The 71,789-nt window shown below is 50.6% G+C and overlaps 1 protein-coding gene across 4 annotated transcripts; it reads right to left on the minus strand.

Moving 5' to 3' along the window:
* Window positions 1-12,517: 12,517 nt before the first annotated feature.
* On the minus strand, window positions 12,518-54,107 carry msrb2 (methionine sulfoxide reductase B2). 4 transcript variants are annotated; one of them, XM_072508489.1, is made up of 6 exons: window positions 53,957-54,107; window positions 39,926-40,032; window positions 36,956-37,018; window positions 18,495-18,571; window positions 16,446-16,593; window positions 12,518-13,515 (listed from the first exon to the last, which is right to left on the minus strand). In XM_072508489.1, the coding sequence occupies exons 1-6, from the start codon at window positions 54,072-54,074 to the stop codon at window positions 13,408-13,410; spliced, it is 621 nt and encodes a 206-aa protein (XP_072364590.1). In that variant the 5' UTR covers window positions 54,075-54,107; the 3' UTR covers window positions 12,518-13,407. The 4 variants fall into 4 exon arrangements, with proteins under 4 accessions (XP_072364590.1, XP_072364592.1, XP_072364591.1 ...); XM_072508491.1 differs by lacking the exon at window positions 53,957-54,107 and adding an exon at window positions 40,164-40,328; XM_072508490.1 differs by lacking the exon at window positions 36,956-37,018.
* Between the last annotated feature and the right edge of the window lie 17,682 nt (window positions 54,108-71,789).

Here is a 71,789-nt window from a genome sequence, read left to right on the forward strand (position 1 = left end):
GTCGGGAACCCTTCCCGGTGCGTGGACCACTCTCTGTGTGGAGTCCGGCACTTCGCGGTGCGTGGACCTCTCTCTGTGTGGAGTCGGGGACCCTTCGCGGTGCGTGGACCACTCTCTGTGTGGAGTCCGGCACTTCGCGGTGCATTGACCACTCTCTGTGTGGAGTCGGGGATCCTTCGCGGTGCGTGGACCACTCTCTGTGTGGACTCGGGGACTCTTTGTGGTGCATGGACCACTCTCTGTCTGGAGTCGGGGACTCTTCGCGGTGCGTGGACCACTCTCTGTGTGGAGTCGGGGACTCTTCGCGGTGCGTGGACCACTCTCTGTGTGGAGTCGGGAACCCTTCGCGGTGCGTGGACCACTCTCTGTGGTTGAGTCGGGAACCCTTCGCGGTGCGTGGACCACTCTCTGTGTGAAGTCGGGGACTCTTCGCGGTGCGTGGACCACTCTCTGTGTGGAGTCGGGAACCCTTCCCGGTGCGTGGACCACTCTTTGTGTGGAGTTTAGGTCCCTTCGCAGTGCATGGACCACTCTCTGTGTGGAGTCGCGAACCCTTCCCGGTGCGTGGACCACTCTTTGTGTGGAGTTTAGGTCCCTTCGCGGTGCATGGACCACTCTCTGTGTGGAGTCGCGAACCCTTCGCGGTGCATGGACCACTCTCTGTGTGGAGTCGGGAACCCTTCACGGTGCATGGACCACTCTCTGTGTGGAGTCCGGGACTCTTCGCGGTGCGTGGACCTCTCTCTGTGTGGAGTCGGGGACCCTTCGCGGAGCTTGGACAACTCTCTGTGTGGAGTCGGGAACCCTTCCCGGTGCGTGGACCACTCTTTGTGTGGAGTTTAGGTCCCTTCGCGGTGCATGGACCACTCTCTGTGTGGAGTCGGGGACCCTTCGCGGTGCGTGGACCACTCTCTGTGTGGAGTCCGGGACTCTTCGCGGTGCGTGGACCACTCTCTGTGTGGAGTCGGGGACCCTTCGCGGAGCTTGGACCACTCTCTGTGTGGAGTCGGAAACCCTTCGCGCTGCGTGGACCACTCTCTGTGTGGAGTCCGGGACTCTTCGCGGTGCGTGGACCACTCTCTGTGTGGAGTCGGGAACCCTTCGCGGTGCATGGACCACTCTCTGTGTGGAGTCGGGGAACCTTTGCGGTGCGTGGACCACTCTCGGTGTGGAGTCGGGGACCCGTCGCGGTGCGTGGACCACACTCTGTGTGGAGTCGGGAACCCTTCGCGGTGCATGGACCACTCTCTGTGTGGAGTCCGGGACTCTTCGCGGTGCGTGGACCACTCTCTGTGTGGAGTCGCGAACTCTTCGCGGTGCATGGACTACTCTCTGTGTGGAGTCGGGGACCCTTCGCGGTGCGTGGACCACTCTCTGTTTGGAGTCCGGGACTCTTCGCGGTGCATGGACCTCTCTCTGTGTGGAGTCGGGGACCCTTCGCGGTGCATGGACCACTCTCTGTGTGGAGTCGGGGAACCTTTGCGGTGCGTGGACCACTCTCGGTGTGGAGTCGGGGACCCGTCGCGGTGCGTGGACCACACTCTGTGTGGAGTCGGGAACCCTTCGCGGTGCATGGACCTCTCTCTGTGTGGAGTCGGGGACCCTTCGCGGTGCGTGGACCACTCTCTGTGTGGAGTCGCGAACTCTTCGCGGTGCATGGACCACTCTCTGTGTGGAGTCGGGGACCCTTCGCGGTGCGTGGACCACTCTCTGTTTGGAGTCCGGGACTCTTCGCGGTGCGTGGACCTCTCTCTGTGTGGAGTCGGGGACCCTTCGCGGTGCGTGGACCACTCTGTGTGTGGAGTCGGGGACCCTTCGCGGAGCTTGGACCACTCTCTGTGTGGAGTCGGGAACCCTTCGCGGTGCGTGGACCACTCTCTGTGTGGAGTCCGGGACTCTTCGCGGTGCGTGGACCACTCTCTGTGTGGAGTCGGGGACCCTTCGCGGTGCATGGACCACTCTCTGTGTGGAGTCGCGTACCCTTCGCGGTGCATGGACCACTCTCTGTGTGGAGCCGGGGACCCTTCGCGGTGCGTGGACCACTCTCTGTGTGGAGTCCGGGACTCTTCGCGGTGTGTGAACCTCTCTCTGTGTGGAGTCGGGAAGCCTTCGCGGTGCATAGACCACTCTCTGTGTGGAGTCGGGGACTCTTTGTGGTGCGTGGACCACTCTCTGTGTGGAGTCGGGGACCCTTCGCGGTGCGTGGACCACTCTCTGTGTGGAGTCCGGGACTCTTCGCGGTACGTGGACCACTCTCTGTGTGGAGTCGGGGACCCTTCGCGGTGCATGGACCACTCTCTGTGTGGAGTCGCGAACCCTTCGCGGTGCATGGACCACTCTCTGTGTGGAGTCGGGAACCCTTCGCGGTGCATGGACCACTCTCTGTGTGGAGTCGGGGACTCTTCGCGGTGCGTGGACCACTCTCTGTGTGGAGTCGGGTACCCTTCGCGGTGCGTGGACCACTCTCTGTGTGGAGTCGGGTACCCTTCGCGGTGCGTGGACCACTCTCTGTGTGGAGACGGGGACCCTTCACGGTCCGTGGACCGCACTCTGTGTGGAGTCGGGGACTCTTCGCGGTGCGTGGACCACTCTCTGTGTGGAGTCGGGGACACTTCCCGGTGCGTGGACCACTCTCTGTGTGGAGTCGCGAACCCTTCGCGGTGCGTGGACCACTCTCTGTGTGGAGCCGGAACCCTTCGCGGTGCTTGGACCACTCTCTGTGTGGAGTGGGGAACCCTTCGCGGTGCATGGACCACTCTCTGTGTGGAGTCCGGGACTCTTCGCGGTGCGTGGACCTCTCTCTGTGTGGAGTCGGGGACTCTTCGCGGTGCGTGGACCTCTCACTGTGTGGAGTCGGGAACCCTTCGCGGTGCGTGTACCACTCTCTGTGTGGAATCGGGAACCCTTCCCGGTGCGTGGACCACTCTCTGTGTGGAGTTCGGCACTTCGCGGTGCGTGGTCCGCTCTCTGTGTGGAGTCGGGGATCCTTCGCGGTGCGTGGACCACTCTCTGTGTGGAGTCGGGGACTCTTTGTGGTGCGTGGACCACTCTCTGTGTGGAGTCGGGAACGCTTCGCGGTGCATGGACCACTCTCTGTGTGGAGTCGGGGACTCTTTGCGGTGCATGGACCACTCTCTGTGTGGAGTCGGGAACGCTTCGCGGTGCATGGACCACTCTCTGTGTGGAGTCGGGAACCCTTCACGGTGCTTGGACCACTCTCTGTGTGGAGTCGGGAACGCTTCGCGGTGCATGGACCACTCTCTGTGTGGAGTCGGGAACGCTTCGCGGTGCATGGACCACTCTCTGTGTGGAGTCGGGAACCCTTTGCGGTGCGTGGACCACTCTCTGTGTGGAGTCGGGGACCCTTCGCGGTGCGTGGACCACTCTCTGTGTGGAGTCAGGGACCCTTCGCGGTGTGTGGACTCTGTGTGGAGTCGGGGACTCTTTGCGGTGCGTGGACCACTCTCTCTGTGGAGTCGGGGACTCTTCGCGGTGCGTGGACCACTCTCTGTGTGGAGTCGCGAACTCTTCGCGGTGCATGGACCACCCTCTGTGTGGAGTCGGGGACCCTTCGCGGTGCATGGCCCACTCTCTGTGTTTAGTCGGGGACCCTTCGCGGTGCGTGGACCACTCTCTGTGTGGAGTCGGGAACCCTTCCCGGTGCGTGGACCACTCTCTGTGTGGAGTCGGGAACCCTTCCCGGTGCGTTGACCACTCTCTGTGTGGAGTCCGGCACTTCGCGGTGCGTCGACCGCTCTCTGTGTGGAGTCGGGGATCCTTCGCGGTGCGTCGCCCGCTCTCTGTGTGGAGTCGGGGATCCTTCGCGGTGCGTGGACCACTCTCTGTGTGGAGTCCCGCGGGGACCCTTCGCGGAGCTTGGACCACTCTCTGTGTGGAGTCGGGAACCCTTCGCGGTGCGTGGACCACTCTCTGTGTGGACTCGGGGACTCTTTGTGGTGCATGGACCGCTCTCTGTGTGGAGTCGGGGACTCATTGCGGTGCGTGGACCACTCTCTGCGTGGAGTCGGGGACTCTTCGCGGTGCGTGGACCACTCTCTGCGTGGAGTCGGGGACTCTTCGCGGTGCGTGGACCACTCTCTGTGTGGAGTCGGGAATCCTTCGCGGTGCGCGGACCACGCTCTGTGTGAAGTCGGGGACTCTTCGCGGTGCGTGGACCACTCTCTGTGTGGAGTCGGGAACCCTTCGCAGTGCATGGACCACTCTCTGTGTGGAGTCGCGAACCCTTCGCGGTGCGTGGACCACTCTCTGTGTGGAGTCGGGAACCCTTCGCGGTGCATGGACCTCTCTCTGTGTGGAGTCGGGGACCCTTCGCGGTGCGTGGACCACTCTCGGTGTGGAGTCGGGGACCCTTCGCGTTGCGTGGACCACTCTCTGTGTGGAGTCTGGAACCCTTCGCGGAGCATGGACCACTCTCTGTGTGGAATCCGGGACTCTTCGCGGTGCGTGGACCTCTCTCTGTGTGGAGTCGGGGACCCTTCGCGGTGCGTGGACCACTCTCTGTGTGGAGTCGCGAACCCTTCGCGGTGCATGGACCACTCTCTGTGTGGAGTCGGGGACCCTTCGCGGTGCGTGGACCACTCTCTGTGTGGAGTCCGGGACTCTTCGCGGTGCGTGGACCTCTCTCTGTGTGGAGTCGGGGATCCTTCGCGGTGCGTGGACCACTCTCTGTGTGGAGTCCGGGACTCTTCGCGGTGCGTGGAACTCTCTCTGTGTGGAGTCGGGAACCCTTCGCGGTGCATAGACCACTCTCTGTGTGGAGTCGGGGACTCTTTGTGGTGCGTGGACCACTCTCTGTGTGGAGTCGGGGACCCTTCACGGTCCGTGGACCACTCTCTGTGTGGAATCTAGGACTCTTCGCGGTGCGTGGACCAATCTCTGTGTGGAGTCGGGGACCCTTCGCGGTGCATGGACCACTCTCTGTGTGGAGTCGCGAACCCTTTGCGGTGCATGGACCACTCTCTGTGTGGAGTCGGGGACCCTTCACGGTGCGTGGACCACTCTCTGTGTGGAGTCCGGGTCTCTTCGCGGTGCGTGGAACTCTCTCTGTGTGGAGTCGGGAACCCTTCGCGGTGCATAGACCACTCTCTGTGTGGAGTCGGGGACCCTTCGCGGTGCGTGGACCACTCTCTGTGTGGAGTCCGGGACTCTTCGCGGTGCGTGGACCTCTCTCTGTGTGGAGTCGGGGATCCTTCGCGGTGCGTGGACCACTCTCTGTGTGGAGTCCGGGACTCTTCGCGGTGCGTGGAACTCTCTCTGTGTGGAGTCGGGAACCCTTCGCGGTGCATAGACCACTCTCTGTGTGGAGTCGGGGACTCTTTGTGGTGCGTGGACCACTCTCTGTGTGGAGTCGGGGACCCTTCACGGTCCGTGGACCACTCTCTGTGTGGAATCTAGGACTCTTCGCGGTGCGTGGACCAATCTCTGTGTGGAGTCGGGGACCCTTCGCGGTGCATGGACCACTCTCTGTGTGGAGTCGCGAACCCTTTGCGGTGCATGGACCACTCTCTGTGTGGAGTCGGGGACCCTTCACGGTGCGTGGACCACTCTCTGTGTGGAGTCCGGGTCTCTTCGCGGTGCGTGGAACTCTCTCTGTGTGGAGTCGGGAACCCTTCGCGGTGCATAGACCACTCTCTGTGTGGAGTCGGGGACTCTTTGTGGTGCGTGGACCACTCTCTGTGTGGAGTCGGGGACCCTTCGCGGTGCGTGGACCACTCTCTGTGTGGAATCCGGGACTCTTCGCGGTGCGTGGACCAATCTCTGTGTGGAGTCGGGGACCCTTCGCGGTGCATGGACCACTCTCTGTGTGGAGTCGCGAACCCTTCGCGGTGCATGGACCGCTCTCTGTGTGGAGTCGGGGACTCTTCGCGGTGCGTGGACCACTCTCTGTGTGGAGTCGGGAACCCTTCGCGGTGCATGGACCACTCTCTGTGTGGAGTCGGGGACTCTTCGCGGTGCGTGGACCACTCTCTGTGTGGAGTCGGAAACCCTTCGCGGTGCGTGGACCACTCTCTGTGTGGAGTCGGGGATCCTTCGCGGTGCATGGACCACTCTCTGTGTGGAGTCGGGAACCCTTCGCGGTGCGTGGACCACTCTCTGTGTGGAGTCAGGAACCCTTCGCGGTGCGTGGACCAATCTGTGTGGAATCGGTAACCCTTTGCGGTGCGTGGACCACTCTCTGTGTGGAGTCGGGGACCCTTCGCGGTGCATGGACCAGTCTCTGTGTGGAGTCGGGGACTCTTCGCGGTGCGTGGACCACTCTCTGTGTGGAGTCGGAAACCCTTCGCGGTGCGTGGACCACTCTCTGTGTGGAGTCGGGGATCCTTCGCGGTGCATGGACCACTCTCTGTGTGGAGTCGGGAACCCTTCGCGGTGCGTGGACCACTCTCTGTGTGGAGTCAGGAACCCTTCGCGGTGCGTGGACCACTCTCTGTGTGGAGTCAGGAACCCTTCGCGGTGCCTGGACCAATCTGTGTGGAATCGGTAACCCTTCGCGGTGCGTGGACCACTCTCTGTGTGGAGTCGGGTACCCTTCGCGGTGCGTGGACCACTCTCTGTGTGGAGACGGGGACCCTTCACGGTCCGTGGACCACACTCTGTGTGGAGTCGGGGACTCTTCGCGGTGCGTGGACCACTCTCTGTGTGGAGTCGGGGATCCTTCGCGGTGCATGGACCACTCTGTGTGTGGAGTCGGGAACCCTTCGCGGTGCATGGACCACTTTCTGTGTGGAGTTGGGGACCCTTCGCGGTGCGTCGACCACTCTCTGTGTGGAGTCGGGGACTCTTCGCGGTGCGTGGACCACTCTCTGTGTGGAGTCGGGGACCCTTCGCGGTGCGTGGACCACTCTCTGTGTGAAGTCGGGAACCCTTCGCGGTGCATGGACCGCTCTCTGTGTGGAGTCGGGAACCCTTCGCGGTGCATGGACCACTCTCTGTGTGGAGTCCGGGACTCTTCGCGGTGCATGGACCGCTCTCTGTGTGGAGTCGGGGACTCTTCACGGTGCGTGGACCACTCTCTGTGTGGAGCCGGGAACCCTTCGCGGTGCGTGGACCACTCTCTGTGTGGAGTCGGGGACTCTTCGCGATGCGTGGACCACTCTCTGTGTGGAGTCGGGAACCCTTCGCGGTGCGTGGACCACTCTCTGTGTGGAGTCGGGAACCCTTCGCGGTGCATGGACTACTTTCTTTGTGGAGTAGGGAAACCTTCGCGGTGCGTGGACCACTCTCTGTGTGGAGTCGGGAACCCTTTGCGGTGCATGGACCACTCTCTGTGTGGACTCTGGGACTCTTCGCGGTGCGTGGACCACTCTCTGTGTGGAGTCAGGGACTCTTCGCGGTGCATGGACCACTCTCTGTGTGGAGTCGGGGACTCTTTGCGGTGCATGGACCACTCTCTGTGTGGCAGCAGGCTGCTCTCTGTGCGCTTGTACCGCTCTCTGTCCCTTGGTGTGAGGCCGCGGCAGAATCCTGCACTCACGAGTCGGGATGTCATATATGCTGGGCTGAGGATTCCCCAATTCGAAGAACCCGTCGTCGGGTCTTCAATGTACACCTCTAGTTGCGTTCGGATTTGGTTCTGGGGTTGCCACGTCCAATGGTGAAATCGTCACCTGAGTCATATTCTTCAAGGACCATATCATCACGTTTTGTGTCGGAGTTGGCATTGGGCTCGCGATGTCCAAAGAAGCAATCAAGGTCTGAGTCGTAGTCTTCAAGGACTGTATCATCTCTTAGGGCAATGCTAACTGCTTGTTGCAGGGTTCTGCGGAGGTTACTTTCAGCGACTGGTCGAAGTTCAGGCATTGTGCTGTCTATCCAGGTGAAAGAATCTTGTTTTGAGGCTTAAACATTTTTTTTCTTGTTTTGGGACATTTCACCTTTAAGTGGGCGTGGTCCAGGGCCTCTGACGTCACGACACTTGTGACGTAGAGCGTAGGAAGCGATTGCGCATGCGCAGATCGCTGTTCCTTTACTTTGCGCATTTCTCTCAACTGCGCATGTGCGGCACCTTTTCCAAGATGGCCACCAATCAAAATTGTCGTTCGCTGCTCACCCAGCCCGGCCTCGTGGTTAGTATTGGCGCCTCGTTTACCGCTTTCTGTTGGTTTCTTTGTCTTTTCCTCGCAGTATCGTTCGAACTTGTCCCGGGCTGTCTGGAATTCACTCTTGTCTTGCCCTTTGGAGAACTTGAATGTTTTGAAGATTTCTTCTGCTCTTGCACCCACGATGGTGAGCAGAAGCTCTTTCTTTTCAGCATCGGCCACGTCTTGTAGGTCGGCTGCTACCAGGAAGATCTCAAACCTTTGCCTGAATGCACGCCAGTTTGCACTGAGATTGACGTGGCACCCGAGCCGCTGTGGCACCCGAGCCGCTGTGGAACCGGAATCCCAATCATCTTGCCTGGGTGCTGTTGCTGGTTGTCACTGTTTTGTTGAGTTGAGCTATAGTGATTTAAGCAGTCACTCTCTGGTACCATGTTTTGTTATGCTGTTGACGTAGCATAAGCTGCTTCCTTGATGTGCACTCTGACAAAGGAAGGTTCAGACCTGGAGATAGCTTTAACACGTTTATTAAACTGTTAACGATTCTCCTACTTGGATTCGACTCTCCTGTTAATCCTGCTATCGCTACTCAGACTGACGAACCAGTCTGCTACAATCCACATGGTGGGTGTGATGTGTTTCAATCAACCCTCTCTGTACTCACTAAGTGTCTCCACTGTAAAGAGGAAGATCATGTGTGCTGTGTCCTTATATATGGGTTGGTGTAATGCTCCCCTGTGGTAGTGTTACGTCTGGGTGTGTTGTGACTGCCCATTGGTCATGTCCTATCTTACTGACCTATTGGTTGAATGTCTGTGTGTCATGTCGCTGGTGCACCCTCTGGTGTCTAGCTAGGTGCAGTGTGTTCACATTAACCCCTTGTGTATTTACAGTGATGCATATCACCGCATATGACCCGCATTGCTCCGGATCCTTCTCCCGTTTCAGGATTAATGAAATCGAAGCCTGCGACATCGTTGGAGGGGGGACTCCCTTCTCTCTTGCTTTGTTAAATATCCTCACCAGCAGTGGGCTCAATATCTCTGAAAACGTCTTATAGAATTCCACCGGATAGCCGTCATGCCCCAGGCCTTGCCCGACTGCATGCCCTCCAGCCCCTTGAGCCTCAATTTCAATTGGGGCTCCCAGTCCCTCCAACAGGTCCTCCTCCATCTTCGGGAACCTCAACTGATCCAGAAACTGCCTCATCCCCTCCACCCCAGCCGGGGGCTCCGACTCATATAATTTACTATAGAAGTCCTTAAACACCTCGTTCACCCCCATTGGGTCCAGGACAGTATTACCGTCTCTACTCTTTAATTTACCTATCTCCCTGGCCGCCTCTCTTTTCCTGAGCTGGTGCGCCAACATTCTGCTTGCCTTTTCCCCGTACTCATAGATCGCCCCTCTTGCCTTCCTCAATTGTTCCACTGCTTTCCCTGTGGTCAACAGCCCAAACCCCACCTGTAACCTCCGCCGCTCCCTCAGTAGCCCCGTGTCCGGGACCTCCGAGTATCTCTTGTCAACCTGGAGTATCGCCTCAACTAACCTGTCCCTCTCAGCCCGTTCCTCCTTTTCTCTGTGGGCCCGTATCGACACCGCAATTGCCGAGTACTCAGTATCCACCACCTTCGGTATTGGCGCCCTGCTCAGAACAAAAAAGTCGATGCGAGAGTATACCTTGTGGACATGTGAAAAAAAGGAAAACTCTTTCGTCCTCGGCCGTGCAAACCTACATGGGTCTACTCCCCCCATCTGTTGAATAAAACCCTACAATTCCTTTGCCGCAGCCAGCCTCCTCCCTGTCCTGGATTTTGACGGGTCCAATTCCGGATCAATGACTGTATTGAAGTCCCCTCCCATGATCAGGTTATGTGACTCTAAGTCTGGGATTTTACCAAACACCCACCTCATAAATTCCACGTCATCCCAATTCGGTGCATATATGTTCAGAAGTACCACTCGCACCCCCTCCAGCTTCCCACTCACCATTATGTACCTACCCCCCTTGTCTGACACGATTCTCCCTGCCTCGAATGCCACTCGTTTGCTGATTAAGATCACTACTCCCCTGGTATTTGAGTCCAGCCCTGAGTGGACCACTTGGCCAACCCACCCCTTCCTCAATCTCGTCTGGTCTGAAACCTTTAGGTGTGTCTCTTGTAGCATTGCCACGTCCGCCTTCAGTTCACTCAAATGCGCGAACACGCGAGCTCTCTTGACCGGCCCATTCAGTCCTCTCATTATTTCACATAGAGCTACTTAAATTTATACAATCCAGCACCACAAATCGCCGCCACAGTGCTTCTCCAAGACTTAAGTATCTTTTTAATTCGCCTCCAGCTTCATTTCTTTAATAAAGGTCCATACTTCGTCTGGCGTTTCAAAGTAGAAGTTCTATTCCTCATGTGTGACCCACAAATGGGCTGGGTACAGCATACCAAACTTCACCCCCTTCTTAAAGAGGGTTGTTTTTGCCCGATTGAACCCAGCTCGCCTCTTGGCCAAATCCGCTACCAGGTCCTGATAAATGCGCAACTCACAGTTCTCCCACTTGCGGCTCCCTTCTTTCTTGGCCCACCGCAAAACGTGTTCCTTGTCCATGAAACAGTGAAAACGTACCACCATGGCCCTCAGCAGCTCGTTCGCTCAGGGCTTCCTCGCGAGGCCTCTGTGCGCTCTGTCCAATTCCAGGGGCCGAGGGAACGCCCCAGCCCCCATCAACTTCTCCAACATGTCCGTCACATAGGCCCTCACATCCGATCCCTCACTGCCTTCAGGGAGGCTGACAGTTCTAAGATTCTGCCTCCTGGACCTATTCTCCTGGTCCTCCAGCTTCTCGTGCATTCTTTTCTGGCGGTCGTTCATCATCCCCACCTTGTTTTGCAGCGCGGTTATATACTCCTTGTGCTCAGACAACTTTTGTTCGACCTCCTGGATCGCTCTCCCGTGGGTTTCCTGATTCTGAACCACTTGGATCAATCGAAGCAGTAATCGGGAACAGCGTGTCCTTCTTCAGCTCGGCGAAGCAATCCTCGAAAAACTTCACCAGCTGCTCCGTCGACCACTGTGTCGTCTCCCCACGACCCTGCTGTCCCGCCATGCTGTCCCGTGTTACCAGCTCTACTTGCCTTATAGGACTTTGTCGCCTCACCCGGCCACTTCTGGTCCAATTCTCCATACACCGGAGGGGGATTTCTCCTTACTGTCTCACTCTTCACCGATTTATCCCATAAAATCCGAAAAAAAACGGGGGAAAAAGGTCCAAAAGTCCGTTACAGGCAGGAGCTATCAAATGTGTGACCTACTCCTCCATGTCCGCCACCGGAAGTCCCTTTGCTGGCAGTAGTGTATGCCAGGTGAAGATGTAATTGACATAACAAAACTGTATGGAAGGGAAACATTAACAAGAATGACCCACTTATTAGCATCGAAGAAACTTCTTTTCCCCTCTCTCAATTACTACTGGGGATCTGGCTACCTTACCATCTATTACTCTTGGTTAAGAACTGGATCTGTGGGGATGGAAGTTACAGGTGTCAGTACCTGAACATTTGGCATTACTGTTTCAAACTAGCTAGGATCCAAAAGGTGTGGTCCTGAGTAGGTTATCACTGATCCCATTGAAAGGTGTACATGAAATGTGAGACTTGAGGGTTCAAATACACCATTCCTTAAAATGATACAATTCATCATGATGGTGGAAAGTAAATCCAGGCTGCCAGTCTCCAGCAACAAGCAAGGTTCTGCCACCATGAGGTGAGTTTAACTCAAAGTTGGGATACAAAGTGGACAGCAAGGCAGCATAATGGTTAGCACTATGGCTTCACAGCGCCAGGGTCCTAGGTTCGATTCCCGGCTTGGGTCACTGTCTGTGCGGAGTCTGCACGTTCTCCCCATATCTGTGTGGATTTCCTCCGGGTGCTCCGGTTTCCTCCCACAAGTCCTGAAAAACATGCTATTAGGTAATTTGGGCATTCTGAATTCTCCCTCTGTGTACCCGAACAGGTGCCGGAATGTGGCGACTAGGGGCTTTTCACAGTAACTTCATTGCAGTGTTAATGTAAGCCTACTTGTGACAATAAAGATTAGTATTATTATATTATGTCAGTGCAGCCATTCAGAATAAGATCATGGGGGACAAGGATCTTGTTCATGCGTGAATCCTGGAGGGAAATCTGGAAAGAAGTAATGATCTGCTGGCAGAGTCCAAGGAGGTAGTGGTCGAATGTAAATTAAATGCTTAGTTGGAATTTACAGTTGAAGAATTGTAGCAATTTATCTTTCAGATAATGTTTGTTTAACATAAGTCCTTTGCTTTGCAGTGGCTGGGTGCCTGATATCAGCCTATTATACTGATATATACATATCTTGCCCCATTGCAATTTTTACCTTTTTGGAAAAGGTTGCTCTAATTAAAGACTAGATGAATTAAAACAATGTTCATTCATAATAGCTCAAGGTAACTACCCATTTTAATGCATTAGATGGCCTTCATGAACTACAGGAATAGATATATACAGTCAAGTCACAATGGATTAAAAAAATTACATATCACATCTATTCACACTATAAGTCACATAATTAACCTCTAGTATATCAAACAGGAAGATTGAAGAGTCTCGGATCCTGTTGAGAATTAAGAAATCACAGTTACCCAAATACAAATTTGAATAAATGAAATTTTTATTTTTGGCTGAGCTTTTGAATAGAAATATTCTCTCAATGAATGCCAGCAGATTAATAAGAACTGCATCTACACGGCTTCTTAAATGTGGGTTAGTTTAGGCTGAAAAATTAGAAGTTTAACTTAGCAAGGGTGAAAGGAAAACTTCAAATTTCAGAATCACAATTTTAGGAAGCCTTCAAAAGAAGTAAATTTAGAATATTACAGATGGGATTGGGTTCTGATGAAGGATCTCTACTTAAAACATTCCCATACCATTTTATATCTGTGTATTTCTAGCATTTTCTGTTTTTTATTTGAAAAGTGCAAGATACTTTGTGACATTTTAAAAATTATTTGCATAAATAAAATCACTTTGATATTAATTTAATATTTATTTCTTACACAATCACATGATTAATAGATTTGCAGCATAAAATGAAATATGATCTTTGCTTGAAATTTAAGGAGTGTATCGGCACTATTTCCACACAAACACTGGTAGGCACAATTTGCTCTTTCTGTTAATGCACAATAAATATTTGACAGAATGTATCACACAGAAAAAGCTATGATGAAAGCAAGTAGTGGCACTAAATTGTGGCATTGACACTGTTGGGTACTCAATCTAGGTTAAAACAATTATTATATAACAAATTACAACATAACATTCTGTAGAAATCACTGTGCTGATTTGGGTTTGAAAGTTAAGGCAACGCTGTTGATGCAAAATCGATGTCCTGTAGGTTCTGGTCCATCGTCAAACACATGGCCCAGGTGTGCATCACACTAAATGATAAAAATAAAGCACAGTTCAGTGGACTTGACATGATGCTAAGAATCCCTTCGCTGCAGACTGCAATCCGCAAAACAAAATCATTGGCAGGGGTTTATGCAGATTAAATATGTATATTTTTATGGGGAGAGATACCCAGCATCCCCCCCACTCTATGGCATGCAAAAATATTAGCAATTACCAGCAAATTTTCTGAACCACTTTTAAAAGTATGCTACAAATCATGCATAGATACGTTATATTTATAAATTCTAAAGTTATCATATGAGCTTTGTTAGTAGCATACTGTACTTGCAAAAAGATAATGCTGTAACCTTGTCTATGACCACCTCATATTTTAACTAAGTATGCATTGAGGCAGTCTTTTTGAAAAACAAATGTACAAAACTTAACCTACAATCTATGAAGTTCAGAGAATGCGGTCTCTTTTAAACTTATATCTTCAGAATACTTGTCCCATAGCAATCAACTTTTACTTGCATTGAGAGGAAATAGTTTTCCCATATGATTTATATAGACAGGAAATTTGGTACTTTTTAAAAAATATATATTTATTAAAGTTTTTTAACACAATTTTTCTCCCTTACAAACAATAACCCCCCCCCCCCCCCCTCGTGACAAAAAAAAACGAGAAATCGTGCAGAGCAAGATGTATACATGGCAAAATTATATATTTACACAGCTTTGTACACTGGCCCTCACCCGTACGTGCCAGTTTCCCCAACCCTTCATGTTATCTCTTGCTCATCCACCCTCCCAGGCAGTCCCCCCCTTCCCCCCTCCACCCCCCCCCTCCACCCCCCCCCTCCACCCCCCCCCCCCCACCAAGGTTGCTGCTGCTGCTGACCGACCTTCCTCTAACGTTCCGCGAGATAGTCTAGGAACGGTTGCCACCGCCTGTAGAACCCCTGCGCAGACCCTCTCAAGGCAAACCTAATCCTCTCCAACTTTATGAACCCAGCCATATCATTTATCCAGGCCTCCAGGCTGGGGGGCTTCGCCTCCTTCCACATTAGCAAGATCTTTCGCCGGGCTACTAGGGACGCAAAGGCCAGAATGCCGGCCTCTTTCGCCTCCTGCACTCCCGGTTCGTCCACTACTCCAAATATTGCTAGCCCCCAGCTTGGCTTGACCCGGACTTTCACCACCTGAGATATTGCTCCCGCCACTCCTCTCCAGAACCCCTCCAGTGCCGGGTATGACCAAAACATATGGACATGGTTCGCCGGGCTCCCTGAGCACCTTCCACATCTGTCCTCTACCCCAAAGAACCTACTCAACCTCGCCCCCGTCAAGTGCGCTCTGTGGACCACCTTAAATTGTATCAGGTTGAGCCTGGCACACTAAGAGGAGGAATTAACCCTACCTAGGGCATCAGCCCACAGACCTTCCTCGATCTCCTCCCCCAGCTCCTCCTCCCATTTACCCTTCAACTCTTCCGACTCTTCTTTCAACTCCTGGTGTATTTCCGACACCTTGCCCTCCCCGACCCATACACCCGAGATCACCCATTCTTGAACTTCTTGTGCCGGGAGCAACGGGAATTCCCTCACCCGTCGCCTCACAAAAGCCCTCACCTACATATATCTAAAGGCATTTCCTGGGGGTAACTCAAACTTCTCCTCCAGTGCCCCTAGGCTCGCAAACGTCCCTTCGATGAACAGGTCCCCCATTCTTCCAATCCCCGCCCGATGCCAGCTCTGGAACCCCCCGTCCATCTTCCCCGGGACAAACCGGTGGTTACCCCTGATCGGGGACCACACCGATGCTCCCATTGCACCCCGGTGCCGTCTCCACTGGCCCCACATCCTTAGCTTTGCCGCCACCACCGGGCTCGTGGTATACATTGTCGGCGAGAGCGGCAGCGGTGCCGTCACCAACGCCCCCAGGCTCGTTCCTTTACAGGGCGCCATCTCCATCCTCTTCCATGCCGCCCCCTCTCCCTCCATAACCCACTTGCGGATCATTGCCACATTTGCTGCCCAGTAGTAGCTCCCCAGGTTTGGCAGCGCCAACCCTCCTCGGTCCCTACTGCGCTCCAGGAACCCTCTCCTTACTTTCGGGGTCTTATTCGCCCACACAAACCCCATAATACTCCTGCCTACTCTCTTAAAAAAGGCCTTAGTGATCACGATGGGAAGGCACTGAAACACAAACAGAAACCTCGGAAGGACCACCATTTTGACCGACTGCACTCTACCCACCAGCGAGAGCGGTAACATGTCCCATCTTTTGAAATCCTCCTCCGTTTGCTCCACCAACCTCGTCAGATTGTTTATGTAGGGCCCCCCAACTTCTGGCTATCTGGATCCCCAGATACCGAAAGCTCCCCTCCGCCCTCCTCAGCGGTAGGTCCCCTATCCCACTTTCTTGGTCCCCTGCCTGTAATACAAAGAGCTCACTCTTCCCTACATTGAGCTTATAGCCCGAAAACTCCTCAAACTCCCTTAGAGTCTGCATGACCTCCACCACCCCCTCCATTGGATCCGCCACGTACAGCAACAGGTCATCCGCATATAGCGACACCCGATGCTCTTCTCCCCCTCGGACCACCCCCCTCCATTTATTAGACTCCCTCAATGACATGGCCAATGGTTCGATCACCAATGCGAACAACAGGGGGGAAATTTGGTACTTTAACCACAAGGAGGAACTTTGTTTTTGTTGAACCTTTTCCAATTAAGGGGCAATTTAGCGTGGCTAATCCACCTACCCTTCACATCTTTGGGTTGTGGGGGTGAGACCCACGCAGACACGGGGAGAATGTACAAACTCTACACGGACAGTGACCCGGGGCCAGGATCGAACCCGAGTCCTGGACGTCATGAGGCATCAGTGCTAGCCACCGTGCCACCCCTACAAGAAGGAACTGATTGAAAATTGACAACACTGTTGGCAACATTGATCAATTGTTTCTATCTACCTTTTTACAGATAACCTCTGTTCCTGTTGAACCCATGGAGTTATCTGTTCGACGTAGTGCATTGGTGTTGGTTTCATCACTGTCCACCGTACCATGAACTTGCCAGAAAGAAGGCCAACCGGTGCCAGAATCATACTTGGTTTCAGAGCTATTGTTAACGATATGAAGTGTAATAAATTTATTCCAATAAACACAGTATCAATAAATCTCAATTTAATAATTCACAAATAAACTAAAAACAGATAAGAGTCATGATATAATACTTCGATCCTCATACAAATGAATAAAACCATTAAAATATAAATTGAGAAATGTGGACTGAATTAGCTAGAAATTAACCCAAGTCGTCATCATAAAGAATTTCACCGCCAACCAGTGTGTATCTAGAAGGTACTGGTCATGTTATGTTATTGGACAAATAGCCTTGAGCCCGAGACAGATAACCCAAAGAACGCAAGTTCCAAAGAGACTATGAAAGTTTTAGACAACTTGAAACCGTTAAATCTGGAAATAAAAGCTCCCATCAGTAAAAATGTCCACAAAGTGGCTGGATTTTTTAAAAAACCCACCTGATTCACTAATGTCCTTTAGAGAAGAGAATCTTATCTGTGACATGTGACTCCAGTATCACTGCGGTCTGGTTTTAATTGCTCCCTGAAGTGGCCTAGCAAGCTGCTCAATTGTATTAAAACAGCTACCCGGTGGTTCAACATAAATGTCCACTCACATTTTCCCAGGGCAACTAGAGATGGGCAATAAATGGGACACCCACAACTCAATAATGAATTTAAAAATGTGTTTGCATTCAGCACTAAACGTATACATTATTTCAAGACTTATTTTTGACATATAATGGAATATTACAGCACAGCAGGAAGCTGTTCCATCCATTGTGCTTGCAAGGCTCTCTGAAAAACTATCCACTTAATTCCACTTCTTTCATCTTTCCTTATAGACTGTTAAGTCTTTCATCTCAAATATTTATCCACTTCCCTTTCAAAAGTTCTGCTTCCAACATTATTTCTGGTAAGGCATCCATCTCATATGAGCTCTGTTTAAAAAAAAATTCTCTTGGTCTTTCCTTTTGCTCTCTATTTATTTACCAATTGTTTAGTTATATAGAATTCTCAGATTTTTACTGACATTGGGGAAATCACATTTAGTGAAAATAAGTTGCCCTGCCTGCTGTTCCCTATAATCAAGAAGACTAGTATAAGTCAACTCAGTTCTTAGGGCAGCACGGTAGCATTGTGGATAGCACAATTGCTTCACAGCTCCAGGATCCCAGGTTCGATTCCGGCTTGGGTCACTGTCTGTGTGGAGTCTGCACGTTCTCCCTGTGTGTGCGTGGGTTTCCTCCGGGTGCTCCGGTTTCCTCCCACAGTCCAAAGATGTGCAGGTTAGGTGGACTGTCCATGATAAATTGCTCTTAGTGTCCAAAATTGCCCTTAGTGTTGGGTGGGGTTACTGGGTTATGGGGAGAGGGTGGAGGTGTTGACCTTGGGTAGGGTGCTCTTTCCAAGAGCCGGTGCAGACTCGGTGGGCTAAATGGTCTCCTTCTGCACTGTAAATTCTATGATTAATACATGAGAGATTCCTGAAGATGTCAACACAGAAAGTGGTTTTTTTTTGCATTCATTTACGGAATGTGGGCGGCTCTGGTTAGTCCAGCATTTATTGGCCATCCCTAGTTGCCCTTCAGAAGGTGGTGGTGCGCTGCCTTCTTGAGCCGATGCAGTCCCGGAGGTGTAGGTACACTCACAGATGCTGCTGGGGAGAGAGTGCCAAGGATTTTGACCCAGCGACAGAGAAGGAACGGCGATATATTTCCAAGTCAGGGTGACTTGGAGGGGAACCTATTCCCATTGGTGACAATCATCTGTAGTTTTTAAAATTGTTATTTCTATTTAACTATTCTAGTGTATACACTGAAAGAACTGATAGACCCACATTTAACTTCACTAAAGTCTACTTGTGACAATAGTGATTATTATTATTATCTAATGCTGGTTACAGACAATATGACTTTGCATTGCTCTGGTGGCCTACCTGAACAGTGCAGCACTGCAACACACACAATGGTACATGCCATGCTCTGTATTATTCAGATGGATTCCACTGAAAGGCTGCAAACAGTAAAACAGGATAGTTTATCACATTAAAAGTTGTAATCTGTATTTCATTTTAAATATTCAACAATGGAGATAGATAAAGATGACAAAAAAATGCATGTGCTACTTGAATTTGGTACTTTTTGTCTACCAAGTGCCTGATACACATCACTGTGTTTGTAAGTTCCTAGACAAAACTTCAAAAAGCTGAAGAGTCATGTTGACTCAAAACATTGCGGGTGAAATTCAGCAGCAAACCCCCAAGCTACGTGTTTCTCGGCGGCAGGAGACGGCACACTGTTCCGCTGGTGGAGGGATTCTCTGTTCTGCTGCTGTCAATGGGATTTCCCATTGAAGCCACCCCATGCTGCTGGGAACCCCACAGGCGGGGTGCACTGCCGAGAACACCAGAGATTCCTGACGCCAGCAAACAGCCAGAGAATTTCGGCTTAATTCGGTTTCTCCCTCCGCAGATGCTGCTAGACCTGCTGAGATTTTCGAACATTTTCTGTTTTTATTTCAAATTTCCAACATCTGCAATATATTATCATTCAAAGGTATCCACATGGGTAAAGTATCTATCGGCCTGATATGGAATGCACATTCTCTTCCTGCAAGAACACAGCCCACTTGCCTGAACCCAGGCAGCTTAGATGTAGCTAACAAAGTGAAAGAACAGTCACTGACCTCATCCGTTCTGGTGATCTTTCATCCCTCCATGGCTTCCCACAACCCCCGTGCAGCTCCTTTTTACTTACTTTCCAAAATCCATAAACAGGAATGCCCTGATAAATCTATCGTTTCAGCCTGTTCCTGCCCCACTGAACTGATTTCTTCCTGCGTTGACTCTTTTTTTTCCCGTTCCCCAGTTTAATCCTACCTACACCCACGACTCTACTGATACCCTCCTGCACTTTAAAAGTTCACTGCACTTTAAAAGTTCAAATTTCCTGGCCCTACCCATCTCCTCTTTACCATGGACGTCCAATCTCTCTATACCTCCATTTTTTACCCATCCCTAAATGCCATGGAACGGAGTTGCTCGCTAGGCCATTTCAGAGGACCGTTAAGAGTCAACCACATTGCTGTGTACCTGCAGTCACATGTAGGCCAGAAACCAGAACAGGTTTCTAGATTTCCCATCCTAAAGGATATTAGTGAACCTGAGAGGATTTTATGACAATTGATCACAATTACAGATTAGCTATCAATTCAAAATTTTGTTAAGTGAATTTAAATTCGACCAACTGTGGTGGGATTTGAACCTGTGTTCCTAGAGTATTAGTCCAGGCCTCTGGATTACTAGTCCAGTGACATTGCCACTATGCACCACCTTACTTGAAAAGGAGGACACTTGGAACATTTCTTGTTCCAGTCCTACTCGGGCCTCCTCCTTCAACTCTTTTTTCAATACATTGATGACTGTATCAGTGCTATGCCTTGCTCTCACCCGGAATTGGAAAACTTCATCCGCTTTGCTTTCAACTTCCACCCTTCTCTCAGTTTTACATGGTCTGTTTTCGACTTTTCCCTTCCTTGACCTCCCTCTCTATTTCTGGTGATTGGCCATCAATTAAAATTTATTGCATGCCCACATATTCCCACAGCTATTGACCTCTGCCCATCCCTGTAACAGCTCAGTGTGAATTTATTGCCTTGCTGTTGCTTCCTGGGCAACAAGGTCTCTGCCATGTGTAATTGACCTCAACCAGTCTACTGTAGCAGCATCAAGAAGTGAGTGTGCATCCCAAGAAGGAGCCCCATAGCCCGCTTAGACAACATCCCACACCTCCTCATGCCCCTCCTAGACGAAACCGACCCTACTTTCAGGTTTGCACGTTGCCATTGTTCTGTGATAGATAATGGTGCTTCACCTTTACTACAAGATGAGATTTGACCCTCCCTCCCTCATAGAATTTACAGTGCAGAAGAAGGCCATTTGGCCCATCGAGTCTGCACCGGCTCTTGGAAAGAGCACCCTACCCAAGGTCAACACCTCCACCCTATCCTCATAACCCCATAACCTAGTAACCCTACCCAACACTAAGGGCAATTTTGGACACTAAGGGCAATTTATCATGGCCAATCCACCTAACCTGCACATCTTTGGCCTGTGGGAGCACCCGGAGAAAACCCACGCACACACGGGGAGGATGTGCAGACTCCGCACAGACAGTGACCCAAGCCGGAATCGAACCTGGGACACTGGAGCTGTGAAGCAATTGTGCTATCTACAATGCTACCATGCTGCCTCATTGTCCGTGTGCCGCCAATGTCCATGACATTCAACATCCATGTGCCTTCAATTTACCCGGAGCCTCACTATGTGCAGGTACAAATTCCACCTGTTATTCTCCAGCCTTCCTCACTTATACAGGATCCTGTCATTGTTGTGATGGAAATTCCCCCCACCCCTTCCAAGCTTATCATCTGCAAGGCACCCATGAGGAGCTCTACCTGGCCCATCTGGAGGCTGTGTGCAACCCTATGTACTGACCCCCTCCCTCTATATTATCTGTTCCCTATCTACAGGCCAAAGATGCCCCCAGTGACTATCATCATTCCCTCTGCAGCCTAGACAGAGCCTGCCATTCCCTTTTTTTTTTTTAATAAATATTTTATTGAAAATTTTTGGTCAACCAACACAGTACATTGTGCATCCTTTACACAATATTATAACAACACAGATAACAATGACCTATTTTGTATAAACAAAAAACAAAAAATGAATAAATATTAAATAACAAAAATGAAAACTAGCCCTAATTGGCAACTGCCTTGTCACAAGCTACACCCCCCCCCGCCCCCCCCCCCCCCCCACCCCCCCCCCACCCCCAAATCCTGGGCTGCTGCTGCTGCCTTCTTTTTCCCCCCATCTATCTATCCGCAAGATATTCGACGAACGGTTGACACCGCCTGGTGAACCCTTGAGCCGACCCCCTTAGGACGAACTTAATCCGCTCTAGCTTTATAAACCCCGCCATGTCATTTATCAAAGTCTCCACCCCCGGGGGCTTGGCTTCTTTCCACATTAACAATATCCTGCGCCGGGCTACTAGGGACGCAAAGGCCAAAACATCGGCCTCTCTCGCCTCCTGCACTCCCGGCTCTTGTGCAACCCCAAATATAGCCAACCCCCAGCTTGGTTCGACCCGGACTCCTACTACTTTTGAAAGCACCTTTGTCACCCCCATCCAAAACCCCTGTAGTGCCGGGCATGACCAAAACATATGGGTATGATTCGCTGGGCTTCTCGAGCACCTTGCACACCTATCCTCCACCCCAAAAAATTTACTGAGCCGTGTTCCAGTCATATGTGCCCTGTGTAATACCTTAAACTGAATCAGGCTTGGCCTGGCACACGAGGACGACGAGTTTACCCTGCTTAGGGCATCTGCCCACAGCCCCTCCTCGATCTCCTCCCCTAGCTCTTCTTCCCATTTCCCTTTTAGTTCATCCACCATAGTCTCCCCTTCGTCCCTCATTTCCCTATATATATCTGACACCTTACCATCCCCCACCCATGTCTTTGAGATCACTCTGTCCTGCACCTCTTGTGTCGGGAGCTGCGGAAATTCCCTCACCTGTTGCCTCGCAAAAGCCCTCAATTGCATATACCTGAATGCATTCCCTTGGGGCAACCCATATTTCTCGGTCAGCGCTCCCAGACTCGCGAACTTCCCATCCACAAATAGATCTTTCAGTTGCGTTATTCCTGCTCTTTGCCACATTCCATATCCCCCATGCATTCCCCCCGGGGCAAACCTATGGTTGTTTCTTATCGGGGACCCCCCCAATGCTCCAGTCTTTCCCCTATGTCGTCTCCACTGTCCCCAAATCTTCAGTGTAGCTACCACCACCGGGCTTGTGGTGTAGTTCCTCGGTGAGAACGGCAATGGGGCTGTCACCATAGCCTGCAGGCTAGTCCCCCTACAGGACGCCCTCTCTAATCTCTTCCACGCCGCTCCCTCCTCCTCTCCCATCCACTTACTCACCATTGAAATATTAGCGGCCCAATAGTACTCACTTAGGCTCGGTAGTGCCAGCCCCCCCCCTATCCCTACTACGCTGTAAGAATCCCTTCCTCACTCTCGGAGTCTTCCCGGCCCAAACAAAACCCATGATGCTCTTTTCAATCCTTTTTAAAAAAGCCTTCGTAATCACCACCGGGAGGCACTGAAACACAAAGAGGAATCTCGGGAGGACCACCATCTTAACCGCCTGCACCCTCCCTGCCATTGACAGGGCTACCATATCCCATCTCTTGAAATCTTCCTCCATCTGTTCCACCAACCGCGTTAAATTTAACCTGAGCAATGTGCCCCAATTCTTAGCTATCTGGATCCCCAGGTAACGAAAGTCTCTTGTTACCTTCCTCAACGGTAGGTCCTCTATTTCTCTACTCTGCTCCCCTGGATGCACCACAAACAGCTCACTCTTCCCCATGTTCAATTTATACCCTGAAAAATCCCCAAACTCCCCAAGTATCCGCATTATTTCTGGCATCCCCTCCGCCGGATCCGCCACATATAGTAGCAAATCATCCGCATACAAAGATACCCGGTGTTCTTCTCCTCCCCTAAGTACTCCCCTCCACCTCTTGGAACCCCTCAGCGCTATCGCCAGGGGCTCAATCGCCAGTGCAAACAGTAATGGGGACAGAGGACATCCCTGCCTTGTCCCTCTATGGAGCCGAAAATATGCCGATCCCTGTCCATTCGTGACCACACTCGCCGCTGGGGCCCTATACAACAGCTGCACCCATCTAACATACCCCTCTCCAAAACCAAATCTCCTCAACACCTCCCACAAATAATCCCATTCCACTCTATCAAATGCTTTCTCGGCATCCATCGCCACCACTATCTCCGTTTCACCCTCTGGTGGGGCCATCATCATTACCCCTAACAGCCTCCGTATATTCGTGTTCAGCTGTCTCCCCTTCACAAACCCAGTTTGGTCCTCGTGAACCACCCCCGGGACACATTCCTCTATTCTCATTGCCATTACCTTGGCCAGGACCTTGGCATCCACATTTAGGAGGGAAATTGGTCTGTAGGACCCGCATTGTAGCGGGTCCTTTTCCTTCTTTAAGAGAAGCGATATCGTTGCTTCAGACATAGTCGGGGGCAGTTGTCCCCTTTCCTTTGCCTCATTAAAGGTCCTCGTCAGTACCGGGGCGAGCAAGTCCAAATATTTTCTGTAGAATTCAACTGGGAATCCGTCCGGTCCCGGGGCCTTTCCCGTCTGCATACTCCTAATTCCTTTCACCACTTCTTCTACCTCGATCTGTGCTCCCAGTCCCACCCTTTCCTGCTCTTCCACCTTGGGAAATTCCAGCCGATCCAAGAAGCCCATCATTCTCTCCCTCCCATCCGGGGGTTGAGCTTCATATAATTTTTTATAAAATGTCTTGAACACTCCATTCACTCTCTCCACTCCCCGCTCCATCTCTCCTTCCTCATCCCTCACTCCCCCTATTTCCCTCGCTGCTCCCCTTTTCCTCAATTGGTGTGCCAGCAATCTGCTCGCCTTCTCCCCATATTCATACTGTACACCCTGCGCCTTCCTCCATTGTGCCTCTGCAGTGCCTGTAGTCAGCAAGTCAAATTCCACATGCAGCCTTTGCCTTTCCCTGTACAATCCCTCCTCCGGTGCTCCCGCATATTGTCTGTCCACCCTCAAAAGTTCTTGCAGCAACCGCTCCCGTTCCTTACTCTCCTGCTTCCCTTTATGTGCCCTTATTGATATCAGCTCCCCCCTAACCACCGCCTTCAACGCCTCCCAGACCACTCCCACGTGGACCTCCCCATTGTCATTGAGTTCCAAGTACTTTTCAATACATCCCCTCACCCTAAGACAGACCCCCTCATCCGCCATTAGTCCCATGTCCATTCTCCAGGGTGGGCGCCCTCCTGTTTCCTCCCCTATCTCCAAGTCCACCCAGTGTGGGGCATGATCCGAAATGGCTATAGCCGTATATTCCGTTCCCCTCACCTTCGGGATCAATGCCCTACCCAGCACAAAAAAGTCTATGCGCGAATAGACTTTATGGACATAGGAGAAAAACGAGAACTCCTTACTCCTAGGTCTACTGAATCTCCACGGGTCCACACCTCCCATCTGCTCCATAAAATCCTTAAGCACCTTGGCTGCTGCCGGCCTCCTACCAGTCCTGGACTTCGACCTATCCAGCCCTGGTTCCAACACCGTGTTAAAGTCTCCCCCCATTATCAGCTTTCCCGTCTCTAGGTCCGGAATGCGTCCTAGCATTCGCCTCATAAAATTGGCATCATCCCAGTTCGGGGCATACACGTTTACCAAAACCACCATCTCTCCCTGTAGTTTGCCACTCACCATCACGTATCTGCCCCCGTTATCCGCCACTATAGTCTTTGCCTCGAACATTACCCGCTTCCCCACTAATATAGCCACCCCCCTGTTTTTCGCATCCAGCCCCGAATGGAACACCTGACCCACCCATCCTTTGCGCAGCCTAACCTGGTCTATCAGTTTCAGGTGCGTTTCCTGTAACATAACCACATCTGCTTTAAGTTTCTTAAGGTGTGCGAGTACCCGTGCCCTCTTTATCGGCCCGTTGAGCCCTCTCACGTTCCACGTGATCAGCCGAGTTGGGGGGCTTCCCACCCCCCCCCCTTGCCGATTAGCCATCATCTTTTTCCAGCTTCTCACCCAGTTCCCACACAGCTGTATCTCCCCCAGGCGGTGCCCCCCCGCCCATCCTCTCCCGTACCCGCTCCCCCCTTTCCCCAGCAGCAGCAACCCAGTAATTCCCCCCTCCCACCCCCCCCGCTAGACCCCCCGCTAGCGTAATTACTCCCCCCATGTTGCTCCCAGAAGTCAGCAAACTCTGGCTGACCTCGGCTTCCCCCCGTGACCACGGCTCGCACCGTGCGACGTCCCCTCCTTCCTGCTTCTCTATTCCCGCCATAATTATCATAGCGCGGGAGCCAAGCCCGCGCTTCTCCCTTGGCCCCGCCCCCCATGGCCAACGCCCCATCTCCTCTCCCTCCCCACCTCCCCCCATCACCACCTGTGGGAGAGAGAAAAGTTACCATACCGCAGGATTAGAACATAAAACCTCTCTTCGCCCCCCCACATTCGCCCCACCACTTTGTCCAAACGTTCTTTTTAATAATCCACTCATTCCAGTTTTTCTTCTACAATAAAAGTCCACGCTTCATCCGCCGTCTCAAAGTAGTGGTGCCTCCCTTGATATGTGACCCACAGTCTTGCCGGTTGCAGCATTCCAAATTTTATCTTCCTTTTATGAAGCACCGCCTTGGCCCGATTAAAGCTCGCCCTCCTTCTCGCCACCTCCGCACTCCAGTCTTGATAAACGCGGATCACCGCGTTCTCCCATTTACTGCACCGAGTTTTTTTCGCCCATCTAAGGACCATTTCTCTATCCTTAAAACGGAGGAATCTCACCACTATGGCTCTGGGAGTTTCTCCTGCTCTCGGTCCTCTCGCCATAACTCGGTATGCTCCCTCCACCTCCAACGGACCCGTCGGGGCCTCCGCTCCCATTAACGAGTGCAGCATCGTGCTCACATATGCCCCGACGTCCGCCCCCTCCACACCTTCAGGAAGACCAAGAATCCTCAGGTTGTTCCTCCTTGCGTTGTTTTCCAGTGCCTCCAACCTCTCCACACATCGTTTCTGATGTGCCTCCTGTATCTCCGTCTTCACCACCAGGCCCTGTATATCGTCCTCATTCTCGGCTGCCTTCGCCTTCACGACCCGAAGCTCCTGCTCCTGGGTCTTTTGTTCCTCCTTTAGCCCTTCGATCGCCTGTAGTATCGGGGCCAACAGCTCTTTCTTCATTTCCTTTTTTATCTCTTCCATGCAGCATTTCAAGAACTCTTGTTGTTCAGGGCCCCATGCGAAACTGCCACCTTCCGACGCCATCTTGGTTTTTGCTTGCCTTCCTTGCCGCTGTTCCAAAGGATCCGCTGCAATCCGGCCACTTTCCTCTCCTTTTTCCATCCGTGTCCAGGGGGAATTCCCTTCTGGTTTACCGCACGGTGTTTTTAGCCGTTAAAATTGCCGTTGGGGCTCCTATCAAGAGCCCAAAAGTCCGTTCCACCGGGAGCTGCCGAAACGTGCGACTTAGCTGGTCATCGCCGCACCCGGAAGTCGAGCCTGCCATTCCCAAGGATCAACTGTAGGATAGCCCTGCACACTAAGCTGTGCTTTTTACTCCAGAATACACAGCCCTTGCCCCTCCCTGCACCTGGGGTACATTGTGTTTCCAATGATTGCTCATCAACCTGATTAGATCTACTAATTAACCTAATTAATTGATTAGCATTTTTATTTGGGTAGTCAGTTAAGTGAAAATTTTGCACTGCAAAGCAACTTGTGTGCATAGTCATATACACCTGCTGCATGAAGGCAAAAATGCTTTATATTCACCAGAAAAAAATTAAATCGATTTTTTCCCCCATTTCACAGCACGATAAAACAATTATTCTTTCAATGATTTGGTCAATCTGAATAATCATTGCAATTCAGTTGATAAAATGTGCCTCATGCTTTTTGGTGACCCTACTCCTCAAAGCTTGCAGTGGATCAGAGTACTCAGGATTGGGACTTGGGGACAATACATTGGCTGCTCAGCTTCTCTACACCTCCTTATTGTTCCAATTATATTCAAACAAGTAACAAAATCAAGAAAATTGAAACTCTCTAGCTCTCTGTTTCAAGTATGGATTGGATGGATTGCCATTTTCTGGAAAACATGCCTCTTTTCAAACCTGCCTCTTCAATGTAGGCAAATGACACCCAAGGAATCTGTAAAGTCGAAATCAGAAAGAAAATAAGCCTTCCACTCTGACAATAGCAACAGCTGCAATCTTAATAGCATCATGGCTGAGTCAGCTTCGTTCTAACAGGTCTCGAAGCAATAGCTACACCATGATTAATATGTGGGATCTTCTTGGGTGAGATTTTCTGCATTTTCTCCTTATGCAAGGAGAACTATTAAGATTTTCAGGTGACTGCTACTGATAGCAAAATAGAAAGAACGTGCATTTATTTCTTCAGATTATCTCAAAGCACTTCAGTGTCAATTCCTTCATATGTGGCTTGTCCACTTAAGTTTCTGATCAATGGTAACCCACAAGATGTTGATGTACTGTATTCAGCGATGAGTCAAGGAAACTGTAGACTAAAATACTGCTGAAGGAAACTCAGAACTACAAACCAATTGTGCTGTGGAGAATTTATTTAGTATTCTTACCACTTTGAAAGGCACAATTACTGCAGAGAAACTAAATAAAAATTACCCCAGAAACATAATTTTTAATTATTTAAGTTTAGAATGTTTTTGGTTTTTAACTACAGAATCCAGCATGAGTTATTGGGCATAATTAGCCCTCAGTAACATAATCAATGCTGAAGTGTTTCACTGTGGAAGAAACTAAATGTTTAATTTAGAACTCACATAGAATTATTTCAAATGCTAGAATTACATGGGGACCTTTATTGTTGCAGTAAACAGCAGTATTTTTTTCAGTTTCACACATGCTTGAATGGATTGTATTTACCTGCATAGTTCAAGATTTTGATGATATTCCAATGTAAATAAAACTTGCACCTTCATTGGTAAAGATGCTTACATTAAAACGATGGAAAATAAATCCTTGGACAAGGAGATTTACGACTGAAATATCTCATGGCATTTTCTTTTACAACTTGTTCCTTCCACAAGATCATAGGAACATTTGTATCCCGTTAAAATAGTGATTTTCTGTAACCTGATATACAGGCATCCCTCAAAATTATTATATGTATGCTTCAGCCGATGCCAGTGCTTTTGTAGTTACATTGTATATGTTGTGTTGCCCTATTATGTATTTTCTTTTATTCCCTTTTCTTCTCATGTACTTAATGATCTGTTGAGCTGCTCGCAGAAAAATACTTTTCACTGTACCTCGTTACACGTGACAATAAACAAATCCAATCCAAATCCAATCCAATATCACGACTATTCATAGATTGGCATGTTTGTTTGATATCTTCACAGACTTTCCTTTCCTTTAGGGAAGTGTTGGAAGGAATAGCAGGCTGATTTTGAACCTATTGAACTATGTCACGAATGCTTAACACATGCAGCTTATTCTCTACTAATTATATGACGAGGAGATAAAGAACTGGGGACATAGTAAGTTATCAGATGGTCCTTTCACATCGAGGATCTGGATGTGAATCCAGTTCAAATGTGATTCAAGCTTTGTCTCTTCAGCAGTCTAAAGCAGACACAGGGGAACACCACTACCTATAAGATCCTCCCCCCCCCCCCCCCCCCGCCCCAAGCTACACACCATACCAACTTGGAAATATATTACTCTTCCTTCACTGTTGCTGGGTCAAAATCCTGGACATCCCTCCCTGGCAGCACTGTGCTTGTAAGCACACCACATGAACTGCACTTGTTCAAGAAGGTAGCTCATCACCACCTTCTCAAAGACAATTAGGGATCGCCAATGAATGCTGGCCTAGCCAGCAAAACCCACATCCCAAGGATGAATAAGAAAAACAATCTATGGAGTTCCGAGGGGCCTGGACTCCCAGATTAAAAGCACTCAACTGGTAACTTGTTTAAAGAAACCAAAAGGATTTTTTATGTTCTTCGAATCACATGCCGTGTTTCAAAGGAGAAATTTTATTTGGTTGACCAAAAGATTTTCTCTGGCAATTTTGCACAATAACAGAAACACACTAATATACAGTGTATAAAGCATCAGAGAAACAGGTCACTGTTACACGACCAGGTTAAGAGACCAATGAATAAAATATCTCCACAGCCATCACCTAAATGGAAATTGGTCAATCTGCTTTGAAGAGTGCCATCAGATGCAACAAGACTATGAGTCTGCATTTGATGATAACAAAAACACCTTGGGCCTGAACCTCTGTGGAGTGACAATCTGAGTTGGACTGTCAATCCGCTCTTAGTTTCTTAGCTGGAAATCCAGCCACTTCTCTCAAGCCTGATGTTCAGACTCAGGCCAGGTAAGAAATCACCAGTGCACCGCATTCCTGAGGCCTTGTATTGGGGGCTGGAGTGTCAGAGGTAAGGAAGTCATGCCGACTACTTTTTATGGCACTCGCTACCGTAAAGCAGGTAAGTTTAAAGGTTCAACCACATTGAAAAGCCATGGAGAAGGTAAGTTTGTTAGGCAAGTGGTAGGGCTGGGGGTAGGGGGATGGTAGTGGTTGCTCAAGGAAGGTGGGGGTGATGGTCGGGCAGGGATCCAATGGTCAGTGGGAATGGTCAGAGGAATCCTGTGAGGGGCAGTATTATAGTTACCCAGGAGTTAGGAGAGGTTTTAATCCTTTTAACTTTTCCTGGTAAGACAGGCAGAACCATCTGAAGTCTCCAATTTAAATTGCACTTTTGGATTGTTTCAACTGCAGGGAAATTGCACAACAGAAATTTTAACTTCCTAGGCAATTGCCATGCAATCCTTACCTGGGGACGTTTGGGGGGAGGGGGTTTGGGTCCTAGTGCATCTTTAGGGTACCCCACAGTTATATCACGCCAGAGCTCAGACGTACGGGCTCTTGAAACTAAAGGAACATTATATTTCAGGAGCATAACTGACAGAAAATCCACAGTTGTCTCCCCATAAGTTACACTCCTTATAAAAATTCTGCGGCCCGGGGAGCAAAAGGCATCCAAGATGCACAAATCTGCCATCAGTTGCTGCAGATGTGGGAACCTGTCCTGTATTTGCATTCAGTAATAATCAAGTTTCCACATCATGAAACCCAGCCTGCTCCTGGCATATCATTGAAAATAGATAAAAGGAAGATAAAAAGACAATCTCTCTGGACAGGAACAATTTAGGGTAGCATAGTAGCACAGCGGTTAGCCCTGTTGCTTCACAGCGCCTGGGATCCGGGTTCGATTCCCAGCTTGAATCACTGTCTGTGTGGAATCTGCACGTTCACCCCGTATCCACGTAGGTTTCCTCCGGGTGCTCCGGTTTCCTCCCACTTAACATGAATGTGGTTCCCGTAACAGCCTCCCCGAACAGGCGGCGGAATGTGGCGACTAGGGGCTTTTCACAGTAACTTCATTGAAGCCTACTTGTGACAATAAGCGATTATTATTATTAAAATGACTAGCAGCTATTGTGGACCAGGACCAAACAAGCATCTGAGCACTCAGCAAATTTTTTTTCCCAGACTTTACTTGTTACTTGACAAGGTTTTAAATACCTGGGGCGGGATTCTCCACCCCCACGCCGAAGTGGCCACGCCGTCGAGGTTCACGACGGCGAGGAACGGCCCCGGTCCCGACCGATTCAGGCCCTGACAATGGGCCAGTATCGGGGCCGCGTCATCTACCCGCGCCAGGCCTTGTCGCCCGCGTAAAAGCGGCGCCGCATAGATGACGAGGCTGGCGCCGCATAACGGACGTCATCCGCGCATGCACGGGTTGGCCAGCGCCAACCCGCGCATGCGTGGTTGCCGTCCTGTCCAAATCCGCCCCGCAAGAAGATGGGGGACGGATCTTGCGGGGCTGCGGAAGGAAGGAGGTCCTCCTTCCGATCGCAGGCCACCCCACATTCCAGATGAAGCCCGGTGCAGGATCCCCCCTCGCCCCCCCACAGGCCGCCCCCCCCAGCGTTCACGCACCGCCCACGACTGCAGCGATCAGGTGTGGACGGCGCCGGGGGGAACCCGCCGTTTTGGCCTGGCCGCTCGGCCCATCCGGGCCTCAGAATAGCGGGGGTGCCGGAGAATCGCTATTTTGGGTGTCTCCGGTGATTCTCCGGCCTGCGGCCTGCGAAACACGACCGGGCCGTTCCCGCCACTTGGGAGAATCGCGGGAGGGCGTCGGACCGGCGTCCCCGGAAATTTTGGCGGCCCAGGCGATTCTCCCAAACGGCGTGGGAGTGGACAATCGCGCCCCTGATACTCTGCAGAGTTTTACTTTTTTTGCATGCTTGAGAGTTGTGTGTGGGTTTTTTTGCATTCATGGTAATTAGACATATTTGTACATTTTGAACATTTTGTTAATTTTTGCATCTTTACCAGAGTGAGTTTTAGTTGTTAACTTATTTTTTGCACCAAGCTATACATAGATAAACATATCTCAAATTGGCAATGTCAACTGCATTTTAAATTTAAACTCTTGTTATAAACAACTCAGGAGTGGAACAAAGGGTCAGTTCATCCTTGTTAACTTTGCTATAACACTGGGTAGGTAAAGACGGAACTAAACATGGACTGTCTGTTCCACACAGCCAACAATGGTGAAGAGGCATTGGAGGAGGATGGGGAGTGTGACCAGCTATGTCAAAGTTTGCAGGTGAGTTGAGAAGGATCATGTGGAATAGCAGTAGTCACAGAAGATTCATCTGAGAGTTGGATTAGGAGTGCATCAGTGTCATGGCAAGGGTAAATTGCTGATTAACAAGTTTTGAACATGGAGTTGTGGGCAAGGTGGACATTGATGGAAATTGCAGGTGCCAAGTGTTTTTGATTTGAAGTACTTGATGAACAGAAAGTAAATAAATAGTCTTTTGGTAGAACAGAACTTGAGTTTCGCTGAAAAAACAGGTATGTCAAAGCTTTTCATCTTGCACTCAACAGGACATTCACAAAGATACCAAAAGTAAAGGGAACAACAATTTATACACCATGAGAAGGGGGTGTTGATTGGCAAGTTGACACTGATTTACTGACAATTAATGCCAAGCTTGCTTGAATTGAAACCAGGCAGATTGACTCTGATTGGTCAAGGTAATGCCCTGGGGAATGAACTGGAGATTGGCTGTCAACTATTGTGTTCAGTTGAAACAGATGCTGTGGACGCGATTCCCCGAAAAGATTTCTAAGTGTGGTAGCGAGCAGGAACTGCCACTAGCTTCCGAGCACTCGGCCCAGCGAGGCCGGCAATGCTATTCAAAGTTAATTGGTCCACTTAACAGGGCCCCAGGGGTTTCTCATCGCAAATGAAGGCTTGCCAGCCGATTTGCCAGCACGATGCTCACCAGCCTCTCGCTAACAAGGTCGGGCAGCACACAAACCCATCCCCATAACCCAAACGATGTGCAGGCAAGCTGCAATGGCCATGCTAAATTGCCCTTTAATTGAAAAAAAAATGTAGTACTCTAAATTTATATTTTAAAAAAGCAGCACTTGGTCAACCAGCCCGTCAGCTCGCAATAGTGGAGCCAAGGAGACCATCGCCAAGACTCAGGGATGCAGATCTGGGGAGGCTCCTAGATGCAGTGGAGGCCAGAAGGGATGTCCTGTTCCCCCGAGGGTCCCGGAGGATGAGCCACAGTGCAGCCAGTGCTGCCTAGGACGAAGTGGCGGTGGCTGTGAGCACCGCGAGTATGACCAGGAGGACTGGCCTCTAGTGCTGGAAAAAGGTCCATGACCTACACCAGGCAGCACTAGTGAGTGCCAACCCCCCCACCCCCGCCCCCCTCGCCCCGAGTCCTTTCCGCCCCCACGCAAACATCTCCAACTCTCCATTTGACCCCGAACCCTCCCCCTCCCTTCAACCCCCAACCCTCTCTCCAACCCCCTCCCTTCAACTCCCCCAACCCTGCCCTCACACCTTCCCTCCCACTACTGCGAACAATGTGTGTGGCTAGCGATGACCCCTCTGTGTCTCCTCGAGAAAAGCTCTCCCAAAATCACCTGGGGAGGGCCCAGAATGATGGGGTGCCAGACTTAAGAATCCTCACCTCCTTCGAGGAACGGGCCCTGGAGGTGACTGGGGCGGCCGAGGATAGAGCGGTCAGCAACACGGAAGCTAGCGGACGCTGCAGAGGTGAGGAACCACCAGGCCTCATCCAATGGACCTGTCAAACAAGGGTTGTTATTGCCTTACTGACCCATCCCTCACACTGACCACATGTCCATTCTCCACAGGTCCTCCAGCCGATGGTGCCGGCCCACCGGGGTGGCACCCTCTCCAGCCTCCCATGAGACCGCCTCAGAGGGGAGTTCAGAGGAAGACACGATCGAGGCGTCAAAGCTGTTATCCCCACCTTCCACCAGCGGAGATACATGCACCTTGGTGGGAAATGTTAGTGGTCAGCCTTCTGGGGCACAATCTGGTGAGCACCACACCACTGATGACGCACATCAGGTGCAGGCAGGAACCCTCAGGCGAGACAGCAGTCAGAAGCCTGCTGGATCCCAGCTGGGTCTCAGCCTGATGCTGAGCCTGTGGAAGACGTCATCCCGGAGCTGATGGTGACAATAGGAAGCAGTCAGGTCATTCAGAGAGAGATGCCAGCGACACTCCAGCAGATTCATGGCCGATTGGAGGAGTCCCAGAGTCTATGGGCGCAGGATGTCACAGGCAATGCTTGTCACCGAGGCCAACACTGCTAAGGTGGCGACTGTAGTGGAGATCCTGGTGCACGATGTCGGCACCATGATTGAAGGTGTCCAAGGCATCGCGCAGTCGGTGATGGCCATGGCTGAGGGCCTCGACAGAATATCCGTCTCACTGGGGGGTGTGACCCAGTATCAGGCTGACCTTGATGAGGTTCTGTGGGACAAGTTCCACTCTCAGATGGGAATGGCCGAGGCTTGTCCCAGTCACAGGTGGGCATTGCAGAGGTGCTGCAGAGCTTGTTCCAGTCACCAGGGAGCATCGCCGAGGATGTCGACACCATGGTGCAGGTCATGGGCAGCCGCCAGGTCTGGCAGAGCCAGATGGTGCAGGGGCAGTCGGGACTTGATCAGCTGCCCGCCATCCCAAGGTGAACCCCCGAGCTCTATGAGCAGACTACGAAGAGGGGTCACTGAATGTCAACCTCACCTCCTCAGCCCCACAGAAGCCCTTCCGCCAGGTTTACATTTTTAAAAAGGTGTACTAATCGGCGCCATTGTGATCACTTGCTGGGGAGGCTGATGAATGACGGGAGGCCGTTGGATGTGGGGCGACTTCCATTAATTGTATGGTAATATGGCTTAAATGGTGATAATTGTTTTTTTGCCATGCTACGGCAAGATCCCGATTTCACCTACAGGAGCAGGCCGGTTCCATCGCACACTGTTTGGCGCCTGGCGCGGTTCTCATTTTCGGCCTCTCCCGCTATTCACCGGCCTCATTTCGCTTGAGCAAGTGCGCAATGAGGCTGGAGAATTGTGCCCCATATCTAACATTGGACACTGTTTTGAGTTTTGTAAGCAGGGGTTGAATGGCTACAGTTAATACCTTGCCTGCTGCGAACAGCTGAAGGGACATGCTGCAGATTTTGGGACATATACCATAAACCACATTGGCACTGAAATTCATATATTACATTACTCAATGTATGATAGGCAGAACGTAATTTTGGCTTGATGGCAGCATCCAGTTAGTGGCTAAAAACACTCATGTTGCTACTGCATAGTTGCTCAGCGTGAATCAACTGGTTTCACCTGTTTCTCAAATCTTTTTTAAAAAAAAAATTTTATTGAAGCATTTGTAATTTTCACAGTTTAACACATTAACATTTCTTAAACAACCGCGCGGGCCAACACACACAAAACACCTAAACGAACAAATAACAGAAAACAGCTACTACCTCCGCCCTATTCCTTAATTATCGTATACTAAGCTCCCTGTCCTTATCTAACATTGCCATGCCTCCTGTTTTCTTCCATCCCCCATTTCCCCTCTCCCCTTACTGCTGATGTTCAATTTTCCTTCAAGAAATCGATGAACGGTTGGCATCTCCAGGCGATCCCCTGAGTTGATCCTCTCAAGACGAACTTGATTTTTTTCCAGACTGAGAAATCCTGCCATATCACTGACCCACATTCCTGCCTTCGGGGGCTCCAAGTCCCTCCATCCCAGCAAAATCCGCCTCCGGGCCACCAGGAGGGAAAAGGCCAGGACATCGGCCTCCCTCCCCCCATTGGCCCCTGGGTCATCCGATACCCCAAATATTGACAGTTCTTGATCCCACCCTTCCAGGACTTCTGACATAACGTCCGCGAATCCCTGCCAGAATCCCCTCAGTTTCGGAAATGCCCAAAACATATGTACATGGTTCGCCGGGATACCCCCACACCGCCCACAACTGTCCTCCACCTCCTCAAAGAACCTGCTCATCAGGGCTGCCGTCATGTGGGTCCTATGGGCCACCTTGAACTGGATCAAGCTAAGTCTGGCACACAACGAGGATGAATTGACTCTCTTCAAGGCTTTTTCCCACAGTTCAATTTCCAGCGCTCTTCCCAACTCCTCTTCCACTTCCTCTTCACCTCTATGATAGGGGCCCCTTCCCACTTCATCAACTCCTTGTATACCTCTGAAACCCTCCCCTCTCCAACCGCTGTTTTTGCCATCATCTTGTCCTGTAGTCCCCTCAAGGTGAGGCGAGGAAAGCTTGGAACTTGCCTCTGTAGAAAGTCCCGCACCTGAAGGTACCAAAACCCGTTCCCACCCAGCAACTCAAACTCCTCCTCTGGTGCCTCCAAGGTTGGAAAGCTCTCCTGGATGAATAGGTCCCCAAATCTCTCAATCCCTGCCCGCTGCCATCTCTGAAAGCTCCCTTCCAGCCCCCCCGGGGCAAACCGGTGGTTGTCACAAATCGGTGACCACACTGACGGTCCCTCCAATCTCATGTGCTGCTTTCATTGTCCCCACACCATTAGGGCTGCCACCACCACAGGGCTTGTAGAGTACCGAGCCGGCGAGAACGGCAGAGGCGCCGTTAGTAAAGCTTCCAAACTCGTACCCGTGCAGGATGCCGCCTCCACTCGCTCCCGAACAGACCCCTCCCCCACTACCCGCTTCCTGACCATTGATATGTTGTCCGCACAGTAATAGTTAATAAAGCTCGGGATGGACACGCCCCCGTTCCAGGAGTACTTTCTTTACTCTTGGGGTTTTACCCGCCCACACAAAAACCGAGATTGCCGTGTGTTTCTCAAATCTTTAAGCAGTCTTACCCTTCCTGGGTAATCTGAGGCTGACTGGACACTTTTCAGTCAGTGGCTTTAGGCCCATTCATGAGTGTGCCTGATGTACAGCGAGCAATGATCTGATCGGGATAGCTATAATTTCACAGGATGGCTTTGATGGGCCCTATTTCAGCCTCACGCTTGCACAGTGAGCAAATGGTTTGGGTCCTATTTACGAGGGTGCCAATAAGGCCAATCTTATAATGTGGACAACTGCCGGAATCCTAATGTGTACATTGATCAATGAAGGTCAGCCTGTGGTAAGTGGTAGCACAGAACTCACTGGTAGATTTCTCAACTAGTACATCAAGGAATGGAAGCACATTTGACTGTTCCATTTCAAATGGTGAATTTGAGTGCAGGATGGAGCCCATTAAGGTGTGCAAGGAAATTCTTACATGTGACTGCGGATTCTAACATATTAAATGCATCACTTACATATCTGAAATATGCAGGAAATCGGAGATTAGGTGTAATTCTGTCAAATATTCCTAGGGAATCCTATGGAATCCAACAAAGATATTCGTGAGAACTGGGCCTAGCGGGGATCCCATGGCAACACCATCTTTTTGGGCGGGTTAAAAGTAAACTCAACTGCGTGAGTTATAGAATCATAGAAGTTTACAGCATGGAAACAGGCCCTTCGGCCCAACCAGTCCATGCCGCCCAGTTTTTACCATTAAGCTAGTCCCAGTTGCCCGCACTTGGCCCATAACCCTCTATACCCATCTTACCCATGTAACTATCTAAATGCTTTTTAAAAGACACAATTGTACCCGCCTCTACTACTACCTCTGGCAGCACATTCCAGACACTCACTACCCTCTGAGTGAAGAAATTGCCCCTCTGGGCCCTTCTGAATCTCTCCCCTATAGAAGTTGCCGAGTTCATAAGTTTAATGAATACTGATTTGTACAGTGGCGGCAGGTCTAGATCACCATGTATAGTGCTGCAGGACAAATGTCTATTGGTTTCTTTCGTGGAACATTGGTGAATAGGCTCGGCACATGGGCCATGAATCGCTTTCGATATGCAAGTCCTATATCGTCTTTGCAAATGTGAAGGAATCCTTCACCATGTATGTGAAAAATTGGCTCAAAACTGTCGAATTCATATTGTAAAGATAAGATAGGACATAAAGGGACATCACTTTTGTGTGTCTATGACAAGCCATCCATCCGTGGAGGCAGTGAGCCATGAGGACGAATCCTGTCATATTTAACAACTGGCAGCTTGTTCTGTTTACACAATTCCAAAAAGCTTTCTTTTTAGGTTGCTTGCAAGCTAGACTATCTGGTCCTGCTGAATGGCAGATCCAAAGGATACGAATTTGGACCCATCATTAAGAATGGCATGCATTTTGTTGATTATAGTCCTATTTTTAAGGATGACTATTCCAGTCCCTTTGATAGGTTTACAGACATGCATGTTTGGGTTAGCCTGGAGGCCTTGCAATGCTACCAGACATAGGTGTTGCATGTGAAAATCAGATTAGTTAAGAATCTCGCCATATGGATGTGTTAAATCAGCTAGGCACAATTTAAAGGTTTCAGTGTCTTAGGTATATGCTGGTTGTGGCGGGATAGCTTGGAGTAGAAGAATCCAAACTCAGCAAAATACTTCTTCTTGTCTCTTTATTCAGTGAAAAGTAAATAATCGGTGACAGAATAAACAGGGTTGGTTGTTACGTGGGGAGAATCACAAGGCTGAGAGAAGAACAGAGCGGATCAGAGGACAAAGTACAGAGCCTTTTACCTCTGGGAACTCGGTTCAAATACTATCTGTTTTATAAACTAACTGATTATCTCCTATGTTTGCTGGCTGTGAAGGTCTGGAATGGGATTTAGATTAAATTGTGTGAGGATTGCACAGGCTCAAACTTCTAAAAGACAAATTTAGGACCAATATCAGGAAGAACTTCACACAAGGGTGAGCAGTATATGGAATGAACACCCAGATAGAATGGTAGAAACAAACACTTTGGGAACTACTTAAGAATTAAATGTAATCGGGTGAATGCATGGATTTTCCGGATGGGTATGATCATCATAAATTTGCCTAGCAACAGCAGTAAAATGAATTTAACAAAACATAATGGGATGCGACCTGCCCAGAAACAGATAGAAATCTGCCTAGAGACAGCAGTAGCCAGTATTCAAAAGGCCGGATGAGATGCATCTCTCTCAGTAATGAGATTAGAAGACATTTTAGATAAGAATCAGATATGAATAACTTGAGTAGGAAGAATTTACCTAGTCAATTGGGGAGATCAATGAGGTACACATACAATAATATCTAGAGTCAAGGAGTTTGATAAGGGCAGGCATCCAAATTCACAGAAGGCAAAATTAAAGTGGAACAAAGGTATAATTGGCCGCCCCCTCAGAAGCAAGGGAGGCCAGTTTACACCGAGCAGGCTCAGAAGCAAACAAGCCAGTTTCCAGCTACCATGTCTGAAGACCAAGTTCTACATCTACCAGTCTCGAAGTATTAGAGCCAAGGCGGTGCAGAAAACCTTCATAAAGGCAGTTTAACTATATTTTGCTGGACCAGGACAAAACATTTTCCAGGCTCGAGTATCATAATGGTATTGTGTGGTTACAGTAAGCTGGTTTTAACTTCTAGATTTATTTATTTGGATATTATTTGGGGAAACAAGGAAGTCTTAAGGAGTTCTGGAATCATAGATATATTTTGGAAAAAGGGGTGCATTCTACTTAAATTGTGTGTGTATTTAGTAATTCATTCACCTTAATTGTTTTCGAATAGAGTAGAGTAGTCCTGTTCATGTGTATTTGTCTTTCCTTTACTTTAATAAATAGTCTTTAATAATTGTTACGCGAGGACTGGGCTGCTTATTCTCACTGGGGTTTCACTTGCCTCATTACACCCAAACAAAACTATACACCCCCATGAACCGGTGTTCGAAATTGGCATACCCTCACAGACAACATCAGAGTACTTTGTGACAATGATAATAAATGGTATTTCTTACGCTTAATGATCTTGTGAATCTAGTTTAGGCCGCTTTAAGCCAGTTTTTAGTGGGCGAAAGCTGAGAGTACAAAACAGTCCTTCCATTTGGCACTGATTAGCAGTCTGACTCCAAAAGGCCACAAGCTGGCTGGTGGAGGGAAAGGGAAAAAAATGCCACACGCAGGAGTTCTTCTGAACCTGTGCAGAAGTATGCCAATAGGCCAAAGGAGAGGGTGTTTGCAGCTGGCTGCGCTTTAACTGGCCTGGGAGTGATTAATGCTGTCGGTCTGTGACTGAAACATGAAAGTTACAATTTATAACACAGATCCTTATCTAGATCGTGAAGAAAAAATGCATTCAGGGGTTTTAATCATGGTATTGCAGAAGTCAGAGCTGAAGCTGGCCCGGGTTCAGAGTTTAAAATTGACTTACCAGTTCTGTTCCCTTTTCTCGAGTCACAAAGTATTGCTCTGGGGTTAGCTTCTTTTGCCAATCAACATTTATACTTGTTTCATCATATCGAGTCAGCGATCTCAAACCTATATCAAAATAAAAATGGGATAAACAATACCAACTAGTCTTAAGACATTTGATAAAAGGAGGGCTGTAAATAATTTGCAGGGCTAAAGGGAAAAAGGAAGGTGAGTGGGATTAGCTGCGTAGTGCTTACAGAGAGCCAACGGTGACATGACTTGCCGAATGTCCTCCTTCTGCATTGTTACCATTCTATTATTCTAGAATGCTCTTCCAATATAGTGTTCCAGCTCTTAACCTTGAATCTATATCGCATGGTTGAGAGTGGCAGTATAGACTGATGTAGATGAAACCTAACCATTCCGGTGAATGCATTTCATAAACTGCAGTGATTATACAGAAAATAAAACGTTACCCTCTGCAAAAGTGGGATAATTTTGTATTCAACATAATATATAAAGACATTTAAACTGTAGAGACTGTGGGCAGAACTGATCCCCACCAGCAATTGGAAACACTCTGACTTTGTAGCCACCTAAATTGGCCAACTCCCGATTTAAAATGGCAAACGGCAAAGGCTGATGGGAAAGTCAGCCAACACAGACAGAAACCAGCAGGTGCAGGTTTGCTGTGTATTTAATTCTGCAAAAGGCCAGACCACATCGATACCAGCGCCCATCAGCATAACAATGTAGCAGCCACCTACATACTGATGAGCAATCCCCGGGAACAATAAGTAACATTTTGGACACACAAAGCAAAGCCAGACTCCCCGGCGCCAGCAGGAGCCAACACAAAGGAGATGAACATGCACCTCAAGACTGCCCATCGATCAGGGAACCGCTCCAGTATTGGAGAAATCGAATCAAGCGATTGGAATGAAGTCCAATCACTTGGGACCAGGTACAGGGTCCGCCCTGAAAGGCGGGAAGTCCTTGGGGACTATAAGAGTTAAGCCCCAAGTTCAAATCGCTCTCTTCATCTCTTTGTCCTGCCCGGGTCACCAAGCAACACGAACCAACATTGACCGTGACCGGTGCAGTGACCACCGGAAAGAAGTAAGTCTTAATTCAACGCTCGCTACGAGATAGGCGCTCCTAGCTACCAATCCGTACCAACTTCGAATCCCGCAGACTCAGAACTCGAACGAAAGGCCATTTCCCCTGACCTGGTGGGCCAGTCCAAAGTTAAGTATAGGCCTGTTAGTTGTAGAAGTAGCTTAGATGTAGAATTTGTGCATGAGTAGCGATTACTGTGTATAATAAATGTGCTTTGATTTGAATCTTACTAATCGGTGTACTGAGTTATTGATCATTACTCGGACTTGAACCTCGTGGCGGTATCATAAAGATACGTGGTGACTCGAGAGCAAAGGTAATAAAACAGAGCAATTGAACCAACCGGAAAGTTAGCAACAACTTCCACACCCATCACCGACCTTAAAGCTTCATAGCAGAATATTCGGCCCTGTGTCTGAGAAAGTGAAACAACGCAAAAAAACCCCACCAAAATCCAAATACCTCACCAGGTGGAAATGTTAAGCCTGGCCATGATTATGCTTTCCCGAAATACACTGAAACCAGTGTCATTCAAAGTCTCTCTAGCATGATGATTTATTTCATTTTATCTTTTCTCCAGTACCAACTTTCCTGTTTTGTTACAGAAATAATTCTCCAAGGCGCAATGAGAGAATCAGGTGCAGTTCCTAGAAGTTAGTTCAATTCCCCCATTTAAAACAAATACTTAATAATTATACTGATAGGAAAAGTGCAGGGAGTTTTTTAAGAGACAAAACTATGCTGTCAGCTTATTCAATTATTAATAAGTTGCAGTACCTCATGCACAATACTGCATGGGTCTCACCTCCACAACTCAAAAAGATGTGCAGGGTAGGTGGATTGGTGAAGCTAAATTGGCCCTTAATTGGATAAAAGGAATTGGGTACTCTAAGTTTATTTTTTTTAAAGACTGTGAACGCAGATATTTGGTCTCTGGGAATCAAGGGATATGGGGAATGGGTGGGAAAGTGGAATTGGGGCCGAGCCTCAGTCACAATCGTGCTGGATGCCACAGTTCTTGGAGGCAGAATCTTATCCCTTAAAGGGACAAGAGCCTCGATGGCAACTCATTAGTGCCTGCTTACCACAGATTCTAATCAGTGCTCCCAGAAACGGATGAGGCAGGTTTGCCCCTGGCCTTCCAGCCCAGTGTCAGGCTACTCTGGCAAAACCCAGCCTGTGGCTGTCTGGGGCATGAGAAGCATCCTCGAGTTCCCACGTGGTACAAGGGATTGAGGTGCCCTGCTAAATCTATTTATTTGGTTAACATCAAAGCTTAACGAACAAAAAAACATTCACCAACTATGCACCAATTTGCTTCCTCCCTGACACTGTTGGTGTGTTTTTTTTACCCCCTTCCATGATGCTCCCTCTCGCTGATCTCTGGATTCTCCTTTAGCCAGTTTCACCTTCTTCACAATTGCAATATAAATCACACAACCATAAATCCTTTCTCCCTTAAGCCCAGCTAAAGGCCATTAAAGCATGCAAGGTCTCCGCACCACAAACATGTGTGCTCCTAGTATGAGTGATACACAGACTGGGAGCTTGTTTCTCTAATGCTAATGAGGTAGTTACATCTTTCTGAAGATGCCAGATTAATTTTGACAATGTTGCATAGATTAGACTGCTTAAATCCTAGAGAATACTAGCACAGTAAAAGCTTTTTCAGAGTTTAGTTATCTCAAATTATGCTAGTAGGGACTGGAGATGCCATGCTGTTTAGTTTTTATTGTACATGAGTTTTTTAAAAAAGATTTCCAATGAAGGGGCAATTTTGCGTGGCCAAGTCGCCTACACTTCACATCCTTGCATTGTGGGTGTGGGACCCACGCAGACACAGGGGGAATGTGCAAACTCCAGTCAGTTACCTGGGGCCAGGATCGAACCTGGGTCCTCGGCTCCGTGAGGCAGCAGTGCTAACCACTGTGCCACCGTGCTGCCCTATTCGCAGCCGTGGTCTTTGTGGCGGTATAACACAATCCTTCCATCCCAGAAAGCAATCCAATGAACCCTCCATCATACCACCTCCAATGCAAATATATCCTGACTTAAACTGCACACAGTATACAAGATGTGGTCTCACCAAAATCAACAGTAGCAAGGTTCCTTAGTCTTGTACTCCTATACTCCTATCTCCTTGTAGTAAAGGCCAACATGCCATTTGCCTTTCTAATTGCTTGATGTACCTGCACTCTCTTCACCACGCTCCAAGTGTGAAATTCAGTTCTTTGTGAAAATTTGTTATTGTGTTTCCCACTGCATTGTAGTGTTTCTAGAATCCTAAATTTACATGAGAATCAATCAGATGAAAGGACTTGAGAACAGATTTTAGATCTAACTTGTTGCTTTGCAGTAAATGTAGCGAATGTCACTTAGTTCATAGGATCATAGATCATAGGACCATAGAATTTACAGTGCAGAAGGAGGCCATTCGGTCCTTCGAGTCTGCACCCTGCCAAAGCCCATACCTCCACCCTATCCCCGTAACCCCACCTAGCCTTTTTTGGGGGCACTAAGGGCAATTTCAGCATGGCCAATCCACCTAACCTGCACATGTTTGGACTGTGGGAGAAAACCGGAGCACGCAGAGGAAACCCACGCAGACATGGGTAGAACGTGCAGACTCCGCACAGACAGTGACCCCAGCCGGGAATTGATCCTGGGACCCTGGAGCTGTGAAGCAACTGTGCTAACCACTATACTACCCTGACCCCCAGTTATGATGTCGTGTTGCAGGTGATATAGAAGCAGCACTATAACTCCAAAATTTACTAAGCAGCTCATTTATCTAACCATGGAGTGCGTGTGTGTGAGAAATGCTCCTCTAATGTTGTGGCATCAGTAGTTGAAGCCTTCTGAGAAATGCAATAACAATACTGTAGTAGTAGTAAGGAACTTTAACTACTCTAATATTAACTGGGATAAAATCAGTGTAAAAGATATTGAGGGTGCAGAATTTTAAAAATGTTTTGAGGAGAACATTTTTAGCCAGTGTGCAGCAAGAACAATAAAAAAGGATCAGTTCTGGACTTACTTTTAGGGACATAAATTAGGTAGGTGGCATTGAGAAAAAGGCCGATTTTACCAGTGGTAAAAGTTTTCAAGTGGGAAAAAGGTCAATTTTACGAAGCTGAGATGTGATTTAACAAAAGTGGACTGGAAACAGCTATTTGAAGCTAAATAAGGGTTAGTGTAGCAGGAAGTATTCAGAGCTGCAATATTATGAGTTTAGAGCAAATATGTTCCCACTAAAAAAAAAACGCCCCCTGACCTCACTGAGCATTCAGGATGAAAAAGGGAAGCTTGTATCAGATAACAGGAGCTCAATACTGCAGAAAATCTGAAGAGTATTGAAAGTGAAGGCATGAAATTAAAAATGAAAGTAAGAGGGCATGGAAAAGTTGGCAAGTAAAATAAATTGTCACAAGTAGGCTTACATTAAATACATAAAGAGCAAGAGGGTAACTAAGGAAAGCGCAGGACTTGTTTGAGACCAAAAAGGTAACTTGTGTGTGGAGGTGGAAAATGTGGATGTGGTTCTCAATGAATATTTTGCATCAGTCTTCCCAATAGGTGGGATGGTGCATACATTGTTATGGAGGAGGATTTTGAAACATTGGATGGGAGAAACATAATGAGTAAGGAAATATTAAGGAGCAGTGTTTAGTGTAATTGAAAGTGGATAAACTGTCAGGCCTACATGAAGTGACCCTGAAGTTGCTAAGAGAAGCAAGAAAGAAATCAGCAAATGCTCTAGCCATTATTTTGCAATCTTCCAACGTTGTGGGCAACGTACTGGAGGGCTGCTAATGTTGTCCTTTTGTTTAAAAAGGGAGAATGGAGTAGACTGTAATTATAGGTCAGTTAGCTTAACCTTGGTGGTGGGCAAATTGCTGGAAAAATTCTGAGCGACAATATAAATCATCACTGAGAAAGGCTCAGATTAATTAAAGACAGTCAGCATTGATTTGTTAAGTAGTAGTTATGTTTGATTAACTTGATTCAATATTTGCACTAGTAAGGATGGTTGATGAGGATCCTGCATTTGATGTAGTCCACATGGGTCTTAGCATGGCAGACTAGTTATAAAAATAAGCGCAAGTTGGATCTTGAAGTGCTTAGTGGCAGGATGGCAAAGGTCGATGGGTGTTTTTTCTTTAAAAGTATATTTTACATTTTAACAAACAAAGCAACAAAACCACAAAAGTAATACAGCACAGCAAGCAAAAAGAAAAGGCTCAACACATATGGAGACAGAGGGGAACAAGAGAACAGCAGTTTAATGAACTTGATACAATCATTAGACATAACTTGATGCCTCTAAAAGCTCCACCAAAGAAGAATGGAGACACAGGGCAAGGCCTCTTCAGATGTGCACCAATCTATACTCCCTCCACTCCAGCAGCGCCAGAGGCACCAATGACAGACCGTAACCTCCTATCCTTGGATACTTGACCCATTTGCACCCATGCTGCTGCCAATCACGGATTCTTTCTACCTACCCCTTAAAAAAGGAAACCTACAACAAAAATACACGGGAACCCAGATATAAATATCACACAACACAACAGCAGTCTCAGGCCCTGTACAGAGCCAACATCATTCCATACATTTATAGAGGGGACCAGCAGCAACATCAAATTGAACCCAGATCCCTGGCGCTGTGAGGCAACAGTGCTAACCACTGAATATGTGTAGCTTCTAGCAAGCGTGAGTCATATTGTGAACCCAATTGATTAAATTGGTTATTTGTGTAATTCTTAGCACAATTGGGATTGTTCAGCAGGTTAGACATTATGTTCTTAGTTTTTCAAGCAATTTATATGATTTTTGATGCATCAGTCATGCAAAACACTAACATCTGAGGCGGGATTCTCCGGGATCAGGGCAATGGCCCGACGCCGGCATCAAAAACGGCGCGAACCACTCCGGCGTTGGGCCGACCGGAAGTAGCGGAATCAAGACGCTGGAGGGGTTGGCGCCGTGCCAGCCGGTGCCGAAGGGACTGCGTGAGTCCGCACATGCGCCAAAGGGCCAACGTGATCCCGCGCATGCACAGAACCGCCGGCATATTCTGGCATATGCACAGGGGATGTCTTCTCCGCGCCAGCGATGGCAGAGCCCTACAGGGGCCGGCACGGAAGGAAGGAGATCGCACTCCCCTGAGTACCGCCCCAGCCGACTTACCTGCCAGGTCCCACCGTGTGGGACCATATCTAATCCATGTCGGCGGGAGTGGCCAAAAACCGATGGCCGCTCGGCCCATCTGGGCCCGGAAAATTGCCGGGGGGGGGGCCGCTGCCCACGGCTCCCGACCGAAAACCGGCGTCGGGGAGAATACGGCAGCCGGCATCGGGGTGGGATTTGCGCCGCCCCTGGGGATTCTCCGACCCGGGGGGAGGTCGGAGAATCCCGCCCCTGATTTCTGGCGAGGAATAAATAAAATCACTTTACATTAACACTTGAATATTATTACAGACACTTAAAGTACTGTGGGAATAAGAATCTTGTGTACCTCTCAGGCTGACAGAATTTAAAGAGATAACTATACTTGTTAATCTAGACTTGCAGGGAATGAATAGGCCCTGTTCAATTTAAATGACAGACAGCTATTCTGAATTCACCATTTAAAGTGTTATTTCTTGCAATATGGTCAAGTCTCTAGTTCCAAGTGTGATTTACGAGTGGGGGTGACTGTAAACATGTGATCCCCACAGTTGGTGTGAGGCCTCCGTATTGGCGTCAGCAGCCATGACCTCAATGGATAGCCCTTGTCGCCCAGCAACCAGCCCCTCAGCCGGGGGGGGGGCATCCATCAAACATTGCGGGGATGAACGACTGTGCCAGAATGTAGGCGTCATGCACACTGCCGGGGTACTTTGCACACAGGTGCATGATCTTCATGTGGGGGTCGCACACCACCTGAATGTTCATGGAGTACGCGCCCTTCCTGTTCATGAACACGTCCCTGCTGTCTGCAGGCGGGCGCATGGGGATGTGCACACCATCGATGACACCCTGGACCATCGGTATCTCGGCCACCTTGGCAAATCCACGTACCCGTGCTTCCTGCTGTGCTCGGTCCTCGGGGAATTGAATGTACCTGTCCGCGATGGCGTACAAGGTGTCGGTGACGGCCCTGATGCACCTGTGGACCGAAGCCTGTGAGATCCCGGATAGGTCCCCGCTCGGCGCCTGGAAGGAACCGGTAACGTAAAAGTTTAGGGCCACCGTCACCTTGACGGAGACTGGTATCGCGTGTCCTCCTCCCGTTCCACGTGGTGCGAGGTGCGCCACGAGCTGGCATATATGTGTGACCGTCTCCCTGCTGAACCGTAGTCTCCTCCTGCATGTGATGTCCGTTAGGGCCTCGAACGACATTCTGTCACGGTACACCCTCGGCCTTGCTGGACGCCTGTGGCGACCTGGCACCACCATCAGTGGATCCTCCTGCTCCTTCTCCTCCTCCTCCTGCTCCCCCCCCCCAAGCACTTCCTCTGCATTCCTCGCCGTCTGGCGGTCAATGTTCCCCTCGGCATCCCCCTGTACATTCGGGTCCTGAGCGCCTGCGGCCCGCGCGTCGACGACGGGCCACTCCGCGGCCATCCCCTCTGCTGCACCGGCAACCGCTGCATCTGCAGCCACTGTGGGCCGTCCGACTCTATGCTGCCGAATGGCAAACTCCAGAGCTGGCGCTCCAACCACGGCATCGCTGTCTGGTTGGCATACATGGTGACCTGCAGGAGGGTGGTGGGGGCAGAGAAACGACATGTTACACGGAGGTTCTTCCACACCTTGCCAGCCGGGTTGTATGGGATACCTGTGTGCCCCGGTGGCCTGGTCGCACTGCAGACACGCAGCCAGACTAACACCTGGTCACTGTCTGTGCCCAACGGTCACTTCACACCGTACTGCTCACCAGTGTGCCACTCGCCTGTGCCCATCAGCCACACGCACCCTGCGGCCGTGTCCTCGTCACCGTCCTGCCATATCAGGGCGGCTGACATGTTGCATCCGCGGATGGACGATACCATCCACACTCTCCCTCATCCCCCTCCCACCTGCACACTCTCCCTCATCCCCCTCCCACCTGCACACACTCTCCCCCCCCACCTGCACACTCTCCCTCCCCCTTCTCCCACCTGCACACACTCTCCCCCCCCACCTGCACACTCTCCCTCAGCCCCCCTCCCACCTGCACACTCTCCCTCACACCCCCACCTGCATACTCTCCTTCACCCCCCTCCCACCTGCACTCCGCTCCCTCACCCCCTCCCACCTGCACACTCTCCCTCACCCCCCTCCCACCTGCACACTCTCCCTCACACCCCCACCTGCATACTCTCCTTCACCCCCCTCCCACCTGCACTCCGCTCCCTCACCCCCCCCACCTGCACACCCTCTCCCCCCCACCTGCACACTCTCCCTCACCCCCCCCCACCTGCACTCCGCTCCCTCACCCCCCTCCCACCTGCACTCACCCTCACCCCCCCTCCACCTGCACACTCTCCCTCACCCCCCCTCCCACCTGCACACTCTCCCTCACCCCCCCTCCCACCTGCACACTCTCCCTCACCCCCCCTCCCACCTGCACTCCGTTCCCTCACCCCCCTCCCACCTGCACACTCTCCCTCACACCCCCACCTGCACACTCTCCTTCACCCCCTCCCACCTGCACTCCGCTCCCTCACCCCCCCCCACCTGCACACTCTCCCCTCCCCCACCTGCACACTCTCCCCTCCCCCACCTGCACACTCTCCCTCACCCCCCCCACCTGCACACTCTCCCTCACCCCCCCCCACCTGCACTCCGCTCCCTCACCCCCCCTCCACCTGCACACTCTCCCTCACCCCCCCTCCCACCTGCACACTCTCCCTCACCCCCCCCCACCTGCACACTCTCCCTCACCCCCCCTCCCACCTGCACACTCTCCCTCACCCCCCCCCCCCACCTGCACACTCTCCCGCCCCCCCCCTCCCACCTGCACACTCTCCCGCCCCCCCCCCTCCCACCTGCACACACTCCCGCACCCCCCCCCTTTGGCCGCAGCCTTCTCAGGGAAGCCGGCCCGGTCTCCGGGCGCTGCGCTACAGTATCTCACCTCCTCCCTGCTCACCGTCAGCCAGCACGACTGGCTGACGACTTTAAATAGCAGGTGTGAACGGCAACGGCGTGAACTGGGGTCACGCCGTCGGGGCTTCGGCCCATCCGGGCCTGAGAATAGCAGGGGTGCCGGAGAATCGCCGTTTAGGGTGTCTCGGGCGATTCTCCGGTCTGCGGCCCGCGAAACTCGACCGGGCCATTCCCGCTGCTTGGGAGAATCGCGGAAGGGCGTCGGACCGGCATCGCGGGAAATTTTGGCGGCCCAGGCGATTCTCCCAACCGGCGTGGGAATGGAGAATCGCGCCCCATATGTTTTTTTAAGCTATGACCGCCTTGAATTGAGACATCCCTGCTATTCAAACCACAATCACGTTTATCGCTCTTGATCATCTACTGGGATAGAAATCACTTGGTTGGCTTTTGCTAACAGTACATCTGTCACTTAGTGTGTACGCCTGTTGGTGGCAAACATTTTGAGGCATAATTGGTACCAATTGGCTTGGAGGGTAGCTTACTGATGCAGTATAACCTGATCTCTTTGACATCCTGCTCTTCCTTCGGGGAACATAAATATGGGAAACCTAATGCTTTCACTTCCAGTGTAAGAGTAAAGGAACAGGTGAAAACTGTCCATCCAGTTCGCAGCTAGCAAATTTTCCAGAGGGAAAACAAATGGAAAACAGGGTGCACACAAAAGTTTGCACATTAGGCTGTTCAAATGTGGCAAATCGAGAGTTCTGCATTAAGGCACCTCTTTTAAACTTGCCAAAACATTGCGTGCCTGTTTTTAAACATAGAATTGCACACGCTGTCTCTTCAGTTGTCTGAAAGTGCCTGAAGGAGTGTTTTACAGCACCTTTGTTTGACATCGTGGTGTCAAATTGGCTTTAAAAAACTGAAGTACTCTTTGAACATTTTTACATCACATTCATTATTGATTTTAATGCTGGCTGAACGTAGGCAAACCCAATCGTGCTCTCCAATTTTAATGGCAGGGTTTTCTACAGAGCGGGGACACTGCAAATGGAGCCAGGCATTATAAATTAGGAATAAAACAGAAAACACTGGAAAAACTCAGCGGGTCTGCCAGCATCTGTGGAGAGAGAAACAGAGTCAATATTTTGAGTCCGTATAACTCTCCAAATATAAATTAGGCAGTGCCTGATTGGCACAGGAAGATAGAATGTGGGTTTGTGTACATCCTTTCACAATCTCAGAATGTTTTATGGGTATCCAAAGCCAATGAGGTATTTTGAAGTTCTAAAGAAGAATTCCAGCAACCACGATATTTTATTTTATTTGGGGTATTTTGAAGTATAGTCATTATTGTAATGTAGGGAAGGGTGGTGCAGCCAAATTTCACAATACAGCTTGAGCTAAACGACACCAGGATAACTCCCTTATCACCTTCAAGCGTGCCACGGCATCTCTTACTTCTAGCTTAGAGGTCAGACAAGGTTTGGATTTAATCCTCGAAAGACAGCAGGGTTGACAGTGTAGCTCTCAACCTTGCCCCTCGTCTGAGGTGTGGCGATCCTCAGGTTAAATCTTCCCCAGTCAGCTATCCGCCTCAAAGGGGAAAGCAGCCTCTGGTCAACTGGGACTATGGCGAATTTCCTCCTTTGCTAGCCTAGATAACACATGCTCCATTTCCTGGCTGACACCTATATGGTCTATGACAGGGGAGCTATTATTGATCACGTCATATCTGGCTCTATTTCGGAAGCTGTTCCAGTACAGCTACAACATTGGCATCTAACCTGCAATGTGGAGAATTGCCCAGGTGTACCCTGTACACAAGAACCAGGACAAATTCAACCCACCGATTACCACCCTGCCCAATCAGTCTACTCTCCATCATCAGCAAAGTTATGGATGGAGTCATCAACAATGTTGTCAAGCGGAACTTTCTCATCAATAATCTGCTCACGGACGCTCAGTTTGGGTTCCGCCAGGGTCACTCAGCTCCTGACCTCATTACAGGTTTGGTTCAGACATGGACAAAAGAGCAGAATGCCGAAGGTGAGAGTGACTGTCCTTGACATAAAGTCATCATTTGACAGAGTATGGCATCAAGGAGCCCTAGCTAAACTGGAATCAATGGGAATCAGAGGGAAAGCACTCCTCTGGTTGGAGTGATACCTGGCACAAAGGAAATGGTTGTGGTGGTTAGAAGTCACTCATCTCAGCTCCAGGACATCACTGCAGGAGTTCCTCAGGGTAGTGTCCAAGGCCCAACCATCTTCAGCTACTTCATCAATGACCTCCCTTCCACCATAATGACAGAAGTGGGGATGTTTGCAGATAACTGCACAATGTTTAGCACCATTCGTGCCTCCTCAGATAATGAAACAGTTCATGTTCAAATGCAGCAAGACCTGGATAATATCCAACTTGGGCTGACATATGGCAAGTAACATTCATGCCACACAAGTGCCAGGCAATGACCACCTCCTACAAGAGAGGAAAAACCATCACCCTTGACATTGAATGGCATTACCATCGCTGAATCCCCCACAATCAACATCCTGGGGGTTACCATTGATCAGAAACTGAACTGGACTAGCCATATTCATACTGTGGCTATCAGACCAGGTCAAAGGCTAGAAATCCAAAAGCCGACCATCTACATGACACAAGTCAGGAGTGTAATGGAATACTCTCATCTTGCCTGGATGAGTGAAGTTCCGACTATACTCAAAAGAGCTCAACACCATTCTGTTCAAAGCAGCCCGCTTAAATGCTCCCATTCCACACCCATTCAATCCTGCCTCACCGATGAACAGTGGGAGCCATGCGTACCATCTACAAGATGCACTGCAGTAGCTTGCCAAGGTTCCTCAGGCAGCATCTTCCTCATCAATGACCAGTACTTCGAGAAGGACAAGAGCAGCAGATCCCATCACCTGGAGATTCTCCTTCAAGTCACTCACCATCCCAACTTGAAATATATTCACTGTCTTGAAATATATCCACTGTTGCTGAGTCAAAATCCTGAAATTCCCTCCCTAACAGCACACTGGGTGTACTTACACCTCAGGCACTGCAGCTGTTCAAGAAGGCAGCTCACCACCACCTTCTGAAGGTCAACTAGGGATGGGCAATAAATGCTGGCCAGCAATGCCCACATCCCGTAAATGAATTAAAAACTTCAACTTGCACTACACTTATATCAAACAATAAATTTCAGACTTACAATCAAAGCACATGATGGCTTCAGCCACCTTCCCCCTTTTTAAGAGAGCATTTGTGTCGGTGACGAGGTTTTCTACGCAATATACAGATCAGTCAAACGAGGAAACAAAACGGTGACCCCCCCCCCCCCACCATTGTGATGGTGATAACCCCCCCCCCCCCCGATAGTGATTGTGCCCCCCCCACCACCATAGTGATGGTGAGACCCCCCTTCACCACCACCATAGTGATGGTGACCCCACCCAAGGATGGGATGGTGATGGTAAACCCCCCTCCCCCAGTCAAACCAAATCTTCCCAGCAGTCCTCCAAGCAGCAGGAGCAACTTTTCCGTGCAGGCGGCTACATTGTTTGCTGTTTTAGTCCCGGCTCGCTCTGAAGAACGTCGCTTCGATATTAAAACGACCACAAAATGCCAATTCCTCCTCCTGGGGAGTTGGTGCCACTGCCCCGCTCACTCCGAGCTGGCAGGAATAAGCACTTACACGCACGATCGACTTAAAACAAGAGCCGGGCACAGTGCATTGTCCCGATTTATTTAATATTCTCATTTTGCTTCGATATTTTCACGTTATAACCAGCAAAATGGATTCGCCGGAGGTGGGTAAAATGGAACAAGCCCAACCAACATCCATCTCATTAAATGTCACTTGCAAACCGCATTCGCACCAACTGCATTCACTCATTGAAAAGCAGCTCCTTGGGAGACGCCAGATGATGTGCAGGCTGGTGGAAACTTTCCACTCCAACCCGAGGCACAGCCAGAGGGTCTGTCCCCGCACCCCCCCCCCCCCCCCCCGCCCCGGGGCACAGCCAGAGGGTCTGTCCCCGCACCCCCCCCCCCCCCGGGCACAGCCAGAGGGTCTGTCCCCGCACCCCACCCCCCCCGAGGCACAGCCAGAGGGTCTGTCCCCGCACCCCCCCCCCCCCCCCGCCCCGGGGCACAGCCAGAGGGTCTGTCCCCGCACCCACCCCCCCCCGGGGCACAGCCAGAGGGTCTGTCCCCGCACCCCCCCCCCCGGGCACAGCCAGAGGGTCTGTCCCCGCACCCCACCCCCCCCCGGGGCACAGCCAGAGGGTCTGTCCCCGCACCCCCCCCCCCCCGGGCACAGCCAGAGGGTCTGTCCCCGCACCCCCCCCCCCCCCGGGCACAGCCAGAGGGTCTGTCCCCGCACCCCCCCCCCCCCGGGCACAGCCAGAGGGTCTGTCCCCGCCCCCCCCCCCCCCCCGGGCACAGCCAGAGGGTCTGTCCCCGCCCCCCCCCCGGGCACAGCCAGAGGGTCTGTCCCCGCCCCCCCCCCCGGGCACAGCCAGAGGGTCTGTCCCCGCCCCCCCCCGGGCACAGCCAGAGGGTCTGTCCCCGCCCCCCCCCCCCCGGGCACAGCCAGAGGGTCTGTCCCCCCCCCCCCCCGGGCACAGCCAGAGGGTCTGTCCCCGCCCCCCCCCCGGGCACAGCCAGAGGGTCTGTCCCCGCCCCCCCCCGGGCACAGCCAGAGGGTCTGTCCCCGCCCCCCCCCGGGCACAGCCAGAGGGTCTGTCCCCGCCCCCCCCCGGGCACAGCCAGAGGGTCTGTCTCTCCCCTCCCTCCAGCCTTTTACCTGATGGGTCAAACTAAGAGCGGCTCCACCTACCCGCAGCCGTGTAAAGGGGCCGTGACCAGCGCCGCACACTCTTGGATGTGACCAGGGCTTTGGGAAAGTTTCCCCTGAAGAAAACTTTGGGGAGACGAGCGACAAAGCCGGCGGCCATGGTGCTGACAGTGTGTCCTCCTCCCTCAGCGAGTGGAGTCTCAGACACACACAACACAGCCGCCTCGCTGACGTCGCCAGGTTATTAGCATCTTTTACCATATTTGTCAGTGTGTCAAAGGGCAAGACGGCAGGATTCACCCCCCCCCCCGGCTGCAGAGAGGCAGGATTCACCCCCCCCCCGGGCTGCAGAGAGGCAGGATTCACCCTTCACCCCCCCCACCCCCCCCCCCAGGCCGCAGAGAGGCAGGATTCACCCCCCCCTCCCCCGCTGCAGAGAGGCAGGATTCACCCCCCCCCCCCCGCTGCAGAGAGGCAGGATTCACCCCCCCCCCCCGCTGCAGAGAGGCAGGATTCACCCCCCCCGGGCTGCAGAGAGGCAGGATTCACCCCCCCCTCCCCCGCTGCAGAGAGGCAGGATTCACCCCCCCCCTCCCCCGCTGCAGAGAGGCAGGATTCACCCCCCCCCCCCGCTGCAGAGAGGCAGGATTCACCCCCCCCCCCCCCCGCTGCAGAGAGGCAGGATTCACCCCCCCGGGCTGCAGAGAGGCAGGATTCACCCCCCCCCTCCCCCGCTGCAGAGAGGCAGGATTCACCCCCCCCCTTCCCCCGCTGCAGAGAGGCAGGATTCACCCCCCCCCCTTCCCCCGCTGCAGAGAGGCAGGATTCACCCCCCCCCAGGCCGCAGAGAGGCAGGATTCACCCCCCCCCCCCAGGCCGCAGAGAGGCAGGATTCACCCCCCCCCCTTCCCCCGCTGCAGAGAGGCAGGATTCACCCCCCCCCTTCCCCCGCTGCAGAGAGGCAGGATTCACCCCCCCCTTCCCCGCTGCAGAGAGGCAGGATTCACCCCCCCCCTTCCCCGCTGCAGAGAGGCAGGATTCACCCCCCCCCTTCCCCGCTGCAGAGAGGCAGGATTCACCCCCCCCCTTCCCCGCTGCAGAGAGGCAGGATTCACCCCCCCCCTTCCCCGCTGCAGAGAGGCAGGATTCACCCCCCCCCCTTCCCCGCTGCAGAGAGGCAGGATTCACCCCCCCCCCCCCTTCCCCGCTGCAGAGAGGCAGGATTCACCCCCCCCTCCCCGGCTGCAGAGAGGCAGGATTCACCCCCCCCCCCCCGGGCTTTAGAGAGGCAGGATTCACCCCCCCCCCCGGGCTTTAGAGAGGCAGGATTCACCCCCCCCCTCCCCCCGGCTTTAGAGAGGCAGGATTCACCCCCCCCCCCCCATCCTCCTCGGCTGCAGAGGGAGAGGGAGAGACACGACGGTGCTATCAGAAACCTTCGCGTCGTTTCCAGACTGGGACGAATGTCTTCTCCTTCCAGCCTGCATGTTAACCCCCCCCCCCCCCCCCCCGCCGCCCATTGCACTGTATTGTAACCGCAGTTCCAGAAAGGCCTGTTGTGAACAAAGGAACGGGTTCACTGCGATTGCCCTTTTATCTCTTCACAACTCCGCTTTGTCGGACAATTCCCCGGCTGCGCGGCGAAGATAAATTAAATGTGTGTGTGTGTGTGTGTGGGGGGGGGGGGGGGGGTGTAAGGGGTGTGTGTGGGTCTGTATGTGGGGTGGGGTGGGGGTGGGTCTGTGTGTATGTGGGGTGGGGGGTGTAAGGGGTGTGTGCGGGTCTGTGTATGTGGGGGGTTGGTGTGGGAGATGTAAGGGGTGTGTGGGTTTGTATGTGGGTGTGTGTGTAAGGGGGGGTGTAGGGGGGATGTGTGTGAGTGGGTGTGTGTGTTTGCTGCCCTTGCTTTCGGTGCCATTCCTCTTGGCCAAGCACAGCCACCTCGCTTTGGCCACTGCTTTAGCATTCGAGTGGCTCAATGGATGGGAAGGTCCAGCTATCGAAATATAATTGTGACATAAAACTGGACTTGTCGGTAACCCAGACCCACTCTAATTATACTGTCAGTTATGTACTGTGTTACCACAATCAAACCAAGTTATCATCTCAGATAACCATTGTCGGCCCTGCCTTCATTTTACAGGCCTTAATTAGAAAAAGGAAACACCAATTACCGTTGGGTTGGCGTGTCGTGCAATTAATTTTATGATCATATTATGTATGAATGTAAACACTCTTCACTGCAGAAGAAATCAATGCAAAACAAAAGTTTATAGGGGAAAAATGTGTGGAGCTGTGCACACATCTGGTGCTCATCCATTCTATCATGCCTTGTGGAGACGTCATACCTGTAATGCCATATTTTGAGGTCTGGCATCTCAAGTCATCGGCTTCAGGGCATCAAACATGATGCACAAGTTTGACTAACATTTTGTGGTGGTGTTCCTATATGGCTCCTGCCCTTTTTTTATTTGTTCATGGGGCATGGGCATCACAGGCTGTGCCAGCCTTTATTGCCTTTGAGGGGGCAGTTAAGTGTCTACCACATTGCTGTGGGTCTGGAGTCACATGTAGGCCAGACCAGGTAAGGATGGCAGATTTCCTTCCCTGAATGACATAGTGAACCAGGTGCTTTTTCCGACAATCGATAATGGTTTTATGTTCATCATTAGACTTCTTTTTAATTCCCAGATTTTTATTGAATTCAAACTTCACCATCTGCATTGGTGGGATTTGAACCTTGAGCATTACTCTGGGCCTCTGGTTTACTAGTCCAGTGACAATGCCACTACGCCACCACCTCCCTAGTCCTTTCTAGATGGTAACGGCCACAGGTATGGAAGGTGCTTTGACAAGTCTTGCTAAGTTGCTGCAGTGCCGTTTGTAGATGGATACATACTACTGTCACCTGTGCATTAATGCTGGAGGGAGTGAATGTTTAAGGTGGTGGATGGGGCTCCGATCAAATAGACTGCTTTGTCTTGGAATGTGTTGAGCTTGTTATTAGGGCTGCACTCATCCAGGCAAATGGAGACTATTCCATCACACTCCTGACTTGTGTCTTATAGATGGTGGAAAGGCTCTGGGGAGTCAGGAGGTGCGAATAGAATTCCGATAGTGCAAAAGAAGGCCATTCATCCCACTGAGTCTACACTGAATCACCGAAAAAGCACTCTACCTCGGCCACAGTGTTTATATGGCTGGTCCAGTTCAGTTTCTGGGCAGTAGTATCCCCCAGGATGGTGGTAGTGGAGATTCAATGCAATGGCAAGGCCATTGAACGTCAAAGGGATGTGGTTAGATTTGGTTAGATTATCTTGTTGGAGATGGTCATTACCTGTCACTTGCCAAGCCTGAATCCTATCCAGATCTTATTGGATTTGGACATGGTCTACTTCAGTATCTGAGGATGGTGCTGAACATTGTGCAATCAGTGAACATCTCTACTTCTGAAGACTGCACTTCAAAATTACTTCACCGGTTGCAAAGTGCTTTGGGACATTCTGTGGCCGTATAAGGAGCGTATAAATGCATTTCTTTTCATTTTAACTTGCTGGCCCACCGCCCATATGTTTCTCAATCTTCCACCCATTCACTTCAGATTAGTCCACATTCTCAGAGTTCTTTCTATGTATCTCTTCACAATCCTGAGCATTCCCAATCTGATCATTCACTTATTGTCTTCCTGCTCCGAGTATCCAGCCTTCCATAACCCTTTGTAGCCCCGCCTTATATGAACCTATGCTGCCCACCTATCACATTTTACTCTTAAACTCTCCATGCCAACTCACCCAGTATCCACCATGGGTAGACCTCCGGATTCATGCTGAGATTAAATAAAGGTTTCAAGTGTCTGTTGATGAATTCACTATTTAGAATTCTCATTGATAGAAACCCAACTTCCTTGAGTCTCTTATAAAAACAAGCATTTGTATTCATTATCCCATTTCAGAGACTTGATAAGCACTTGGGACCGTCAATCAAACTGTGAACTGATATTCATCTAACTAATAATAGGTTGTGAAATCAATCATGTAGCACAAATTCTATAATGGATGCTGGGAGATCTGAAATAAAACAAAAGTGCTGGAAAAACTCAGCAGGTCTGACTGCATCTTTTGAGAGAGAAGCACAGTTAATGACTGGGATTTCCCAACCCCTCCGTGGCAGGTTTTCCCACTGCAGAGGCAGTAAACCATTGCAAAGAGGACTGTAGGCAGTGTTCAAGCACAGTGTCCAGGCATCAATGTGTGATTGGGATGCTCGGCAATGACTCCCACATGTTACATGGCACGCCCACCCATGGGAATCCACTTGGCAGTGTCAAGTGCTCACTTAACTACAAATGCCAATTCTTGCGGGAGGAAACTAGAGCACCCGGAGGAAACCCACGCAGACACTGAGATAACGTGCAGACTCCGCACAGACAGTGGCCCAAGCGGGAATCAAACCCAGGACCTCACATCAGCTTGGTGGCAGGTCCTTCAACAATCTGTCACTTCCATCCTAAACCCCGACAGCTGCCTGTCCACATTTAAAATCCCTCTCAAAACCTTTGCAGATCAAGCTTACAATCGCCCCTCTTAATCACTCCCACCATCACCCTGCATTATTTTCTTATCTATTCTCCCTCTGCAAAGCAGCTCGGGGTATATGTTATATAATTATAAGTTGTCATTACCTAGAACCTTTCAGATGAACAGACTGTAAAAATGGATAATTAAGATTTCCTGTGGCGGCTATGATGTGAGTGGTCACACACAGGGCAGCTCCTGCTTGAAGGCGTAGAAAGGAGCACTTTTTACCCGAAATTGGGTGTAACTTCGACGGAAAAGTGGTAGCTGAAGGTCGGAGGAGACGTTCCCCTCGGGAGTGGTATGTCTGCTGGTTACTAAACCCGGCAGAAGGTGAAGGATCTGGCCAATGTCATGTGAACGTACCTTTAAGACATGGCTGTTTAAGCAATGTATCTTTAAGAAAATAGTGATGTCAGAGAGTGGGTGGAGCTGAGGTCAGGTCAGCCATTTTGCAGTTTAGTTTTGCAGTTTGAAAAGAGCTTGGGAGTGTGTGTTTGCAGTGAGCTGGATCTTTGCCATGAAAGACTATCTCTGGATCATTTGGCTGATTTAAACTCATAATAGTAAAGCCTTTAACCTGATGTGATTCTGTTTAAAGGTGTTAAGTCCCTTGGAAGTTTAAAGGAACATTTTGAGGAATTATTTACTGTTGCAATATTTTCTGAGTTATCTTTGAAGTAAGGGGTGTTAAGAGATCCAATGTTTATTTCAGATGTTAAGTTGAACATAAGAACATAAGAACTAGGAGCAGGAGTAGGCCATCTGGCCCCTCGAGCCTGCTCCACCATTCAATGAGATCATGGCTGATCTTTTGTGGACTCAGCTCCACTTTCCGGCCCGAACACCATAACCCTTAATCCCTTTATTCTTCAAAAAACTATCTATCTTGATCTTAAAAACATTTAATGAAGGAGCCTCTACTGCTTCACTGGGCAAGGAATTCCATAGATTCACAACCCTTTGGGTGAAGAAGTTCCTCCTAAACTCAGTCCTAAATCTACTTCCCCTTATTTTGAGGCTATGCCCCCTAGTTCTGCTTTCACCCGCCAGTGGAAACAACCTGCCCGCATCTATCCTATCTATTCCCTTCATAATCTTATATGTTTCTATAAGATCCCCCCTCATCCTTCTAAATTCCAACGAGTACAGTCCCAGTCTACTCAACCTCTCCTCGTAATCCAACCCCTTCAGCTCTGGGATTAACCGAGTGAATCTCCTCTGCACACCCTCCAGTGCCAGTACGTCCTTTCTCAAGTAAGGAGACCAAAACTGAACACCATACTCCAGGTGTGGCCTCACTAACACTTTATACAATTGCAGCAGAACCGCCCTAGTCTTAAACTCCATCCCTCTAGCAATGAAGGACAAAATTCCATTTGCCTTCTTAATCACCTGTTGCACCTGAAAACCAACTTTTTGCGACTCATGCACTAGCACACCCAGGTGCACAGCAGCATGTTTTAATATTTTATCATTTAAATAATAATCCCTTTTGCTGTTATTCCTACCAAAATGGATAACCTCACATTTGTCAACATTGTATTCCAACTGCCAGACCCTAGCCCATTCACTTAGCCTATCCAAATCCCTCTGCAGACTTCCAGTATCCTCTGCACTTTTTGCTTTACCACTTATCTTCGTGTCGTCTGCAAACTTGGACACATTGCCCTTGGTCCCCAACTCCAAATCATCTATGTAAATTGCGAACAGTTGTGGGCCCAACACTGATCCCTGAGGGACACCACTAGCTACTGATTGCCAACCAGAGAAACACCCATTAATCCCCACTCTTTGCTTTCTATTAATTAACCAATCCTCTATCCATGCTACTACTTTCCCCTTAATGCCATGCATCTTTATCTTATGCAACAATCTTTTGTGTGGCACCTTGTCAAAGGCTTTCTGGAAATCCAGATATACCACATCCATTGGCTCCCCGTTATCTACCGCACTGTTAATGTCCTCAAAAAATTCCACTAAATTAGTTAGGCACGACCTGCCCTTTATGAACCCATGCTGCGTCTGTCCAATGGGACAATTTCCATCCAGATGCCTCGCTATTTCTTCCTTGATGATAGATTCCAGCATCTTCCCTACTACCAAAGTTAAGCTCACTGGCCTATAATTACCCGCTTTCTGCCTACCTCCTTTTTTAAACAGTGGTGTCACGTTTGCTAATTTCCAATCCGCCGGGACCACCCCAGAGTCTAGTGAATTTTGGTAAATTTATCACTAGTGCATTTGCAATTTCCCTAGCCATCTCTTTTAGCACTCTGGGATGCATTCCATCAGGTCCAGGAGACTTGGCTACCTTTAGCCCCATTAGCTTGCCCTTCACTACCTCCTTGGTGATAACAATCCTCTCAAGGTCCTCACCTGTCTTAGCCTCATTTCCATCAGTCACTGGCATGTTATTTGTGTCTTCCACTGTGAAGACCGACCCAAAAAACCTGTTCAGTTCCTCAGCCATTTCCTCATCTTCCATTACTAAATCTCCCTTCTCACCCTCTAAAGGACCAATATTTACCTTAGCCACTCTTTTTTGTTTTATGTATTTGTAGAAACTTTTACTATCTGTTTTTATATTCTGAGCAAGTTTACTCTCATAATCTATCTTACTCTTCTTTATAGCTTTTTTAGTAGCTTTCTGTTGCCCCCTAAAGATTTCCCAGTCCTCTAGTCTCCCACTGATCTTTGCTACTTTGTATGTTTTTTCCTTCAATTTGATACTCTCCCTTATTTCCTTAGATATCCACGGTCGATTTTCCCTCTTTTACCGTCCTTCCTTTTTGTTGGTATAAACCTTTGCTGAGCACTGTGAAAAATCACTTGGAAGGTTCTCCACTGTTTCTCAACTGTTTCACTATAAAGTCTTTGCTCCCAGTCTACCTTAGTTAGTTCTTCTCTCATCCCATTGTAATCTCCTTTGTTTAAGCACAAAACTCTAGTGCTTGATTTTACCTTCTCACCCTCCATCTGTATTTTAAATTCCACCATATTGTGATCGCTCCTTCCGAGAGGATCCCTAACTATGAGATCCTGAATCAATCCTGTCTCATTACACAGGACCAGATCTAGGACCGCTTGTTCCCTCGTAGGTTCCATTACATTCTGTTCTAGGAAACTATCGCGGATACATTCTATAAACTCATCCTCAAGGCTGCCTTGATCGACTTGGTTAAACCAATCAACATGTAGATTAAAATCCCCCATGATAACTGCTGTACCATTTCTACATGCATCTGTTATTTCTTTGTTTATTGCCTGCCCCACCATAATGTTACTATTTGGTGGCCTATAGATTACTCCTATCAGTGACTTTTTCTCCTTACTATGAGTTCATGGAATAAACATTGTTTTGTTTTTAAAAACCCACGTGTCCATAATTGTAATCCCACACCTAGGGAACAAGCCGTGTGCTAGGAAAAGCAACAAATACAAAGAACAAAGAACAAAGAAATGTACAGCACAGGAACAGGCCCTTCGGCCCTCCAAGCCCGTGCCGACCATGCTGCCCGACTAAACTACAATCTTCTACACTTCCTGGGTCCGTATCCCTCTACTCCCATCCTATTCATGTATTTGTCAAGATGCCACTTAAATGTCACTATCGTCCCTAAAGAGTTTCACCATTAAAGGGCAACATTAAAGGGAGAGGTTGGTTGAACTCCATGATACATTTTGGGGTTCTGAAAACGCCTCACCCATAACACCAAGGAGTTGGAAGGCACCTGTGGTGCAGCAGCTATTGGAAAGGTGGCGGAGAGGGAAGGGTCAGTGCAAGTTGGAAGGCCCCAGATAGAACAGTTGATGGCCTTCATCAAGGAAGGGTTCCGCCAGCAGAGGGAGGAGTTGTGGGAGGATCGCTTGAAGGCCATTGAAGGAGGGGCTGTGGAGCCCCTGAAGGGATCGATGGAGAGGGTGGAAAAATGTCTGGAGGCTCAGGGGTTGCAGATCCGAGAGATTGAGAGGGTGATCTCTGAACACAGTGGTGGCACTGGAAACGGGATGGAGCTCTTAGAAGACCTTTGCAAGACGTTGGGAGCAAAGGTAGAGCAGCAGGCAAACAGGTCAAGGAGGCAGAATCTGCAAATAGTTGGCCTGCCTGAAGGAGTGAAAGATGCGAGTGCCACGAGGAATGTTTTGAGGCTGCTGGCAGGGCTGGTGGTGGAGGAGGTGCTGGACAAGGCCCCTGAGATGGACAGAGCACACAGGCGTCTAAGGCAGAAGCCAAGAGCTGGGGTGCCGCCGTGGGCAGTGATCATGAGAGTCCACAAGTTTGTGGAGAAAGAAGATCATGCAGTGGGCCAGGGAGAAGCAGAACTGCGAATGGGAGGGGAAGGTCCGAATATACCAGGGCATTGGAGCTGAACTGGCAAAATGGCATGCATGGTTCAACAGGGCCAAGACCGTGTTATATCGATGGCAGACCAGGTTTGGGGTGCTCTACCCGGCGAAACTATGGATGACTTATGAAGGCCGGGAATATTATTTTGAGACCTCAGAATCGGCCATTGAATTTACCAAGGAGCATAAACTGGGAGAGAACTGAACAGTTTTTGGAGACTGAGGTGCAGGCACTTTGAAGCAATTGGGAATGTGGGTAGAGTGAGGCTTGGAGGGAGGGGGGGTGTTCCTTATCCGCCAATGTGTAGGGGTTTTCCTCTTTTTTCTGTTGGGTTGACAAAGTGTAGCAGGGGTGAAAAGTTTGTTAGGGGGCAGCTGTTCTCCCCAAACCCCCTCCTGCTGCCTGTGGCTGTGCGAAAGAAGTGAGGGACTCGGGTGGGAGATATGTGATGGCGAGGGGGGTATTAGAGGAGATGCCGGTGGTACTGGTGAATGTATATGCACCGACTTGGGACGATGTAGGTTTTATGAGGGGGTTGCTGGCAGCGATCCTGGACTTGGCCACGCACCAGTTCATTATGGGAAGAGATATAAGTGTGTCCTAGAGCCAAGGGTGGATAGGTCAATGAGTAGGATACGAGGTTTCCGGCTGCGGCGATGACCAGCTGAGTCGCACATTTCGGCAGCTCCTGGTGAAACGGACTTTTGGGCTCTTGATAGGAGCCCCAACGGCAATTTTGACGGCTAAAAACACTGTGCGGTAAACCAGAAGGGAATCCCCCCTGGATACGGATGAAAAAGGAGGAGAAAGTGGCCAGATTGCAGTGGATCCTTTAGAACAGCGGCAAGGAAGGCAAGCAAAAATCAAGATGGCGTCGGAAGGTGGCAGTTTAACATGGGGCCCTGAACAACAAGAGTTCTTGAAATGCTGTGTGGAAGAGCTCAAAAAGGAAATGAAGAAAGAGCTGTTTGCCCCGATACTACAGGCGATCGAAGGGCTAAAGGAGGAACAAAAGACCCAGGAGCGGGAGCTTCGGGTCGTGAAGGCAAAGGCAGCCGAGAATGAGGACGACATACAGGGCCTGGTGGTGAAGACGGAGACGCATGAGGCACATCAGAAACGATGTGTGGAAAGGTTGGAGGCACTGGAGAACAATGCAAGGAGGAACAACCTGAGGATTCTTGGTCTTCCTGAAGGTGCGGAGGGAGCGGACGTCGGGGCATATGTGAGCACGATGCTGCACTCGTTAATGGGAGCGGAGGCCCCGGCGGGTCCGTTGGAGGTGGAGGGAGCATACTGAGTGATGGCGCGAGGACCGAGAGCAGGAGAAATTCCCAGAGCCATAGTGGTGAGATTCCTCCGTTTTAAGGATAGAGAAATGGTCCTTAGATGGGCAAAGAAAACTCGGAGCAGTAAATGGGAGAACGCGGTGATCCGCGTTTATCAAGACTGGAGTGCGGAGGTGGCGAGAAGGAGGGCGAGCTTTAATCGGGCCAAGGCGGTGCTTCATAAAAAGAAGATAAAATTTGGAATGCTGCAACCGGCAAGACTGTGGGTCACATATCGAGGGAGGCACCACTACTTTGAGACGGCGGATGAAGCGTGGACTTTTATTGTGGAAGAAAAACTGGAATGAGCGGGTTATTAAAAAGAACGTTTGAACAAAGTGGTGGGGCGAATGTGGGGGGCGAAGAGGGGGGTTAAAAAGGGGGGAAAGAGGAGTTTTATGTACTAATCCTGCGATGTGGTAACTTTTCTCTCTTCCACAGGTGGTGATGGGGGGAGGAGGGGAGGTGGAGGAGATGGGGCGTTGGCCATTGGGGGCGGGGCCAAGGGAGAAGCACGAGCTTGGTTCCCGCGCTATGATAATCATGGCGGGAATAGAGAAGCAGGAAGGAGGGGGCGTCGCACGGTGCAAGCCGAGGTCACAGGGGGAAGCCGAGGTCGGCCAGAGTTTGCTGACTTCTGGGAGCAACATGGGGGGAGTAATTACGCTAGCGGGGGATCTAGCGGGGGGGGTGGGAGGGGGGAATTACTGGGTTGCTGCTGCTGGGGAGAGGGGGGAGCTGGTATGGGAGGGGATGGGCGGGGGGGCACCGCCTGGGGGAGATACAGCTGCGTGGGAACCAGGTGAGGGGCTGGAAAAAGGCTAATCGACAAGGGGGGGGGGGGGGTAGGAAGCCCCCCAACCCGGCTGATCACGTGGAACGTGAGAGGGCTGAACGGGCCGATAAAGAGGGCACGGGTACTCGCACACCTTAAGAAACTTAAGGCAGATGTGGTTATGTTACAGGAAACGCACCTGAAACTGATAGACCAGGTTAGGCTATGCAAAGGATGGGTGGGGCAGGTGTTCCATTCGGGGCAAGATGCGAAAAACAGAGGGGTGGCTATATTAGTGGGGAAGCGGGTAATGTTCGAGGCAAAGACTATAGTGGCAGATAACGGGGGCAGATACGTGATGGTGAGTGGCAAACTACAGGGGAAGACGGTGGTTTTGGTAAACGTATATGCCCCGAACTGGGATGATGCCAATTTTATGAGGCGGATGCTAGGACGCATTCCGGACCTAGAGATGGGAAAGCTGATAATGGGGGGAGATTTTAATACGGTGTTGGAACCAGGGCTGGATAGGTCGAAGTCCAGGACTGGAAGGAGGCCGGCAGCAGCCAAGGTACTTAAAGATTTTATGGAGCAGATGGGAGGTGTAGACCCGTGGAGATTTAGCAGACCTAGGAGTAAGGAGTTCTCGTTTTTCTCCTATGTCCATAAAGTCTACTCGCGAATAGACTTTTTTGTGCTGGGAAGGGCGTTGATCCCGAAGGTGAGAGGAACGGAGTATACGGCTATAGCCATTTCGGACCACACTCCACACTGGGTGGACTTGGAGATAGGGGAGGAAACAGGAGGGCGCCCACCCTGGAGAATGGACATGGGACTAATGGCAGATGAGGGTGTGTGTCTAAGGGTGAGGGGGTGCATTGAAAAGTACTTGGAACTCAATGATAATGGGGAGGTCCAGGTGGGAGTGGTCTGGGAGGCGGTGAAGGCGGTGGTTAGAGGGGAGCTGATATCAATAAGGGCACATAAAGGGAAGCAGGAGAGTAAGGAACGGGAGCGGTTGCTGCAAGAACTTTTGAGGGTGGACAGACAATATGCGGAAGCACCGGAGGAGGGACTGTACAGGGAAAGGCAAAGGCTACATGTAGAATTTGACTTGCTGATTACGGGCACTGCAGAGGCACAATGGAGGAAGGCACAGGGTGTACAGTACGAATATGGGGAGAAGGCGAGCAGGTTGCTGGCACACCAATTGAGGAAAAGGGGAGCAGCGAGGGAAATAGGGGGAGTGAGGGATGAGGAAGGAGAGATGGAGCGGGGAGCGGAGAGAGTGAATGGAGTGTTCAAGACATTTTATAAAAAATTATATGAAGCTCAACCCCCGGATGGGAGGGAGAGAATGATGGGCTTCTTGGATCGGCTGGAATTTCCCAAGGTGGAAGAGCAGGAAAGGGTGGGACTGGGAGCACAGATCGAGGTAGAAGAAGTGGTGAAAGGAATTAGGAGCATGCAGGCGGGAAAGGCCCCGGGACCGGATGGATTCCCAGTCGAATTCTATAGAAAATATGTGGACTTGCTCGCCCCGGTATTGACGAGGACCTTTAATGAGGCAAAGGAAAGGGGACAACTGCCCCCGACTATGTCTGAAGCAACGATATCGCTTCTCTTAAAGAAGGAAAAGGACCCACTACAATGCGGGTCCTATAGACCTATTTCCCTCCTAAATGTAGATGCCAAGATCCTGGCCAAGGTAATGGCAATGAGAATAGAGGAATGTGTCCCGGGGGTGGTCCACGAGGACCAAACTGGGTTTGTGAAGGGGAGACAGCTGAACACGAATATACGGAGGCTGTTAGGGGTAATGATGATGGCCCCACCAGAGGGGGAAACGGAGATAGTAGTGGCGATGGATGCCGAGAAAGCATTTGATAGAGTGGAGTGGGATTATTTGTGGGAGGTGTTGAGGAGATTTGGTTTTGGAGAGGGGTATGTTAGATGGGTGCAGTTGTTGTATAGGGCCCCGATGGCGAGCGTGGTCACGAATGGACGGGGATCTGCATATTTTCGGCTCCATAGAGGGTCAAGGCAGGGATGCCCTCTGTCCCCATTATTGTTTGCACTGGCGATTGAGCCCCTGGCGATAGCGTTGAGGGGTTCCAAGAAGTGGAGGGGAGTACTTAGAGGAGGAGAAGAACACCGGGTATCTTTGTATGCGGACGATTTGCTACTATACGTGGCAGACCCGGCGGAGGGGATGCCAGAAATAATGCGGATACTTGGGGAGTTTGGGGATTTTTCAGGGTATAAATTGAACATGGGGAAAAGTGAGTTGTTTGTGGTGCATCCAGGGGAGCAGAGTAGAGAAATAGAGGACCTACCGTTGAGAAAGGTAACAAGGGACTTTCGTTACCTGGGGATCCAGATAGCCAAGAATTGGGGCACATTGCATAGGTTAAATTTAACGCGGTTGGTGGAACAAATGGAGGAGGATTTCAAGAGATGGGATATGGTATCCCTGTCACTGGCAGGGGGGGTGCAGGCGGTTAAGATGGTGGTCCTCCCGAGATTCCTCTTTGTGTTTCAGTGCCTCCCGGTGGTGATCACGAAGGCTTTTTTTAAAAGGATTGAAAAGAGCATCATGGGTTTTGTGTGGGCCGGGAAGACCCCGAGAGTGAGGAAGGGATTCTTACAGCATAGCAGGGATAGGGGGGGGCTGGCACTACCGAGCCTAAGTGAGTATTATTGGGCCGCTAATATTTCAATGGTGAGTAAGTGGATGGGAGAGGAGGAGGGAGCGGCGTGGAAGAGATTAGAGAGGGCGTCCTGTAGGGGGACTAGCCTACAGGCTATGGTGACAGCCCCATTGCCGCTCTCACCGAGGAACTACACCACAAGCCCGGTGGTGGTGGCTACACTGAAGATTTGGGGACAGTGGAGATGGCATAGGGGAAAGACTGGAGCCTTGGGGGGGTCCCCGATAAGAAACAACCATAGGTTTGCCCCGGGGGGAATGGATGGGGGATATGGAATGTGGCAAAGAGCAAGAATAACGCAACTGAAAGATCTGTTTGTGGATGGGAAGTTCGCGAGTCTGGGAGCGCTGACCGAGAAATATGGGTTGCCCCAAGGGAATGCATTCAGGTACATGCAATTGAGGGCTTTTGCGAGGCAACAGGTGAGGGAATTCCCGCAGCTCCCGACACAAGAGGTGCAGGACAGAGTCATCTCAAAGAAATGGGTGGGGGACGGTAAGGTGTCGGATATATATAGGGAAATGAGAGACGAAGGGGAGACTATGATGGACGAACTAAAAGGGAAATGGGAAGAAGAGCTAGGGGAGGAGATTGAGGAGGGGATGTGGGCAGATGCCTTGCTTTTGCAAGGCAACAGGTGAGGGAATTCCCGCAGCTCCCGACACAAGAGGTGCAGGACAGAGTGATCTCAAAGACATGGGTGGGGGATGGTAAGGTGTCAGATATATACAGGGAAATGAGGGACGAGGGGGAGACTATGGTAGATGAACTAAAAGAGAAATGGGAAGAAGAGCTGGGGGAGGAGATCGAGGAGGGGCTGTGGGCAGATGCCCTAAGCAGGGTAAACTCGTCGTCCTCGTGTGCCAGGCTAAGCCTGATTCAGTTTAAGGTATTACACAGGGCGCATATGACTGGAGCACGGCTCAGTAAATTTTTTGGGGTGGAGGATAGGTGTGCGAGGTGCTCGAGAAGCCCAGCGAATCATACCCATATGTTTTGGTCATGCCCGGCACTACAGGGGTTTTGGATGGGGGTGACAAAGGTGCTTTCAAAAGTAGTGGGGGTCCGGGTCGAACCAAGCTGGGGGTTGGCTATATTTGGGGTTGCACAAGAGCCGGGAGTGCAGGAGGCGAGAGAGGCCGATGTTTTGGCCTTTGCGTCCCTAGTAGCCCGGCGCAGGATATTGTTAATGTGGAAAGAAGCCAAGCCCCGGGGGTTGAGACCTGGATAAATGACATGGCAGGGTTTATAAAGCTAGAGCGGATTAAGTTTGTTCTAAGGGGGTCGGCTCAAGGGTTCACCAGGCGGTGGCAACCGTTCGTCGAATACCTCGCAGAAAGATAGACGGAATGGAAAAAAGAGGGCAGCAGCAGCAGCCCAGGATCGGGGGCGGGGGGGGGGGGGGGGAGGGGGGAGGAACCACAAGGACTCTCAGGGTTGTTAATATATACTGTATAATATGTATAGGTCGTTGCGACAGATAATTATATATTGGACTGTTAAATTATATTTTTGGAGAGTGTTACTTGTGATAAGGCAGTTGCCAATTAGGGTTAGTTTTCATTTTTGTTATTTATTATTTATTCATTTTTTGTTTATAAAATAGGTCATTGTTATTTGTGTTGTTATAATATTGTGTAAAGGATGCACAATGTACTGTGTTGGTTGACCAAAAATTTTCAATAAAATATTTATAAAAAAAAAAATGAGTAGGATACGAATAGCAAAGGAGCAGGGCGGGTTTATGGAGAAGATGGGTATGGTGGACCTATGGTGCTTCAAGAACCCAGAGGGAAGTGGGTATTCCTTTTTCTCACATGTTTATAGGGGGCTGAATTTTTCGATCCTGCGGCTGTGTCCACAGGATCAGTCTGGTCTTACGACCAGAAAGTCGGCGCCACCCCCGCACCGATCCTCCGGCTTTACCTGCGGATACGGCTGCAGAATGGCTGGGTCCTTGGCTGCGCATGCGCACAGTGGCAGCCTGCGGCGGCCGCGCCATGCATTATGGCGCCGACCGCGGGCGGACCCGGCCTGCCAAAATCTGCTCCCCTGTAGCCAGCCTCGCCACCCTCGGACCACCCACCACCAGTGCCCCCAGCCCCTGCCGAAGCCCCCCCTGCCAGTGGAATGGCTCCTCCCCCGACTGGCGGCGCTGGACTCAGTCCACAGCCACCACGCGAGGTTCCTGAATGGTGTGAGCACAAGACTCGGCCCATCGGGGGCAGAGCATCGGGGGAGGGCCTCGGGTCACGTCCTGAGGCCCTCCATGCAGCGTCCGTTTTTGAGGGGGCGGAGCATCGCAAAAACAGCACCGCCCCCAATTCCGCCGTAAACGGGAATTCTCTGGGTGATCGCCGAACGCAATTTAGATGTCGGCAATTGGAGAATCCCGTCCAGGGTATATTCAAGAATCAAATCTTTGTGGTGAGCCGGGAGGTTTTGGTTGGGGTGGAGGGGGCAGAGTACACGGGGGTAGTAATTTAGGACCATGCGCCCATTGGCTGGAGATTTGGCTTATTTCGGGACGGGAACACAGGCCGGGGTGGAGGCTCGATTCAAGCTGTTGGCAGATAGAGGGTTCAGCGATAAAGTGCGGGCGGGTGTCGCATTGAATGAAAACATGGAGATGTCGGCAGCCACATTTTGGGGAGCACTAAAAGCAGTGGCCCGGGGGGAGATTATCTCATTCAAGGCACAGGCGGATAGGGAAAGGAGAGAGGAATATGAACGGCTAATGAACAAGATAGTTGAGGTAGATAGGGAATACTTGAGATCGCCCACATGGAGGGATTGGCGAGGAGGAAAAAATTACAGGGACAATTTGATAGGTTGACGATGGGGAGGGCGGTGGGACAGCTGCGTAGGGCAAAAAGGTGAAGTACAAATACGGACAGAAGGCAAGTTGAATGTTAACGCATCAGCTACGGAGGCAGGCCATGTCCAGGGAAATATTGCAGATACGGACAGGGGCAGGGATGTGGTGTCAGATAAACAAGGCTTTTAGGGAAATTCTCCCCTGCCCAAAGAACAGCCTTTAGAGCCTCCCACAGCATGGAAGGAGAGATGGAGTCGGACTTATTTAATTTAATGTATTGATGCCCATCCTTGCGCCGTTGGAAAAGCACCAGGATTGGGCATGGAGAGCGCCGCAAGAAGAAGCGTTCACCAAGGTGAAGCAGCGACTGTTGTCATTGGGCTTGTTGACCCACTACACCCCTCAGGGCTCTTTTCGTCACTAGTGATGCGCCCCCCCCCCCCCCAGGCGACTTCCGGTTGCGGTGAGGATGAGTTAGCCGCACGTTTCGGCAGCTCCAGCTCCGACGGACCTTCGGGCTCTTTTAAGAGCCCCAACGGGGATTTTTTCGGCTGAGTAACCTGGTGTGGGGTGTGTGGGAAGGGAGTCCCCCCCGAACGACAGAAGAAAAAACCGGCGGCGGCTGCAGCCTGAAGAATCTTCGACTATAAGGTCAGAGGGAGAGGAAAACAAAATGGCGGCGGAGAAATCGCAGGCGACATGGGGGCCTGAGCAGGACGAGGTCATGAGACGGTGCGTGGACCTGCTGAAGAAGGAGGTACTGACCCCGATGCTACAGGCAATTGAGGGGCTTAAGGAGACTTTAAAGACCCAGGAGACTGAGCTCCGCGTGGTGGAGCAGAAGGTGTCAGGTATTGAGGACGAGGTCCTGGGCCTGGCGGTTCAGACTCAGACGCACGAGGCACTTCATAAAAAGCGTGCTGAAAGGATCGAGGCCCTTGAAAACGGAACGCGAAGGAAGAACCTTAGGATACTAGGTCTCCCTGAGGGTGTGGAAGGAGTGGACTGTGGAGCGTACGCAAGTAAGATGCTGAGCTCACTGATGGGTGCTGAGGTCCCTGCGGGCCCCATGGAGGTGGAGTGGGCAGGTCGGATTCCGGCGAGAAGACCAAAAGCGGGAGAACCACCGAGGGCGATAATCGTGCGATTCTACCGCCTTAAGGACAGAGAAGAGGTCCTGAGATGGGCTAAAAAGGTGCGGAGTAGCAGATGGGAGAATGCGGTGGTACGGATATACCAGGATTGGAGTGCGGAGGTGGCGAGAAGGAGGGCGAACTTCAACCGAGCCAAAGAGGTTTTGCACAAAAAGAAGGTGAAG

The sequence above is a fragment of the Scyliorhinus torazame genome, chromosome 6 (genome assembly GCF_047496885.1).
Source record: "Scyliorhinus torazame isolate Kashiwa2021f chromosome 6, sScyTor2.1, whole genome shotgun sequence".
Taxonomy (NCBI): domain Eukaryota; kingdom Metazoa; phylum Chordata; class Chondrichthyes; order Carcharhiniformes; family Scyliorhinidae; genus Scyliorhinus; species Scyliorhinus torazame.

What these genes read in the sequence shown, in the direction of transcription:
- msrb2 (XM_072508489.1), bottom strand. Translation starts at nt 54,074, where the DNA reads ATGGCCGCCGGCTTTGTCGCTCGTCTCCCCAAAGTTTTCTTCAGGGGA. An exon ending in TTCCTGCATATTTCAGATAT is followed by an intron (nt 18,572 to 36,955) that starts GTAAGTGATGCA and finishes TACTGTTTGCAG; the next exon opens with CCTTTCAGTGGAATCCATCT. An exon ending in TGCAGTGCTGCACTGTTCAG is followed by an intron (nt 16,594 to 18,494) that starts GTAGGCCACCAG and finishes CGTTAACAATAG; the next exon opens with CTCTGAAACCAAGTATGATT.